This window comes from Alosa alosa, chromosome 3 (assembly GCF_017589495.1).
Source record: "Alosa alosa isolate M-15738 ecotype Scorff River chromosome 3, AALO_Geno_1.1, whole genome shotgun sequence".
NCBI classification, from domain to species: domain Eukaryota; kingdom Metazoa; phylum Chordata; class Actinopteri; order Clupeiformes; family Clupeidae; genus Alosa; species Alosa alosa.
Window position 1 is genome coordinate 28,189,948 of NC_063191.1, and position 70,158 is coordinate 28,260,105.

General features: G+C 43.5%; 4 protein-coding genes and 2 long non-coding RNA genes across 12 annotated transcripts; 4 read left to right on the forward strand and 2 right to left on the reverse strand.

Moving 5' to 3' along the window:
- The first annotated feature begins 12,471 nt into the window (after nt 1-12,471).
- si:dkey-69o16.5 (Alpha-aspartyl dipeptidase-like) lies at nt 12,472-17,285 on the forward strand. The gene is made up of 9 exons (XM_048239467.1): nt 12,472-12,597; nt 12,733-12,908; nt 13,696-13,784; nt 14,084-14,162; nt 14,408-14,483; nt 15,204-15,377; nt 16,177-16,236; nt 16,803-16,885; nt 17,097-17,285. The coding sequence occupies exons 2-9, from the start codon at nt 12,814-12,816 to the stop codon at nt 17,173-17,175; spliced, it is 735 nt and encodes a 244-aa protein (XP_048095424.1). The 5' UTR covers nt 12,472-12,597; nt 12,733-12,813; the 3' UTR covers nt 17,176-17,285.
- Nucleotides 17,286-18,831: 1,546 nt separating this feature from the next.
- Nucleotides 18,832-22,206, reverse strand: LOC125291918 (plasma membrane ascorbate-dependent reductase CYBRD1). Its single transcript, XM_048238921.1, has 4 exons — nt 21,719-22,206; nt 21,154-21,362; nt 20,673-20,827; nt 18,832-20,084 (listed from the first exon to the last, which is right to left on the reverse strand). Exons 1-4 carry the CDS (start codon nt 21,912-21,914, stop codon nt 19,778-19,780), a joined length of 867 nt encoding a protein of 288 aa, XP_048094878.1. The 5' UTR covers nt 21,915-22,206; the 3' UTR covers nt 18,832-19,777.
- Nucleotides 22,207-22,392: 186 nt separating this feature from the next.
- On the reverse strand, nt 22,393-38,063 carry dcaf17 (ddb1 and cul4 associated factor 17). 3 transcript variants are annotated; one of them, XM_048238925.1, is made up of 15 exons: nt 37,976-38,063; nt 37,636-37,731; nt 36,602-36,705; nt 36,200-36,290; nt 35,943-36,079; nt 34,561-34,639; nt 34,007-34,096; nt 33,731-33,838; nt 33,308-33,413; nt 32,347-32,486; nt 30,529-30,638; nt 28,088-28,175; nt 26,988-27,071; nt 26,007-26,162; nt 22,393-22,604 (listed from the first exon to the last, which is right to left on the reverse strand). In XM_048238925.1, exons 2-15 carry the CDS (start codon nt 37,636-37,638, stop codon nt 22,488-22,490), a joined length of 1,413 nt encoding a protein of 470 aa, XP_048094882.1. In that variant the 5' UTR covers nt 37,639-37,731; nt 37,976-38,063; the 3' UTR covers nt 22,393-22,487. The 3 variants fall into 3 exon arrangements, with proteins under 3 accessions (XP_048094882.1, XP_048094881.1, XP_048094879.1); XM_048238924.1 differs by lacking the exon at nt 37,976-38,063 and having other exon boundaries at nt 37,636-37,798; XM_048238922.1 differs by lacking the exons at nt 37,636-37,731; nt 37,976-38,063 and adding an exon at nt 36,812-37,611.
- On the forward strand, nt 30,613-35,936 carry LOC125291921. Of its 2 annotated transcripts, XR_007193086.1 has the most exons (6): nt 30,613-31,184; nt 32,350-32,454; nt 34,025-34,098; nt 34,299-34,356; nt 34,556-34,574; nt 34,728-35,936. It is a non-coding gene; the product is annotated as an uncharacterized LOC125291921 (long non-coding RNA). The 2 variants fall into 2 exon arrangements; XR_007193085.1 differs by lacking the exon at nt 34,556-34,574.
- mettl8 (methyltransferase 8, methylcytidine) lies at nt 36,968-52,572 on the forward strand. Of its 2 annotated transcripts, none has more exons than XM_048238926.1 (10): nt 36,968-37,055; nt 38,074-38,251; nt 39,116-39,207; nt 40,358-40,689; nt 42,183-42,232; nt 43,690-43,750; nt 45,977-46,116; nt 49,192-49,298; nt 51,134-51,199; nt 51,699-52,572. In XM_048238926.1, the coding sequence occupies exons 2-10, from the start codon at nt 38,097-38,099 to the stop codon at nt 51,863-51,865; spliced, it is 1,170 nt and encodes a 389-aa protein (XP_048094883.1). In that variant the 5' UTR covers nt 36,968-37,055; nt 38,074-38,096; the 3' UTR covers nt 51,866-52,572. The 2 variants fall into 2 exon arrangements, with proteins under 2 accessions (XP_048094883.1, XP_048094884.1); XM_048238927.1 differs by having other exon boundaries at nt 51,149-51,199.
- Nucleotides 52,573-53,471: 899 nt separating this feature from the next.
- On the forward strand, nt 53,472-60,553 carry LOC125291941. Of its 3 annotated transcripts, none has more exons than XR_007193093.1 (3): nt 53,472-53,614; nt 53,711-53,898; nt 60,439-60,553. It is a non-coding gene; the product is annotated as an uncharacterized LOC125291941 (long non-coding RNA). The 3 variants fall into 3 exon arrangements; XR_007193091.1 differs by having other exon boundaries at nt 53,759-53,898; XR_007193092.1 differs by having other exon boundaries at nt 53,762-53,898.
- The last annotated feature ends 9,605 nt before the right edge of the window (nt 60,554-70,158 follow it).

The following is a 70,158-nucleotide window of genomic DNA, read 5'->3' on the forward strand; positions in this document are numbered from 1 at the left end:
CTCCAGGAGAACTAACAACAAACTTCTGGTCTGACCTAAAAAGAGGCCTGGATTCTTCCATCGACAAGAAAAACCCCGTCTGCTGGGATGACACCACCTCTTGTAACCTTTTCCACCCTGCTCTCTATCCATCTGTTTGCGCACTGTGCTCACCTTAGGACTGCTATGCCACAGAACCCCCCACCCCCAACACACACACACACACACACCTCAACACCTTCTCCCATTCTGACAGTGGAGAAGCTGTGGGCAAGGGGGCATTGGGCAGAGGGAGGTTAGAAGTGGGGAGAAAGTGGAGGCAAAGAGGGGACACAGAGGACTTAGCTGGTTCTGTTTCGCAGGCGGCCGGGCCCAACCACGGCAAACATGTCCGAAAAGAAAGTCCCCTCTCTTCTTCCATCTCTCTACGGGGGGGAACTTACAGTATTCTCCCAAAATACCCTGACCCGAGCCAGACGTTTTGATGGTGAATGGTCAATTTCATATTTTCTTGTCTCACTTGTAAATAACCCACTCCCACACACACCCGTTCCGCTGACCCTCCGAGGAGATCCTGCCATAATCTAGTCAATATCCACCAAACCTGCGGCAGCTCTATGGACTAAGCAGCTATCCGAGAAGCATTTCAGCCATGCAGTCTAATAAACTAAACGTGTCTGTGTGTTTGCATTAGAGGTCTGGTATAAAACAAAAAAAAAAGTCCAGTCACTACCGTCCAAAAGGTGGAAATTCAGGAAGCCCCGTGGGAAGAATAAGACAGAGAGGAAAATAAACGGTCAGTCGTTGACCCTTGCTGCGAGAGACACACACCGCAGGATGACGGCCGCGCTCGCAGCCAGACGCATGTTTATTTTTGTTCGTGTTACACATTCCCGGGGAAGCGCTGCGTTGCTTCCCTTCACGGCAGACGGCAGGGGCCCACGTCCGCTTGAGGCCCACCGTCACGGTGTGTGACTGCGCTGAGTGAGCGAGCGGTTCTCGGTGAATCGGAGGTCTTATTCTCTGAGGCCGTGCGGTGGTAGCAACAGTGAGCATCTCAGAGTACGGCTGCCGGTTTGGGTGTCTCGTTGCGTTGCGACAGAGACAACGGAAACAGGATACACGCCGAGAAACTTTTCTTTGTATAGACTTTCGGTAAATGCCGTCTTGATGACAGTCATCTTCTCCATAACCACAGAAATACACAAACTCGTCACCAGGCCCGTCTCTAAGATGTGGATTGTGACAAGCAACACAGTGAATTATATTGTATGCGGAAAGTGTATTCCATTACCAGTGGAAACAACATGAGGTAATGACCAAGATAGTGACCGTAACATAACAGATCCGTCCTGAATCTGGAGGACCGTTTCTAGATAAATCTGTTAAATAGGGCTAAATCTGTTCTTGAATCAGCTTCTATGTGGACGATTATGTCACCAGAAAACACAAGAGCACTGAAACTGGTAAAATCCAACAAAGGGGCACAAAATATCTTCTATTGTGGTTCAGCTAATTAAACCAGTAACCTCTTTAAATTGTGACAATCCAGCAAACAAAATTGAACTATGGCGACAAAACCCCTCTGCCATCCCTTTGCCATTTAGAGACTCAGAGTCATCATCTTGGTCAACCTCAACAGATATGTCAGTGAGGGGTGAGTCCCTCTGTTGTGCAATGATGGCTCTTTGGTGTGGCTCAAGGGCTGCAACTGCTGCACTACAGATGGCCGAGTACAAAGCACCGACTCGCAGCGAGGGGACATGGTGGTGGTGGGGTGGTGGTGGTGGGGGTGCTGAGGGGGTCACACAGCGCTGGTGCACAGATAAGAGTCAAATAAGGAAGTCCCTGAGAGCAGCGCCGGTCAGCAGCGGACAGGAGCAGACCCAGTTGTTTACTTCCCTGGCCAACTCCTGACACCAGACGGCAAGTGGCAGCGTCAAACAACAGCACACGCCTAACACATCCCGTAAACGAAAAGAGAGAGAGAAGAGAGAGAGTGCAAGAAAGGGAGAGGGAAGGGGGTAAAGGGGGTGGTGGAGGGAGTTACACTCATATCAGAGAGAATTCCTCTGGTCCCCAACCCCTCATTTCCTCTGGGACCTGTAATCACACGTGGAAGAATAAACCGCCGCCGCTCCATGCTGTCTTGATTATCCCAATTAGCAGCATGTTGGGAGGGGCCCCACAATACCCGGCACCACCACTTACCCTTCCCCACAACATTGTCTGCCCTCCCCGCCAGGCCTAAAAAATAGCCCACACAGGAGCACGCACAGAGGAGAGGAAGCTGAATCACTCCGGCACACTCCAGAGGCCTGACGGAAGGCTCACCTATGGCAAGCCGAATGAGCATTTATTCCTAAGCATTTTGGCTCTCACTAGTTAAGTGCAGAAAATGAGGTTCACTAGTTTACAGAAAAGACTCACTAGTATTGGACACTGTAGCTTGATATCAAGGTATCGGAATAAATGCTCATTCGGCTTGCCATACACCATCATTCATATGACTCACTCATCATGACCATGATAATAGGAGGCTTATAAGAGAGCCTTTAACTTTATAGAGCATGTGGAACACGTTTGTAAGTGAACAGGGTGTTATCATCCATCTACTTCACAGATGTTTATGGTGGCTGAAGCCAGTGGTTACTAAACTGTGCACCTTTGCACACTGGTGTGCCTGGGGCACTGGAGTTGTTGGGGGGCTTGGAATTAGAGTTGTATGTATGATGATTTAGCAATAATCATATCTAAAGATGTGAAAATATTTGTTTTCATACATGGTGTGCTTTGTAATGAAAACGCTAAACCATGGAATCATAAACAGGAGAACGGACATTCTATTTCACATTGGTGCTGTATTACATGTCAAACCCAGAATAAGAGGATAATCATTTGATAGGAGTGCTAATGACGTAATGATGTTCGATATCAGTTACTTCAAAAAAAATTATGAGGTTAGGCTTATCATTTTGTGAGTCTGATCTGTAGGAGAAGGCAAAGAGGAAAACAGTTGATGCTGTTGACGGCTCTCCGTTGAGGCCTCCACCTCTGTGAGTAATTTTGATTGAACTGATAAAGCACGCGGCAGTACTTCATCATCATGTTTACACAAACTCATGAAAATCATAAATATCATCAAAAAAATCATCACGACAAAAACATTTCATAATTCAATTCAAGTCCTCCTTTCTTTCGTGTCGTCGGCTCCCACGCCGATGTCTCATTGCCTTGTCCTCAGTGACACCACAGAGCAGTCAACCAAAGCCAAACATGATGGACGAGCCTGCCAAAGGATGACATAAGAAGCACCGCAGCCACAAATAAGCTGTGTGCACTTTGTCGTGCTTATCGTCGATAATTCACTTGTATTGTCATCGTAAAGAAAAAAAGTGATACTAAAAAATCACCAGAGTTATGAGCGAACCCAAAACCCTGGTATAACCGTAGCCCTTTGCTTCCTGTTTGTGTCTTCTGTCTCTCAGAACACGCGACATGAATCCCAAATTATATAAAAAAAGGGGGAGAAAAAAATCAAGAGCGCCACATTAGCAGCTGGTCATAGACTTCTCCCTTTCAACGTCTTTCCTCTCGACAGATGTTCAGCTCAGGAGTGGCGTCCCGGGGAGCCACAAGTGAGCGTATTTCTCGACCACAGGATCGGGAGAAAAGCCACCGAACAGCCTGCTCCGACTCAACATAAAACAAAAAACGCCAGACTTGAGGGGGGAAAAAAATGCACAATTTTTTTCTCTTACCCCTTCAAAAAAGACGGGGAAAAGGAGGGGGAAAAAAAGACTGAAGATTTTCTAATCCAGCCTTTATTGAGGTTCCTGCTCTCAGCAACGCAACCTTTTTTTATGTGTGAGAAGGGCTCCCTGTAATTTAGCTACCACCACCACTGGACAAGCTTGTAATAAAAAAAAGAGAGAACTCTATTCTGGGATTCTCTGTAATAATGGCCTCTTCTTGTCTTCCTGAAGCAGCATTTCTGCTCTTGTCAATGCCAGAGCAGGTGGAGATAGGGAGAAGATGGTACACTGCTGGGTACGTGCCTGAAATCACAGAAGAAGAACAACAACAAGAACAAGAACACAACGAAGAAAAGGAAGAAGATCAGACTACTTACACAGACCTCCACACCTGAAGATAGAAGCTCTCAGGCACTCATTCTTAAAGCAATCATGACACAAAGGGACCATTGAAAGAATTCTCAACTTGAATTTCAAATCTCCATTTTGGCTCACGCCGAACATGAAGCCTTTTTTATTATTATTTCAACGTTTTCCTTTAAATCATCTTTTGGTTTTTGTGGTATTTGTTTGACCAAAGGAAAAGGGGGAAAAAATGAGCATATATAACGTATTCAGAAGTCCTGTCAGAAACAGCGGAACTGACGAATATTACAAATTTGAAATGGTTTGAAATGGTTTGCAAACAGCTTTAGAGTGGTCAGAAGTCGGTCACTTTTGAAGAGAATTGACAAGAGTAAGGAGAGACCAAACACAGTCCATTCATGAAACTTGACGACAGTAAATGCACAAGAGCACATACTTCCACCAGCATTAAAATCACCAAAACTCACTATTAAATACACAGACGCAAACAGTCCTATCAATTGTGGTATTAAACCCATGCCTTTGGCTAATCATCACTCTTCAACAACAGCCAATTTAGCTGCCATTGCCGCTTCCCATAAGCCGGACTGTAATAGGCCTTGATCAGAATGGCAAGCCCCCATCTCAATCTCACTAGGCCCTCTCTGTCCTCTGCACCCCTGTGGTTGTCTGTTTGAGGGAGAGGGGTGATTTTGTGGTCGTCTTGACTAATGGCGCTCCGACTCCCTCTCTGTTGGGCATACAGAAATTCAGACAGAAGGAAATGGATGGAAAGAGAAGCTGTATAGGGAGTGATGGATAGTTTGAGAGAGGGGGAGGGAGAAAGAGAGGGAGGAGGAGGGGGTAGGAAAAGAAGTGAAAAACACACTCTTGTTGCATGACAGAATCCCTCCCAACCAAGACTTGTCCTTTAATACCGGAGACCTTTCATGTGGCTTCTCCACGATTGCACATGGGAAAAAGCCAACCGCATGGACGGGAACAGTGCTCATTACACGCCGCAGTGTGTGTGTGTGTGTGTGTGTGTGTGTGTGTGTGTGTACTGATGTGTGTATGTGTGTGTACTGATGTCTGCGCCAACAATGTCGAGCACATAAAGAACGCTACTGCCGCCACTGCAACGGCCACGCAATGAGCATCAAATCGAAACGACACGTCTTAATTTGTTAACAACAGGGCCCCGTTCCCCTGCTTTGGGAAGTGAATAAATGAATGGGAAATGCTGGGGGGAAAGGAAAAGAAAGAAAAAGGGATCACACAGAAATGAGGGACAAGAATGTAAAGACACAGCAGCAGCAGCAGCAGCAGCATACAATAGAAAAGGACAAGCTGTGCAATGGTGCCGCTGCGAAATACAAAGCCCTCAAAAATCCTTAAGACATACCGGGATTCATCAGATCCCCATGCCCCTTAAGTCATGCAACCACCAGCACCCCTCCTTTGTGCATTATTAAGGACACTCTTAATTTCCCTTTATTTCTTTTGGTGGGGAAAAAACCCTTCCTAATAGCTGCATTGATGAAACCAGGTGTGGGGTAAGAAAGGTGCCAACGAGGGACCAACCAATCACATTACGGTTTTACTTCAAGTCATTTGCATAGCTACCGTCGGGAACACCCACTGGAATGCGTTGACGGAACGCAGCTGTGTGTGGGAGCCGTAATATCTGCATTGATGAAACCAGGTGTGGGGTAAGAAAGGTGCCAACGGGGGAGCTGTAAAGCAGCAGTAGGAGCGGCATCACGCACCACGCATGGGCACAGTGCCCAGGGGGACCCAGGGTCCAGTCCGGCCCGAGGTCATCATTTTCCAAAACCACAGGTTTCTCCATTAGAGCGGAGTTATACTTACTGCTAACGACGCATACGCGTTCGGATCATGGCTGCCATGCACATATTCTGTGTTTGTATGGCGCGTCGGTCGCGCATGTCGACACGAGGTAACATGACGCAAAACTTCAGTATCATGCGCTTTGGCCGCGTATGCTGCAGCAAGTGTGTACACAGGATGCAGCAGGTCGCATGTGCGTATGCTTGGTCTAACAGCAAGTCTAATCTTAGCCTTACTCTCCCTGACTCAGTTCAGTCATCCTGTCAAATAAAGGCTTAAAATCCCTTAAAAGGAGGAGGGGGGCCTTTATGTGATGACGGACAGAAGAGGATAGTGGACCTCGGAAACTAGTAACCTGTTCCCAGCTCAACTTGGGAAAATTTTAAAAAGCATAAATAATTTCTCTGTTCAGTCTTCCTGACCACATTAAAACTGCTTTTTCAACCACTGAAAGCTGTACTTTAAAAAACATTTCTCTCCAAGGTGCATAAATCGAAACCTCCGGGTTCATGTTGTGGTGTGGACGGGGAAAACATAGAGTATCAGACGTGATGATGTGTTTGCTATGGCACTGACAAATGTTTGTGTTCCAAAAATCACCAACAACTAGCACTTTATGACGCTTCAGCAGTTTGGTGGACGCAGAACATTTGGAAAACAATATGAAACCGAAAACACATCGCAGAACCTTTAAAAATTAGGTTTACTCCACACAATCACAGTTAATCACATGCCTGTGCCAGAGAGGGGTCTCGGGGGCATTTGGGTAGGAGCATTATGCAGGACAGAATTGTGGGTGGGCACAATTACAGAGTATGTTTTTTTGGGGGGAAGAGGGGACAGTATGGCTGAGTGATATGGTTAAACAACTCTGATCTCAATACGCAGAGGAGAAATGCCAATACACAATATGATACGTAAGGGATAATATAAAATGTTAAAAAAAGTCCTGACCAGGCAAACAGGAGTGATTTTCTGATAATGACCAGCAGACAAAACATCATCCCACTTATTATACAGCTACTTGCCAAACGAGAAAAGAAACTTCACACAATGTGTCTTTTAAGCTTATTTTGTTATAGTTTTGTTACCATTTCTGATAGATGAACTATCATCTAGAACCCTAATCTATCAGCAAGGCACCCAGCAGGCAGCTCACTGCATCAGGATTAGTGTGTGCTTCATCTCACTGTGTGTTCACTGTGTGCTAAGTGTGTTTCACTAATTCACCGATTGGGATAAATGCAGAGACCAAATTTCCCTCACGGGATCAAAAGAGTACAGTATTTATACTTATACTTATACATGCTTAGTGCATGAGAAGCACAGCACTCTTGTTAGGTGAGTTTCACTGTCTGTCACACAAGGAGGTAGCCTGGCGGGCCATCCTATATCATTGAAATGTATAGTCTGGAATCGAATCATTCACCTGCTTAATCCAAGGGGCGGGCAGAGAATTGTCTTTCAAACTGCCTAGGCATGCAATAGGCCAGCTAACGACCATATCCGTATCCGATTCGGCAAAACGGCAAATACATCCTTCTTCCCGAAGGAATGACTTAAGTGCATTGTGTTGCTCTACTTTCAAAGAAAAGCACAAGTCCAACTCCTCCAAAGTTGACGCCAACGCCGATTCAAACAACCGCTCTTCGTTTGCCATAGCCACCTTCCTTGTTGCAGGATGTCGTTATCCTGTTAAGCCCGCCTTAAGACTCTCTAACGAAATAGAGCGCTGTGATTGGAGAACATCCACGGTGTTAAGCCAATAGAAATTCCTATGGTTCGATACTAGACGTACAGGCTGAGCAAATTAATTTGCCGCCGCTAGGGTGCGTCTAGATTTCTAGGCTAACAAGGAGGATGACATGAATATAAAATCATATTATTTGACAAGATTAACTATTGGGACAAAGTTGCGAGCAACACAATTAAATGTAGTCTTTGCGAATAGCTAAGTTAGCTAGTTCAAATTGCGATTTTTGATTAAAAGTCAATTAGTTGTGCAGCCCTAATTGGCAGCAGTCACTAATTTTTTACAGCGGTCATTATACAGAATGATCTGATCTCTAAACGTTGGAAAGGTCCATTTATTTTAATGGAACATTCTGAAGAACCACATAATAGGATAAATATGATCAAATAATGTAGTGATATAAAGATAACACTGTACATTCAATTAAAAAAATGATGCTCACAGCTCTGCAAGAAATGCACACGGGCACCTTTGAGCGTATCAGAGCATATATGACACCGAACTGTTTAGGTACTTCAATACAGATGTGTATTGAATACCGAATGTACCTAAAAGCTTAACATACCAAAAAGTAACCGAACCATGACTTCAAAACCAAGGTATACACCGAACCGTGATTTCTGTGTACCAATGCACCCCTAGGGCATATGGCAAAAATGCTATACAATTACTAAAAACTTCGCAACTATATTGTCATTACTGCAATATATAAAAAAAAGAGTGACCCTGAGTCACAGCCTGGGTCTTTGAAGAAGCCCCATTGCCAAGGGAGGGGAGGGGAGGAGGGTTGCATTTGCCCTCAGGGCAGGATGTGGTCCCGTGACAGTGGCCAGTTGTTTAATTTTTCACACAATAGGTGACTGGGTTCAGCAGGAAACATCATGAGCCACCCCTTCTGTCCATTTCCCCCCACAAAACCACTGGCAAACACACACACACACACACGTGTACACTGTCTCAAACATATAGTCACACACCAACAGAATTTTACACAGTTCTACACAATTTTACATACATTCTCTCTCTCACACACACACCCTAATTTAAATTGATGCTCTAATGACAAATTGTGCAGTCTAATATAAACACAGTGAAACTGTGTATCAGAATACAGATTATGTGTGGATAGCTTGGTTGTTAACTACTAGTAGGTACAGTGGGGTGTGAGTTTCAAAGTCCCATACGACTCCCTTGTGAAAATCACTTACCACAGGAAAATCCTAACTGGTGAATGTTGCAACAATTAATGGCAAAAAATAATTAACAGATTAATTTATTATGGAAATAATGATGCTATATGGCACGTTTTCTATGTGTCCGAGCACTGAGAGGACTAAGCAATGCCTCACGTTCACCCATTCACTCATTCATGCACGTCAAGGATTCGTGCTTGGTAGAACGAGTCCTGCCGAGGCAAGGCTTCTTCTTAGCATACGGAAAACACACAATGCGTACAGGATTGTGGGTGTTCCAAGCACGCAGAGGATACACGCATGCATCCTCGAAAATCTCAGAACGAAGGACTCAGTGCTTGATAGAATTTTAAAGCACCCTTGACATTGGAACAGTGCTTGGCGAGATTCGATGACGTAACATCCTTGAGCGGCTTTCAAGGACCCATCCTTGACTTTGAGAAATGGTCATGGTGTGCCTTGGAAGGTGCCAAACAAAGTGATGTCACAAATCAGGTGAGTTACGCTTCACTCTGCCTGACCTCTGACCCTCAGCCAATCACAGGCCACCAGCTGTTGTTCCAACATAACTCTCCTGTTGGCAACACAACCTGTTTTCCTCTCTCCTCTCTTTCCCCACCCCCATAAAACCCCATGCTGTACATAATTCTAACAGCACCCTGCACTGATGTTCAACAGTCTTTAACTACCACACACTTGTCCCTCTCCACACATCACTCTCTTTCCCTCTTTTTATCTCTCTCTCTCTCTATTTCTCTCTTGCTTTCTCATTTTTTTCCAGAGTGGTGCCAATCGCTGCCCATACTCCTTCCTGGAGCCAGAAGATTGAAGATGGCAGCACTTTGGGCAAACTAATGGGCACCAGAGTTAAGCAGTGGGTAAGGTGCCACCCCACCGCCCCCACCACCCTCTTCCACACTGTTCCCATTGCTCTCTCCCTCTCTCTCTCTCTTCTCTCTCAGATCCGGTTTGCCACGCATGGCTTGCCAGCCACAGGAAAGTTAAAAAAGAGAGAGGCTAAATTGAGTGCCCTCTCATTCCAGCATTTCATGGTTTGGTTAAAAGCAGCCTGCCAGATGATTCACATTTTATAAGCCCTCTCTTGCGGCCGCCTGCGTCAGTCTGCCACTAGGACTCGGACATTCATTCACACCATTCTCTCTCTCGCTCTTTCACTCTCTCCGTCCTTTCTGTCCTCCTCTCCATTTATCTCTCCTTCATTTAGAACTGTGGGTTCTTTCTCTAAGTCCGTGAATAAAAAAGGAGGGTAACGCAACTCCAGTGGAGGTGCTGAGGCATTGTGTAAGTGTGTGTGAGTGTGTGTGTGTCAGGTGACGTTTCGGCATCAAGGCATAAGAGCAGAGGCTATACCATGAGAAGCTCATCTTGCGCGAGACTTTCTGGTGGTGTTGGTGGTTGGGGAGGAGGGGGGTGGGGGAGTGAGACGCGCTCACACAAACCCAAAACAGATGCATGCGGTGCTCATCTTCAAAAGACGAGACGGCACATGCTCTCACCCAACACGCAGCGGTGTGTCGCCGGCAGCTCTGACAAACACGTCCGTAATTCCCAACAGGAGTCAGCCGATGAGCCGTTTCTGCCCATCACACAACAGAGAGAGAGAGAGAGAGAGAGAGAAAAGGAGACGGACACGGCGTGGCAAAGCGCAAAGGAGAGGAAATGTGATAATAACACCAAAATACACGCTGGCCAAACACCGCGCTTCCATTACACCCACGGGGCACACGCGGTGTGCTCACGTCTCAAATAGGAAACAGACTGAGGAAAGAAAGACGGGAAAAAAACAAACACAAGAAATACAGTGTGTGAGAGAGAAAAGAAGAAATAGAGAGAGCGGGAGCGAGAGAGAGAGAGGGGGGAAAAAATACAGAAAAAATTTTGAAGTGAAGGGCGAACGTAGGGAATATTCGCTAAACGAGTCTGACAGCTCGAGCCGTGCTGACCGCTCTCCTTTATCATTTCCTCATCACTGTGACCAGAGGGCCCTGGCATTGGGAAGAGATCCAGAGCCTGAAAAAACACGTGGGCGACAGACAGGGCACAGCACCCGGGGAAGCTGCGGACACCAGGAGCCAATTTGGCAAGTCGGCTACCAGGGCCAGATCAGGGCCGAACCCAAAGCCGGATTCACAATCAAAGCTTCCAGTCAGCTGCTGTCAGAGAAGCTTTATCGGGCCACAAGTGTTGGGTTAGCCTGTCCTCTAGTGGAGCAATCACAGAGTGTAGCCTAGGCTACAAGGTCATGATTAAACCAGCACTAAGTGAAAAACGTGTGATGAGAGGGGAAAAGAAAATGACAAATGAATAAGAGAAATAAATGGCTGTGTTTTCGTTGACAGAAACATTCCTAGTTGACTCTGACCATGTGAAATGTGCTTTCTGTCTTTGTTTTAACTCCCAGGCACTAAATCCTACTTTGTCAAAACAGATGTTGCTCACAGATGCATGCACACAAAGGGGCCGCTTCAATGTGGACAAAAAAGATGAATGAAGCGGTCTCCTTGAAGACAGATATTTAGACAGAACGGCTGACCACAATATTTACAACTGCAAACAGACCGTACTGTACACACAAACACACACACAAGCTTTCCGTCTGTCGCCGCAGCTACACACAGGCACACACTGCACTGCGCGGGCAGTGAGAAGAATTGGCGTGGCCTGCTTGAGGTTTAGCGGAAGAATGGGAACTATGCTGTTACTGTGGTGATGGTCTGACTACGGGCCCTAGGTTTGCTAACCGCAGCAGCCGAGACCACATCTCTCTCACTCAATCTCCTCAACCATTTCGGCTATAAAATGCTTCCTTACTAAATACTGCTCCACCCAGGCCTTAAAGTGTGTACATTAAAAGAGCACCCCCCGCTTCACCCACATAACAGGAAATAAAACGGTCTCGTTGAGCCATTAAAACTGCCGGAGCAGACCGTTCAGCTTTTCATTCACATGTTCTGATGTTGTTTGCGGCTTGTGTTGCCCCCTTTCTGCACTGAATGAAAAGAAAAAAGCGATAATGAGGGAGAGAGAGTTCATTCCCAAAGAAATGCGGGCAAGGACACGATGGCCAACATCGACAACAACAGACGCCACGCCACAAGCTGCATTTACTTTCCCTGTCAAACGGCTAACTTTATTACCAACTAGCTAACGTTTTAAGCTACGCAAAGCGATACACTTACTGGTCCACTGATTGCGTCAAACAGTTGGCTACTTGAAAAAACTTGAACTTTGACATAATTCTGTCATTCACACCGCTAGTTACTGTATTCTGTGGTTTAAGAATTATAGCTGACTTTCAGGATGGATAAATAGCACAATGGGCTGTCAGGGTTGGAGTGAACTGGTGCACCACGAATCGAGCCAGTTTTGTTTTCATTGGGACGCATTCGGGATGACGTAGGCAATACTATCATGTGACAGGCAGCTTTCCACAGACACAGTAAATCGGACCGACGGACGGACATGATGATTTAACTTTGTTTACATATGTCTCTGTGAGTAATAAGTAATAAACTCACCACAAGTCTGATGGTCTTGTATAGCCTGTCGAAATAACGCCGTTGGTATGTAGCCTACTTAATGTTTTGCACATTTTAATGGCAAATTTACTATGGTGCACATAGTTCAGCCTACCTGCCAGAATTCATTGTGAGTTAACAGCAATCAAGCAAGCCTACGGTTTTCTGAACATTGAGCAAAGGTGATTTATTGAAACGTTCCTTATCCCGACCCGTCAGCAAATCGTTCGGCTACTTTATGATCAGACAATCCTTGGCCACCTAATAAACTTTGTACTAGGTTTTACTGATAGTCTATCTGTGCGGTTCCTTTTCAGAAGTTGCTGGCTACAGCAAGTTTGAAAGGAATAGCCTGCTGTTGCACATACTGTCTGCATTTATTTCCCCTTTTTAAAGACATGAAGAGAAGACTACTGCTGGTGTCAAATTCAACCCTCTATGGGGGTGGATATCTTGACCACTGCCAGACACAGATTCAAGACTTTTTTGGAAAGTAAGTAGGCTAGGCTTATGCGTTGCATCTTTAAAAATGTCTGTCTCTCTGAAATAGTGGAATAATATGGTATACAACTTGTTTATGTTTACTAAATCGTTTTTAGAAACCTCATTGAGGTAAATGGTAAACCAGAAATATGCTAGTAAACTGGAAGTATTGGGTCTACTACTTTATTGGCAGCATAAATATAGCTCTTGAATAAAATGATTGGCCCATGAGAAAATGTTGAATTGCTCTGACCAGGAATTAAAGGTGTAGTTTTCAAAGCAGTTCTCAAAAAGGAGTTAACTGAACTAGAGAAGAATAATCCGGAATTGTACTGACATATAATAACATGCCTGATTCTGTTAATGCTTGAAGAAAATTAAGAATGACATAAATCAACCTGGATGGGCTACACAAAGAACACACACATCAGTATGCCTAGAAACACTTTTGCTTTTCAACAACAACAACACCAAATGCACCCTAAACCTATTAATGATATAATGGCAAATTGTAGCCAAAACAGTTGTGCCAGTGTAGCCACATTAACCCTTGGTGTGGGTTTTTGAACATTCTAACATAAGATTCTGTTCCGCCACATTTGAAGGTTCTAAAATTCTATGTTGAATTCAATGAACCCAGAGCCATATAGATAGATCTATCTATCTCTGAATGAACCCAGATATTCTTTAGAACACTCATTTTCCAGCATTCCCTAGGGTTAATCATTACAATTATTATTTCACCTGTCTTAATGACTTCTTAATGACACTTAATGAGTCATTCTCCATCACAACAGGGGAGTGAAGAGGGTTCTATTTGTTCCTTACGCCCTACATGACCGAGATGCTTACACCAAAACAGCAAGAAGCAAGTTCAAGACCCTAGGTAACAACTCATTCTGTGGCCATAGCATACATGGGCATTACGTGTATGTGCACATCAGAGGTTAACATAATATAACTCAAAAGGTGTAATCTGCTCAAGTGTAAAATTGCAATTGCCCCAAATTAATTATATAATTGATCAATAACATTGTTTAATAGTATTTAACTTTTAATCAAAAGAAGGCATGACCTTTTATAGCATGCCTTGTGTTACTGTTTTGTCAATCTTAGACTTAATGGTGGAGCCGGGTTATTAAGACTGCTGTGCCAATACGGCTTCAATCTGATCCTTGCCCACAGGTTATGAGGTGGACGGTGTGCATGAGGCAGCTGATCCAGTGGAGGCTGTGAGGAAAGCTGAGGCCATTTTCATCGGTAGGTCTTCATTACTTTTCATCGGTAGGTCTTCATTAATTTTCATCGGTAGGTCTTCATTAATTTTCATTGCTAGGTCTTTATTCATTTTCATTGGTAGGTCTTTATTCATTTTCCTCACATATATTACGATATACAGTATAGCCTCTTCTACCCAGTCTACTTATAGTTTTTTTTTTTTTTTTAGTAATTACCGGTATGTAGTTTCTCAGAGTTGTGCTGTATGTTGTATCTTGAAAATTCCAGGAGGGGCAACACATTCCGTCTGCTCAAGAACCTCTATGACAACAAGCTGGTGACTGAGATCAGGAAGCGTGTATTTGATGTGAGTTCTATTTGCATTTTCTCATAAGGCAGATGGTTTTATTCAGTGAGACTAACCAATGAGGCAGATTTAAGCCTAACCAGCAACAGCTGCAGTAAGCAGGGCTCGACATTAATGGTTGCCTGGTTGCCCTTGGGTACCAAATTGTTAGAAGTGACAACCAGATTTGGTTGGCTTTGGCAACCATAACCATAACCTCAGGCCTGGTTGCCAAGCTGGCAATCACTTTTAACCATTTTTAACCACTTTTAAAAGTTAACGTTGAACTCTGGCTGTAAGGAACTTGGCACTTCCCCTTAAGTTTTTCATGAAGTCAACAGTAAGTAGCTTCAAAAGTGGCAGAATTTACCGGCAAACTATTAGTTATATAGTGAATAGAAGCATATTGGTTATAATCAAACCCTTTGGTGCAGTGCCTGAAAAACAACTGGAGTATCCATACATGCCGTGTTGCTCAGTCCTCTTCTGCTTTTGTGGTCATTGACAAGACTGAGAACTGTGCTACAAAAGAGAACCTAATAGAAGCAAAGACAAAGAATCCCACAACAAGAATAACAAGCAGTGCAGCCTGTTTATAAACATACAATCTGTTTGTAAATAACTTGTAAATCACTTTTAAGTAAGTAATGCTATGAGGTTAGCTTTGTAGCAGTACTAATTGAGACTGATGCTACACATCTTCACCTGTGACATTGGAGTGACCTTGAGTTTGTGTTACAGGACGGCGTTCCCTACATGGGCTCCAGCGCGGGCACCAACGTCTCTACGGTCAGCATCAACACCACCAACGACATGCCCATCGTGTACCCACCCACCTTCGCTGCCATCGGCCTGGTGCCCTTCAACATCAACCCCCATTACCTGGACACAGACCCCAACAGCCGACACATGGGTGTAAGACAACATGTTTTTGTTCTTGTTTTCCTACTTACTTAGCAGATGCTTTTTATCCAGAGTGACTTACGACAAACAAAAACAAACAGTTCAAATTAACAGTCTAAGTAAAGTCAATATATTTCATAGTAATAGACTAACCATGCTCATTTACAAACCAAGTCTCGTATGTTGCACAACCAAAACACAAGGTGGCCAGTATTTGTGTTAACACAATGAGATTATAAATAGTTAGTTACTCAGAATAAGCAGAAGCACTGATAAGTCTAGATATCTGCAGTGTGTAAAACCTAAAAGGACAATAAATTGCAGAAGTGTGTGTTCCATATTTGGCATGTTTTTGGATTTCATTCGACAGGGAAAAAAAGTCTATGTTAAACATCTTATGCTAATCTTATAAAAGAGGAGGTTAGAAAACATTTTTGTTGCTAGAGCACCTAGATAATGTGCATTCATTCTGGTGTATGTGGTAAGATCTGAAGTCAGTTGGTACTTTTTCAGACTAGTGTAAAACATTGTTTGGGGAGGGTTTGTGTATCACATTTACTTTGTTTAAATCACTGCAGGAAATGGAATTCTTCCTAAAGCAGCAGAATACTTGTGCTCATGTGTTCCATGAATTAAAGGGCCAAATTGTTCTATTTTGGCTTTATTGGTTTAAATTGACCAATTACATGGTTTAGATTAGAATTTCTTTTCGTCAGAGCTGCAAGTTTCACATGCCTGTGAATGAGTTATTTATTAGTTCTTGATTTGTACGTAATGACATATTTATTTATTTGTCTCATCTCTATTACAGGAGACCCGAGAACAGCGCATCACTCAGTACCATGAGGAGCCCAACACTCCCATTGTCCTGGTGAGCCACTAGACTTTATCCTTCACTATACGATGCTCTATGCTATGCTACGCTGTACTGTACTATGCTATCATATCCTATATGATACTATACTTTTCTATACTAAACTATACTATACAATGCAATGCTGTACTATGCTTTGCTGGAGTATACTATATGGTACTATAGACCCCTTCACGGTCCACGTTATAGAAAAGGTGTGCGCATGTTAGGGTCAGAAAGCTTTCCATCCCATTGAATTGTGTGTGTGTGTGAATTGACTGAAACATCAAGGAAACGTCAATAAAAATGCTTACTTGTACTACTTTTTTGCATGTATACACGCTAATGAATCTCTGGCCACTTGCTAACGTTGTCTACCCATTCTGTTATCAGCTCAGGGCAGACAATCGCCATTAGCTAAGACTAATTTATTAAGGTACGGTTCACGGCCCTTGGGTACCTTGACAGCTCAACATGCTGGTCTATTAGCTGCACTATTTTTCTGACCCCATGCTGCGCGCTGTCCGTCTATCTATCTCATGCGCTGTCCTCCTGTTGTCTGTAACGTGGCTGGACTCTTCCAGGGCCTAAGAGAGGGCTCCATGCTGCTGGTGGAGGGCAAAAAGGTCACGCTGCTGGGGACTACAAAAGCACGACTCTTTACTCCGTAAGATACCCTTCCTCTCTGTCACACACACACACACACAAACGGATTCAGTCTTTCTCAACACTCACACTCAACGCACAGATTTTTCCCCCATGTGAGTGTGATTCACATCCCCAAGGTGACTCACACATATTCCTCTACACACAGTGAAAGTAGCAGGTTATTTTTTTTTCAGCCACACAACTGTGGTTTTGCTGACTCTCTCTCCCAGGGGGAAACCAGCTGTCGAGTACGACCCAGGAAATGACCTCAGCTTCCTGTTGGACACAGAGAGGGCATCAGTACTGTGAGGACTGAAGCTGACCTGCCACCAGTGCCAGTCCCAGTGGTTACTGTGGTTACGGTGCACAGGGTTCATGAGAGAGCATGTGATTTTTACTAAATAAACAGTTCTAAAGCATTTACCTGTAACGTGACCTTTGTTTTGCCTCCACGCGTGATAGCCATGGCCGGAGGTATTAGCAGAGACTTTCTAATGAGGAGACACAGCACTCAAAGAATCCTCTATAGAAATGCATGGGGTAGTTCATAACGCCAATATGGCAGTAGTCTACACATATATCCCGCCCCTTCCTATATGCCTCCCCATTCAGTTGAATAGGAAAAAAGCTGCCTGATAACTGCCCAAAGTGCGTTACCAAGATGGCCGCCACGTGGGGGTACTTGACTGTAAGGACTTTGGTATTACCCGTTCGTCTGTACGTCTGTCAGGCCCAACCTCGTGAACACTATATCTGAAGAACGCGTCAAAGCACATGCTTAAAAGTTGGTTCAAACGTTCAGTTGGACTCGAAGATGAATTACTTAGTAGTAAATTATTTTGGAGGTCAAAGTTCCAGGTCACTGTGACCACATGTATGTCCATTCTCATGAGCACAATATCTCAAGTATGCTAATCAGAAGAGAGTTTTATATATTTTCTCTTTTTCAACTCATCTAGTTGATTAAACGTCCCAGTCATCTTTTGATGGGCTCCCTGGTGTTGAAATCAGTGGACAATCTTATCTATACTAATCATATCTACCCTTCAGTCAGCAGATTATTTGAGCTTATCTGCTCCATAAACATTTCGTAAAAGAATTCACAAAAGTCAAAAAGGACACTCAAGTACTCCAATGTCATCAAAGCCCAGTCCTGGTTGAGGTGGCCAATGCAACCTATTTTCATTACAAAAATCTTTCATTAAACCTGTGCATTGCACTGTTAATTATTAATATTCATATAGACATATAGACTAGACAACTAAAGCCAGGTATACATTAAAGACAATGAAACAACACTGCATATGGGCCAGGATAGAAATGAATCTTAAAAACTACTCAAAATATGCACAGATTGCATGTAAGCTTGTTTAGATTCCATATGAATGTGTTTTTCACAACAGCTACAAACTGCTGGCACAAGGTAAATAAATGATTGATAGACAGGGAGACATGAACTCTGGTGCCGTCATTTTTGAAAAAGTCCACTAGGGGTCGCAATCCTACCAGAGGGTTGAGGTATGTCATAACTGCACCCCAGGCCATGGTTCTGTCAGATGTAATTATGTGGTTTAAAGGTAGTGTGTCTTTCAAACTGCATACTACAGCTGCAGATGGAGGGAGGAATGCCAGTTATGTGAGACATATCAAATGCCAAGTATGACTTTGCTTATGGCATTTCTGTAAAACCCTCTTAACTTCAATTTGTTCAGAAAACAAATTATTAAAGTGAAATACTGTATGGTTATGGTTATATATATGTGTGTGTGTGTGTGTGTATTGCCTTCACTCTGTGTGTATACAAAACATCATAAGGTTATGTTATGTTATACAGATGTTTTGTATACACAGAGCAGAAAACAGATAATTTACTTTATGGCTCAAAAATACAATAACAAGTGTCTTCAACATTATAAATAAAATTGTTTGATACATTTAATCAGACAGGCAGAGTACAAAAGCAAGTGCTTCTAAATATATTTAATAGCAGAAATATAAATCAGCAGGTTTTAATCTCTACACATTTCGAAAACACTTTACAAACTGGCCTTTATAGTCAACATTTAAAGTCAAAAGGTATTCTCTGCCCAAATGTAATATGGGGTCATCTTTTAAATTCCTGTTTGGTTTTTACAGACATTCATTTGAAATGTAAATGAGATGGAAAGCTGCTCACCATTGCTATTGGTTTACTCAATGAGAAGCAGACAATACCTTTATGATCAGCAGTCTGTCAGACCACTGTAAACAAAACCCCGCAATATCCTCTTTTCCTCATCCCACTCTGACTCAAATCTCATGCACATCACATTTCTATCATAGTCAATTCATCACAATATTCGGTCATGACTACATGTATAATGAGAAGAGAGGTGGTCTGATTATACTACAGCTCAACTAGTGAGTACTCTAGATACAGTGGACATCTAGTCCTAGTGCAATAGAAAAGCAGCAAGCACATCCTCAGCCCTTCCCATCCTGTTCCTCCCATAGACCACATGAGCAGAACTAGATTATTAGGAAACTGGCTTTGAAACATGACCTCTGATGCGCAACCATATTCAGTAATAAAGTAATACAGTTGTTTTCCCTTTCCCACCTATTTTCCCTTTTTTTTTAATTAATTATGTATTAGAAATGTGCGTTTAAGTATTTGGTCAGACTCACACAAGGGATTTGTGCAAGACAGCAGTTTGGATATGTTTTTTTTCACTGTGTGACCATGTTAAACCAGTCACTTTTAATACAAAAATATCTCTTGATAACAATACAAAGAGAATGCTATTTGTAAAAACAACTGTATTGAAGTGAAAGATCAGAAACTTTGCCGTGTTGAGTTTTATACCAACATAATATTCCTGAAGTAATCTTAATAATAATCTGACCCCCGGTGACCCCTGGTCAGTTGAGCTCAGATGTTAATCCTGCCCGCTGCCGCCGACTCCTCCCCCTTCCCATTCCTCCTACGGGGCTCTCCGTTGCTCTCCTGGTCTCCGCCCGTCGTCATGGTGACAGCAGCGCCGCCATTGGCACCTGCCTCGGACGCGGCGGCGGCGAGGTCATCATTGTGTGCCAGACGCAGCTGGCTCTCCGCGGGCCGCTTCCAGTGGGGGCGTGTGGCGATCCACAGGATTAGCCCCCCAAACACGGACAGCAGGAGCCCCAGCACGTTCACAAACACCGCCTCCGGGGGGGAGTCCTTATACTTGGGGTCTTTACTGAGAGGGGCAGCAGAGCAGAGAAGAGGAGAGAAGAGAGGAATTGTTATGTGTGATTGAAATTAATTTTCTTTCCCATTTAGGTCATGCTGAAACTATTTGCATATCCATTAACTGCACCGCACCACTTTGGGACCTATCCCTTTGGGACCAGAGAGAAGGCAGACTTTGACACTAGTGAAGTTGAAGTTGTCAATTGGTTCCACAATAATCCCTTGAGTCAATTCTGGTTCCTTCTAAAACTATGGGTAGACTACTGATTGATGTAAAACTATAAGGACCACAAACAAACAAATTACAATTATTTTCATAGGGTGAACTTAGTGTCAAAACAGCAGCTTTCCTACATTCATTTTTCTCTTACTTTCATAGGTCCCACATTTCTTGTGCCCTTCACATAAAACTTTTGGATGGGTAGACTAACCATGATTGAAATGTAAAACTATAAAGGACCACAAACAAACAAATTACAATTATTTTCATTTTACAAATGGAACGCACGATAAGCACAGATAAATATGGCGATGGCACTGGCATAATATCCAAAATATGGAGCGGTATAGTATTCCTGTCTCCCACTTAACTCACAGGCCAAAGATGAGTTTCTCTGTGATGCCCATGAGGGCTGTGGCGATCACACTGGAAAATATGAACAGGCCCCCGTAGACATGCACAGGCATCAGGGCTGCCCGCACGAACCCTGGGGTGATGGGCACCAGGTAGACAACCAGGCCCAGCACAATCTGTCAGGTCAAAGAGGAGAGGTTAAAGGACGGCTTTGACATGCCCACACTGCATTGAAGGTATTTCCAGTGTCAAAAATGAATTGTTACACTTACGAAAACCTATGATCAAGAAACATTAAAAGGCACCCAGCTTGTTCATACAAGAAGTGAGTCATACCCTCTTGAACCACTGGCTACCCCTTAGAAACAATTTACCCAGCCTGTTGCATGCCAAGTATGCATCTTGGTGAAGTTTCAGAGAATAATGGAGCTTTTCAGTACAACGTCGAGATTTCATCACAGATTTGCAAATATCTTGAGTATGAGACCCGGCGTGACCTTACCTGAAGTGCGTACAGTATGACTGCCGCTAGCCCCACCCAGCTGTGAAGGCTGTACATGTTGGGGATGTTCGCGGCGTTGTGGAAGTCGAATACAGCGACAAGAGAAACCACAGCCAAGATCAACGCCAGGATGTTTAGACCAGCGTGGATAAACTTCATCATTAGTTTGCTGCATCTCCACGTCCAAGGGAGTCTGTACACTATGATGGCTGGAAATTGAGAATTTATGAAAAGCAAACTATTTGAGTAAGTGTTCTAAACGCCAATCTGAAGTTATCAATTGTGATTTGCCAAAATGTCCCTGCTTGTAGGATTCGAAAGACTACAATGTGGCACGTAACGTCGTCACTTGACTGGGGTTTACTTCATTACATGGCTACATTCCAATCCACTGGAAACTGGAATTCCGCGAATCTATAAGACATTTCAGCCATTTTACTTGACAGCTGACGTAGTTTAACTCAGTTGCCCCGTATAACGGAAACCGTTAATTACAGAACAAAGCTTTGTGTATGGCACTCGCAGAATAACAAGGCAAACTAGCAAACTTTGAAACAAAACTTACCGATTCCCTGGAGGAAAATAAACCCAATCACGATCAGTAAGGGATGCCAATTGAATTCGGCCAATCCACCGTCCCAAGCAAGACCCTCTTTGAAGTGGAAAACCCATCTCAAAACAAAAACTATGCACACGAATCCGACGGACAACGCTGAGACGAGGAGGACAAGGAATTGCTTGAAGTTCTCCATCGCCATCATCTTTGCCAGACAGCGATTGTGGCGAGACGTCGGAAGAAGCGAGCAGGGCGAGATAGGAAATTTAGCTGCGGAATTTCAAGAGGTCACTCAAGGGGTTGGGTCATTCTCCAGTCGTTTTTTGTCGTTTCTGGAAGATCGTCTACCTTTTCCACCGCCCCCTCTAGTCCACAAAGTTTTGTAACTTGCCACATAGGCTAGAGCACAGTTATGAAACTAATGACTGTCAAAATAGTAGCACAAAATGTAATCCGCAAAGCTTTTGTTCCATTAAAGACACGTAACGTGTCTTGCAAGATACCAGGAACAGTGATGTGGCTTTCTGGGTTTGATAGATAAACAATGTAAACACTTGCAGGGCTGAAAGTACACTGGTTGTTTTCATTGCAAGCGAATAGAATCAATGTGTCCTTGTTTTTATTGAATGCAGATGAGATTCATGTTTTTTTTTTTTATATATATATATATATATATATATATATATATATAAAATAAAGCATTTAGGAAAAGCAATACATAGTTTATTTTTCTGTAAGCAAAGGTCCTCAATTAGTAACATGATGTTGATAAGACTTGTCATTCATTTAGGCGCTTGGGGGTCATTTTGTATACATGACAACAGAAGTTATTGTTCCTCCCCTGTTCAATGTGAACAATAGTGTCTCTGTCCAGGATGAGCTGGTGGCTGTAGGTCTACGAAGAGAGAAGGAAAATGTAAACTTAAAGGAGAATTCCTGTGTGATATTTACCTAAAGTGTGTTGAAATATGATACCGAGTGTGAACGTATGTCTCATAGCCCATCTCTTGTCCCCTGCACTCCAAAATCTGGCGCTAGTTAGCCGATGCTACCAACAGCTTTTTCAATGGTGGTGCTTCGGCATCGGGCTAGCCATGCAAATAAATCACTGTTTTACACCATTTACGAGGCTCAATGTATCTCCACACTTCATTGGTAGACTTCCGAGGGCCCTGACATTTAAAACGAGACATTGAGAACTTTGAAAAAGCACTGGTAGTTTACTTACAAGGCGATTTATACAGACCGTATCTTCACGAAGTTTAGCGTTTGCAGCCATCTTGAATTTAGTCACGATAAGTCAAGCGACAAGTAAGTCAAAGTCTGCTTTATTGTCAATTTCTTCACGTCAAGACATACAAAGAGATCGAAATTGCATTTCCTACTATCCCACGGTGGAGACAAGACATATTTTACCAATTAGGTCTATAGACAAACATAACATTCAAGTAAACAATATAAAAAGTAAAAATAAGAAGGCACATACAATGAAGAAATAAGAGCAGCAAAATTTGGTAGAAATTGTGCAATTGTGCATACATTTGCACAATTTCTACCAAATTTTGTTGTTCAGTAAGAATGAACAGGTATGATAAATAGGATCAGATTCCAAAAATAATTCAGTGGAAATGCATGGATTCCAGTTTCTTCCAGTAGCAGCAACTGGAATCCATGCATTTCCACAGAATTATTTTTGGAATCTGATCCCTTATCAAACCTGTTCATTCTTACTGCCGCCGACTTATCGCGGACTAAATTCAAGATGGCTGCAAACGCTAAACTTCGTGAAGATACTGTCTGTATAAATCGTCTTGTAAGTTAACTACCAGTGCTTTTTCAAAGTTCTCAATGTCTCGCTTTTAAATGTCAGAGCCCTCGAAGTCTACCAATGAAGTGTGGAGATACATTGAGCCCTCGTAAATGGTGTAAAACAGTGATTTATTTGCATGGCTAGCCCGATGCCGAAGCACCACCATTGAAAAAGCTGTTGGTAGCATCGGCTAACTAGCGCCAGATTGCAGGGGACAAGCCGAGATGGGCTATGAGACATACGTTCACACTCGGTATCATGTTTCAACACACTTTATGTCAATATCACACCGGAATTCTCCTTTAAAACAGCTTTGAAATTGTGTCAATTGACCCAGATCTATCTCCGCGTCTATTTGGCTTCAAGGAAACAGAGTAGAAGTTACCATATCATAAGGGTCATATGGATTACATGAATTGTGTCCAGAAATTGCCACTTCTGGACACATTTAGAATCATGTCTCATGTAAGTTCAACAGTCAAACCATAAAAGGAAAATCACCAGCAACATCCCAAGACAAACAGCTGTCCCTTTTCTATTGTGTGGATGATTATGTGAAATCGGTGCCTTTTGCGTCCCTAACATATAATCAGTTCTAAAGTTGCTTTAACAACAAATAAATGTGTAATTTAAAAAAACTTAATGTTACTATAGATCATATGCATCAATATAAGACCAAGTTAAAGCCAATAAAATATAGTTTTAAATAATTAAAATCACATATGATATGCTATGGGTAAGGATTTTGGCCTGTCCCCTGCTATGGGACTTCTCATTTATAAAATGTTCGTAAAACAATACAATTTTCACCGTTGTATATTGTTTCAAGTGTAATCTCATTGTTAAGCAATTGTTTTGACATAAATAGATATATTTTCTTTGAAATATAAGTCATTTTATCATTGTCCCCTAATTTCATATCAGTCCTGTTACTATCACCAAATAAACCCTATAAAATAATGTTACAAACCAGAAGTGACATCATTAGAGCAGTGCCCAAACTTTTTTTTCTGGGGACCCACTTTTTCAAAATGACAGACCACCGCGACCCATCTCACTTCAGATCTAACATGCAACCTGCATGCAATCATGTTTTAGGCCACAGGTTCTCAAACTTTTCTTGGGTATTCTTGCATGCTACAGTCGTCACTCTTCAGCATAGTAAGCTGTTCCTATATTTCTAAAGAGAGATGTTGTAGGCTGTGGAGATTTCTTCATTTTGGAAAGTTGAATGCGCATTTTCCTCTGGAGTTAAACGTTTGTAGGCCGTATACCAAGGCCGTGACAAGCTTTGTTGTAAGAATGTGAAATTAATAAATATCAGAACAAGAGGCTTTTGCGCAATAGTCAAAAGATAATGCGCCTTTATTGTAGCCTAGTAGAGTTTGCAAGGTGGAAAACGAGAGGAAAGTGTTTAAAATGTCCATTTAAATAGTAGGCTAATATAATGCACTGTTGAGCGTTTTAAATCCGAAATAATAAGGAATGTGAGGAGGTTGCTATTAACTTTAAAGAGTGCATCTACAATTGAAACTACAGTGTCTCTACAGCCTATGACACAAATTGAATAGCCATGTCCGGTATACGGATGTCTGCTTTAGTTGACTAGATTTTAATCGGTCAAGTTGAAGACCTGGAGTCCGTTAATGTTCGTGCAAATAGGCTGATTCATGTCCCTTGCATTTTGCAACTGCGAGGTCCATGGCAGGCGCCCCACAGAAATGTTTCATTTTGCGAGTGAGATATCCACGCTGTCCCCTCTGCGACGCGTTCGCCCCCCCAGTTTCAGAGCTATTCAAATGCAAAATTGCACAGAGGGACGTGACTGTGGTAAACAAACTATATCCTAATATTAAACTGATAGCTTTCCTGGCTAAATGGCATAAGTTAGGCCTATTAGACAACATCAATTGTGCTGACGACCCAAATAAAATCTCCTGCACCCGTGGGTCGCGACCCAGTCTTTGGGAAACACTGATTTAGAGGAAGTGGATTCCACCGTGTAAGCAAGGCTAAGTTTCTCTCTTCTTAAATGTCCTATTTTTCATGTTTTATCAGGGTTGTGAGAGAGAGGTCGGCATACAACATCAGTTCTGTTACCATTTTTTTTTAAAGTGCACATATAAACAATTATTTTTAATACTGATATTACCAATATCTAGAAGTAATAATCTTTCAGGTTACATACCATGTGCCTTTCTGACCTTGACCTGTTAGCTAGAAATGAGCATATTAGCATGAAATCGTCAGTCCTGTTACTATCCCAGAGCAATAAGTAAATGGTAAATAATAAATGGCATAGCTTGAGATGGCCCAACACAATTTCTTGTCATGTCAAGATGTCTTAATTTAATGTGCGTTGAAAAAAATCAGTTTGAAACAATTATATTTTTCAAATTTTTAAAGATGAAAAGGCACCGATTTCGTGGAATGACCCTCATCATGTCGCCTCTACTTATCACTGATTTCATTTGCCACTGAACCTACCTCATCCCATGATTCTCGAAGTAGAATTCTCTTCATCATTGCCCCGTTGTTGTTGTCATGGAGACAAACAGCCGCCTCCCCACCTGCCTCCTCTCTCCGTGTGACCACCACTGTGAGGAGGTCCAGCTCATCCTCATACTCCACCATTCTAAATGTCTGGCACAGAAACAGGTGAAGAGGGGGAGATGTAAAATACACCTGTCAGGCAATATCACAGATGGCTAAATAATATGTTTACTTAAAGGAGTTGGTCTTTAAAGATGAGAGCCCTCAGGTCCTGGTGAAAGCTTGCTGATTTGAACTTGAATACCAATTAAATATACCTTGCTCTTCCGTTGCTCAGGAAGCAGCATTGATGATTGGCTGGTGTAATGCTTGGTTCAAGTCACTTTGTTCCCCAGTTACACAGCAGGTCTTTATTCACACCATTTATTTACTTATTTAATTCTTGTTCAAATAAAACTTGAGTGTATCCACACAATGGACTGCTAGAGGATCACGAGGACCGCTTGAAGCTGAATTTCACAAAAAGTGCCCTGGATTATAATTCGAGGATTGCTACTTTAAAGGAGCCAAATGTATTCTGTAGGCTTCGACTTGTCTTGAAAACAGCCACATGGAATACTTGCATTGTACTGAATACAGCAGCCACACTTCAGAGAATATCTGGGCAACACAGGCGTTTGTGACAGCACGTCATAACGGTTCTTCCTCCATATTCTGGTGCTATTTCTAGGTCATTTTAACTCTTCAGCAGGGGAGTTTAGAACATTTTAACTGAAGATTCTGTTCCGCAACTGTAATGTAAGATTCTAAAATTCCATGTTCAATTAGAACGTTTAATTTCCAACATTCCCGCTTAAGGTTAAAGTAAAATAACCCTCCTTTAGCTCCTTTAAAATGTTGATGGAAAATGGAATGCCCAAAGTGAGACGTGCACAGGCACGTAACAACAGTGACGCCCAATCATCTTGCTCACACCTCGTGCTCGGGGTCATCGTCCAGCTGGTGCACCCTCCTCTTCACCGTGCGGCCAGAGGAGGTCACCGTGACCTGGGAGGCCTCCTGCACAACACAAACAAAACCACACAACTTAAACTGGAAGGATTTGTATGAGGATAAAAACAATAAACAAACACCAACCAATCTTCTGTTTATAGGATAGGAGTGTAAAGTTTGTGTAATATGCAAAACAAAGGACCTAAAGTGATCTCGTTTACCCTTGGTATTAACACTCCATCACCATGAACCAATCACAATGATGCAATCATAATCACAGTGCCCTTACGCTTGCATTGTTGTTTTGCCCATTGCCACTCTTGTCCTCATTTACAACAATGCTATACATACAAAAAAGACATAAATAATATAGATATATAGACAGATATATACATTGTATTTATAAACAAAACACACTCTCTATTTTAAATTGTATTTCTGTTAGTGTACTTTATCACATCTATAGAGCAATTAAATTTCATTTTTAACACTGAAAACAAACTAAAAAATCAACATGAGTTTCAGACATGCTTGCAGCCATTGCATTAGACATACTTTAATTTACTATGCACATAAAGCTCACAGCATAAAGACAACTAGATCGGATATTCACAATAACAAATGATTCAGTTAATCTTTTCAGGTGCTTTTTACGCTTGTCTTTCAGATACACATGTAACATGAAGGTGACGTTTTAATGCCAGGTGCAAACCGAAAGACCTAATCAGTTTGATGAATGTCTGACTTCTAAAGTACAGTGCTCTAAACTTAAGTAATGGGGGGGAAAGCCACAAACGAGACAGGCCCAAACAAGTCCACAATGTGTCGTACATCTTACTAGCACATTAGAGAAAGAGAGAGCGAGAGAGAGAAAGAAATAGAAAGAGAGAGAGAGAGAGAGAGAGAGAGAGAGAGAGAGAGAGAGAGAGAGAGAGAGAGAGAGAGAGAGAGAGAGAGAGAGAGAGAGAGACTGAGACTGACACAAACATCACAGCAACATTTAAAATCAAATGACACCCTTCACTGTTGGTTACGCCAGACCTACCTGTGAACGTACATACATATTACATACACACACTTACATGTTGGTCTCTCTGGGCAATGATAGAGAAATCTTTAGTGATCTCAGACTGGCTGTCACCTCCCCATACAGTAAGCATTTTCAGAACACTGGTGAATCAAACAAGTAAACAAAGTCACAAACACATAAACACACATTTCAAATTAAATGGCAAGTAAGTAAGTCCATTTCATTTATCATATTTAGCACATTTAAAAGCAAAGTGCTTTACAATAAAAGAGAAAGAGAAACACACAGACACACACACAGGGCAGTATTCAGTATTTGTGTCTGTTGCCGCATGCCAGACGGAAAAAGCAGTTATGGCTGAGACATGTCTGAGGTCACCTGGGACATCATTCCAAAGTCCTAACGTTCCAACATCAGCAAATACACAGTCTCATTTTTAGCAGGACAATCAAAAGTGATTGGGATGTATGGGCACGGCACATCATCAACATAAGTGGGAGCAAGACCATTAAAGCTGCAGTTGGCAAGTCTGACAGATGGAGGGGACTTCTGCAGCTTGCCAACTGCAGCTTTAAGGGCTTTCAAAACAAGCAGTGCCACTTTACACTGGATCCTGTAACGCACTGGGAGCCAGCGCAAGGCTGATAACGCTGGAGTAATGGGCTCCCTCTTTTCAGGCCCATTTGATAAGTTCAAGCTTATTTGTCATCTACCCCAGAGTTATAAGAGGACACAAACATTTCTCTTCTTTGTGCATGCAATTACTCAGTCTGTCACTGACACAATGTAGCATGACTCACTGTAGTGTTAATTTTGTCACCTATTTTTTATTTAGTCTTAGTCTTAGTCTTGTGACGAAAAGTCCTTTTTAGTCTTTGTCATATTTAGTTATTCAAATATCATTTTTGTTAGTCAAGTTTTAGTCAACTAAATGTCTCGTCATTTATAGTCTAGTTTTTGTCAAAAGAAAACTAAAGTTATCTTAGTCTCAGTCAGTTTTAGTCAAAACATTTTAGTCTTTTTTTATAACAAATTATTTCTGATTACCATTTCAGTCAAATAGTGTTTCACACATCTCAATTTTCTAACAATATTGTGTGTCCACAGGGCTACTCGACTGTTATAATTACTCATTCTGATTTTTTTGTCAGTCAGTACATGCACAGGTAAGTCGAGCTACAGTTATAGCTCTGCTGGTATTTGGCCATATACAGTAAAAGATTTGACTGGACCACTGTCATGATCTTCATAGACCAGTGTTTCACAAAGTGTGGTCCGGGGACCACTGGTGGTCCATAAGCTATCCCAAGTGGTCCACGAGCAGGCGTGGTAAAATATAATATAGATGATTTGCAATATTGAATCAACTTGTATGTAAATTCAAACTGTTCTACAACACTGTCTATGTCAGATATGCCAGTTTAAATCATAATGAATCCTCTGACACAATTAAACAAAGTGGTTCAGTGAGTATTGTGTAGGCTAATATACTGCTAGGTCTATTTTTTTTTTTTTTTTTTAGCTAGGTGGTCCGTGCGTTTCTTTTTTATTGATTAGTTAAGTGGTCCTTCATCTGAAAAAGTTTGAGAAACACTGTCTTGGATCCAAGTATGAATGTTTTACTCCGCCACACTAGATGGCGATATGCGCACAAACGCAACACAAACTCTCAATCTTAGCTAACTTTGCTAGCTTAACTTTCCATATTAGCTTACTTGCTAGCAAACTTTGCATCATCAGTGTAACTAGTTAAGTAGTTGACATTACTTGCTGAAAATGTTAAGATGGACATTCTGGGGGATGTTAATTTGTATATGTATGAGAGAAGCTTCAACTTCTGGGTATGTAGCATTGTGGCATAAAGCCTAACTCTGGCAGAAATCTCTGGTGTTCTTGTTCCATATAGTTTCCTGCTGCAGCCACAGGGTTGCAGCAACAGCACGTAGACTAGCCTACAGGAAAGCTGCTGCGCATGAACCATGAACTCATTCGGAATATTTTGAAAAGGTAACAGCTATTCTGTCTTCTCATTTTGTAGACGAAAATGGAAGAGAAATTTTATCTTAGTTTTTTTATTTCATGCAAAACATTTTAGTCTCTGTCTTTTTCACAACAATAATGCATCTTAAGATAGTCTTAGTCAGTGTTTCAGGACATTAGTGCAGTCTCATCATCGTCTCGTCTTAGTCATGGAAAAAAAGGTTGTTGACGAACATTTTTCCTCTCGTCTCGTCTGACGAAATTAACACTAACTCACTGGAGGTGGGTGAGACCAGTTAGCTCACTTTTGGCAACAGGCTAGCTATAGGCTAACTGGTCTAAACCACTTTCTAATGGTGTTGGACTGCACAAAGAAGAAAAGGATATGTTATCCTCTTATCTAACTAGGGTGTGTTCCTTTAACATATTTAAACTCTCAGATAATGAACCTGGTGCTTTCCTGTCACACGTGTTATTTCAGATCCAAAAATGCAACTGCTCCTCTTGACTCACTTGATAGTGTTTGGGCCGACGTGGATAATTCTGCCAGACTGGTCCGGGTGGAAGAGGATCCAGTCCGACTCCAGAGAACAGCAGTTCATGTCCTGAATCCCATTTCTAGCCTGTGGAGACAGACACACCGAAAAACAACAATGTCTATGCAAGTGAAACCAAACCCACAAACCAATCTGTTAAAGATGGATAGTGAAAGGGGGAGGGCAGAAGCCATTCCCCAGTATTAGGCTATTAGTCTTTGTAGAGGGAAACTGAACCAACTGAGCAATTTGTCAAAACAAAATGTAAACTTGGTGCAGAACACTAGACATTGTCTCTTTTCAGATGGCAAAGTGAAGATGCATTAAGCTCAGTTTAATGATATGCGTCTGCTGCAGCTACATGTAGTCTGGCATCAAGACACTGCGAATGACCGGTCATCGGGTTCAACAGAGTTGCTTGCTTCAAATACCCATAATCTCTTGTGGTAGATTAATATTAGTGGTATTCATTTGGACTATTTAATCAACTTGCAGTTATAGTAGATCATATCCATTCTGAGTAACTGTGATACATTAAGTCTTACCAACAGGCACACACACCAACATCTACTGGGCATCTTTTCAGCAGGCCCTTCTCTTCTGTCAAACACACCTGGCAGCTCTGACAGTGACGTGAGTATTTGTTGTGGCCGTAGCCTGCCTCAAACCGGCTGCTTAATCCTAACCATGGCATTCTGAAGAGCTCTTTAAGAGGCAAAAAAACACTTCAAGCTTTCAGCATTGTAAAGCTAGTGGAAATGTCTCCAAGACTACACTATCCAATTAACCCTGAAGACGACATGTTGATGGTTACAGTTCATTTTAAACAGGTTTTACTCAAAATTTCAACAGGTGTAGTGACACCGAGTGCAAGCTCTAACTTCAATCATTATTACTGTTAATAGAGAAAAAAAGAGTGAATGTAATTGGAAACCCTCATGAGGGGTTATTCATCACACACACACACACACAAACAAACACACACACAAACAGCAGCTTTTTTCCTCTTTACTGGCCTTGCACCCAGGACCAAGGAGGTGTTCGTAGTATGTGTTTTAGTGATAATCCTGGGTTAACTTAGTAAGTGGTAAACCTCCTTAGAGAATAGCCCTACGGCTTCATTTTCCCAGCAGGAAAGGATTCTTCTACATTTATCCAAAGCGACTTACACTTGTCGACTTTATTACAAGGACCATTGTCCCCAGAGCAACTTGGGGTTAAGTTCCTTGCTCAAGGGTACAACGCTGGGAATTTAACCCACAACTTTTCAGGCTACTGCATGCTAGCCCAGCACCTTAACCACTATCCTAAAACTAATAGTTCCAGTCCTTGATTGTGATTGGTTGAATCACGTTCAATGCCGTTGTAAAATCCAGCATAAACATACACCTTGACCACATTTTGTTCTATATTACTGTATTACCATAACTTGATAGTAGCTGCGTCTCGATGTTGCTTGGCAACCATTCAGATAGAGGAAATATATTTCTTGGCGGAAGAATGATTATCTAGGAATAACTTGTTATATTTCTAGTTGCTGTGTCTTTACTTTATGAAACTTTGCCAGGTATTTATAGTAACAGTTTTAGAAAAGCAATAAGCCACTCGAGTCCGTAGGTTACACTGATTCTACAATAGCTAAGGGGGTTTTAGGCACTAATCAAAGGTGTTTAAGAGTGTAACTCAACCACCACCTTCTTAAAGTTACTTTATAAACTATAACTGTAAAAGTAACATAACCAGGTTTGTCATGAACCTGAGCACTTGTACTCCCCCCACCCGGTGATATATTTACCAGAGCGCCGTCCTTGAGGGAGCAGACGTGGTGTGTGCCTCTGTGTTTCTTGTGGCTGGGGGTGTAGATGAAGTGGAACGGGATCCCCCCGATCTGGATCCCCTCGTGGTACGTCACCTCAAACAGCACCGGGGGAGCCTCTGCCAAGGCCACAAAACACGGTTCACACACGTCAGAACATACGACAGAACACGCTTCACACACATCAGAAAATAAGACAGAACACACGCTTCACACACATCAGAAAATACGACAGAACACATCAGAAAATACGACAGAACACACGCTTCACACACATCAGAAAATACGACAGAACACATGCTTCACACACACATCAGAAAACACGACAGAACACACGCTTCACACACACATCAGAAAATAAGACAGAACACACGCTTCACACACACATCAAAAAACACGACAGAACACACGCTTCACACACACACATCAGAAAACACGACAGAACACACGCTTCACATACACATCAGAAAATAAGACAGAACACACGCTTCACACACACATCAGAAAACACGACAGAACACACGCTTCACACACACATCAGAAAACACGACAGAAAATACGCTTCACATACACATCAGAAAACACGACAGAACACACAGAACACACGACCAAACCCACAGTTCACACAAGAATACCGTACACAGTGTGTGAGTGAGTGAGTGTATCTAGCTCCATATCAGCTGTGATAGGCAGTCTTGCTGGGTGGCATAGATGTTGTTTTATGTGCCTATGAGTGTCAACGCTGTCATCTCTGAAAATATTTGAATCCTTTTTGTAAGAAATGTGATTGGTGAATTTAAATAAAGAATTCAAATGTGCGCATGTGTGTGTGTGTGTGTTTAAGGGATTTATGTGTGTGTGTGTGTTTGAGGGATTTCTGTATGTATTTGTGTGTGTGCATGTGCTTGAGGGATTTCTGTATGTGTTCTCCCTGACCTACCCGTGATGTGAATGTTCACAGGAATGCCAAGTGGCGGTTCTCCCACAATCCCTTGAGTACCACCCAGGTCACAATGTTCTCCAATAACCAGCTCCTTTGTCCTGAACTACAGACACGTTTAAAAAACACATTCACATAATAAGTTAATATCATGACAAGAATAAATATCATCAACTTATGAGTAACACAGTATATCCATTTGGTCAGTTCAATACTTTCCCCGTCTTTACATTAAAGACGAAAAATCCTCTATAGACATGGCGAGCAAACTTTCATTTTCAAATCCTTCATTCAAATCTTTAATTTTTTCAATCTAAAATATTAGCAATATCGCACCCAAGCTCATCCATACAGGTGATGTTTATCATGTGTGGAGGCCCTAATGTAGTGCAGTGTGTGCTCAGTGAGGGAAGCGCAGGTTACCATGTCAACAATCGTCTCCAAGCTGTACAGCCTCACACACTTGGTGGTGTGGGACACCGCCAGCACTCCCTGAGACAGAACCACATCTGCTACAGTGCTCCCAAACACCTGGACAGAAACACACACACACACACACACACACACACACCAAACAAACAAAGTTTTAGGTTTCATATTAAATCTTGTCTGACAGTGAACAAAATCATAGTTAAAAATAATAAACAAGAAAACAAGAGTGAAAAGAGGAAAATAAAATATAAAGATTTGTAAGCGTACACGTTTGTTGATCTCCAGAACACCGACCAGCTTCAGTGGAAACACCCGGAAGACGGCCAGAAACATCAGAGTGCTATCGTCGAGTCCTGCCTGTCAGTGTAATACAGCGCATTATATTACCAAACCCTAGTGACATTGTGTAAACTGTAGCTAATACGTACAGTGTGAATATATAACACACACGTAAACGTGACATTACATGTTCAGATAACTTCATTCTATTAAAGCAAGAAGGTAAGTTGATCATTTGACACAGTTACAGCATGTTGACTGCTAATCTTTTTTTTTACAGAGAGAATGGGTTCTTGCAGCTCAGGTAGAACAGCAAGATGCTAACAACAACAACTAAGGTAAAGATGACTTGAACACCCAGGCAACACACACTGAGGAAACATGCTTGTGTGTGTGATATTCTTTTTACGTCACTTTGGATCAAAGTGTCAGTGTAAAAGTGTTAAATGAAGCAAAATATAAATGTAAAGTAGAATACAATGGAATGGAGCTGAAACACTACTCTTGCAAGAATTTAATTTACTCTAACCACTGCAGTGTACCTGTCGGGCCAAAGGTGAGAGCTTCTTCTGAATAGACTTGGCATAAATAGTCTCCTGTGAGTCATCCCAGTTGAGGTACCTGTGGATACATAAGTGGGCATCACCATTACAATAGATACTGACATTTTTACATTTATAAGTAGTTCCTGTCCTTGTGTTTCTACCAGCTAGAATTACGGTTGGATGGAGGAATTCAACCAAGTCAGCTGTTTCTCTCCCTGATGAAGGCTGGTGAGCCGACACGCGTTGGTGTTTTTTAATGGATTAGCCCTAAATAATAAATGTTTTAAAAAAAATGCATCCTACTGAGTGCCTGGACCTGGAATCTTTTTCCAAACTGATTTATGAACTTTTAATCCATCCAAGAGCACCAGAGGATACAAGGGATACCTGTAGCGCTCCAGCTCCCACTTTTGTCTCAGTTGTTTCTTTGTTGCGTGTTATATGACTTGACTCGGCTCCTGTTGCGATACTTTTACGGTCCTCTTCCGAGTATATGTACTTGAGTATCTTTATGTAAAACTGTACTGTGTCATTAGTATATGTACTTGAGTATCTGTATTTAAAACTGTACTGTGTCATTAGTATATGTACTTGAGTATCTTTATTTAAAACTGTACTGTGTCATTAGTATATGTACTTGAGTATCTTTATGTAATACTGTACTGTGTCATTAACACCACATTATTCACAGAGAAATCAGTAATCACACAAAGAACATTGGCCAGTGGTGACAAGCCTAGCTAAGTTGACCTGGCTAAGGAAACCTACTAATAGAGCAGCTTCATTCTACCTACAAAACAAAGCCAACGGCAGGGCTTAACCTTTTTAAAAGTGGTGAAAGTGGTTGCCAGCTTGGCAACCAGGCATGAGGTTTTGGTTGCCGAAGCCAACCAAATCTGGTTGCCACTTGTAACAATTTGGCAGCCAAGGGCAACCATTAATGTTGAGCCTTGGCCATTGTTCTATTAGAAGGTTTAGGCCAGGCTTGTCACTAATCTACATTCTAGGAATACTTTACCTTGGGTAATCCAATCATAAGTGGTCAGCGTCCAAGACGCATCACTGCTTACACCTGTATTCAAGGTGTACAGCCAGGGGCACCACTTCTGTTTAGATTCTACCAATGTCACATTCATTAGAACTTTCATTGTCTGAGACGCATCAGAATGCATTAGTGTTAACACTACATATGTGGTCAAATGCACACATCAGATGTGGTCAGATCACCTCGGTAAGTGGTTTGAGTGACTGGATCTCAATGTGTTTTGGTTATTGTTTACACTTGTATTTAGAACTGACAACTTGTGATCGGATCACCCAAGACACAGTTTTAAAAACAAAATGTTACGGGCTCTAAGACACATTAGAGCGCAACTGGCCTGAACTTATGCTGGGGTGAGAGGTAGACCCTCTGCAGCACCTCTCCCGTGTTTGAAGAGATGCGGCACAACCAGCTGTTGCCTGTGACAACCAGGAGACTGGACTGCTGGTCTGACGGCGACGGTAACATACTCCCCTGTCACAGACACCACAATGAAAGAGCACCATCACAGTTAGAAATCCACTATACCAACTATGTCTGGATATGTGGGTGTATATATTCTAAGGGTGTATTGCAAAATTGAAATGAATTTACCAGAGGTGATTGGAGAAATAGAGCATCTTCAATCTTTTCTGCCTTGCTGCATTTTGGTAGTTCATACAGTAGTCTTGGTTTGGCCTGCTGGCTACAAAATGAGAATAACTCTCATTAAGAACTGCTTCAACACAACACAATACAATCCACCATCACTGCACATTTAAATCCCCCTTTCAGAACATTGATTATAAACATTGATAATTTTCTATAATTTCTTATAAAAATATTTTCACTGTACTGTAACACAGTAACTTGCCTTGTTACTAACTAATGAGAGTCCTTGCATACTGACATAGTAAAGAAACTTTATGTGTTATGAGATTTTAATTTATTGTGTTGTGATGTCTTACATGTAATAAATACATGCAAAGTGATAGAAAAGAAAGAACTGATATTTACCTGGTATAACAGCATCTGTAATTCTCAAAATATAATCTTCCAGACTCATAGGAGATGGGGGACTTTGAAATCTTTGTCCAGACCTCTTTAAAGACAACATCATTCTACGGAGGTGGAGATGACAAGATACTTCAAGAACACTGATGACAAGGAAAAGGCAGACGACTATCAACAATTTTAAAAATGTATAAAGTGTGGGTTTACTATTACATTTAGTAAAATTTCCCGGAGGAGAGTCAGGTTTCGTCGGAGCAGACAACCAGCATCTTTAGAGTAGTAACCCCTTGACCTGAAGTCCATATGAAGGCAGGCATTTTTACCAGACCTCTGTTCTCTCGCTAGAGGGCGCTGTTGGGAGGGGGTTTGTTTTGGACTCATGGAGGCATGTGACCTAACGTTAGCTTCGATACACGCTGGACAATAACCTTCCCTTATACAAGCTAGTGACTGCAAGGTAAGTATACAGGTTCTTCGAAAAGAAACGAATAGTTTAGTTTGTCAGGTTTGCTCCAGTGGCAGAAGTTGTAACGTTAGTGTTGCACACTTTACCGGTGTGTAACATAACGTTTTACCTGGTCATTTGCAAGCTAACTACAATTAGCTGATCTGTCCAAGTTTCCCTTCTCTTGAGTCTCATTCACAGGGTTGCATTAACAGGCGTCTTTTAAGTTAGCTATTGTAACGCATTGGTTGTGTTAGGCCTACTCCAAGCAACATACATTTCTGAAAAAAGAAGCAAATATTGCTTAAAACGTGAAAACTAATGAAGTTGCTAGTCTGCAGTGGCTAGCTAAACATATCTGTTTCGGCCAGCTGACTAGGTAGAAGATACATTTACCAGTCTTACACACAGACAAACTTGTTGCAACTTTTCATTCAGTCTCTGCGAAAAGAAAAACTAAAATTCATGTTCCCCTGCTTTGGCTATAGACTGGAATGATGCATATCCCTGCAACTTCGGTGCGCAGCATTGATTCATGCTGCTCCTGTTGCCGCTTCTATTTATTTTGATTGCGGGCAGCATGTGCACTCACCATGGCTTGTGCTTTTCTCCGCCTAGTGGATTGGAGGGAAAATGTATTTATGTGGAAAATATCCCATGAGGGATGGTTCAACAGGGGGTAGATGCACTGTTGACAACAAAATAACAACACACCAAAGCATATTATCTTTCAAATGCGCATCATACTTGATATCTATATGTGATTTTTTTTGGACAAAAGCCATAGTCCTAGCTGCTCATATTTAATGCATTTACCTGTGTGAAAGTTGAGCATGTTGGGAAAGTATGTAATTTTCTGTTTACATATTTATATGATTATATTAAAAATATATATTTTATATAACTACTGACTGCATATTACAGTGACAAACCTTTTCAGAGCAACAGATATATAGCCTAGTATGGACAGCAGGAGCAGGCTAAAGATGCCCTACCCCCCTGATACCCTGAGTGTTTCTTCCTCACTCAGTGGACTCCCGTGTGGTGGTAAGGATGCGGTGTCTGTGCCGGGTTCCCCTGGCCGTGATGGCCCGGGGGGGATACTGCCGATCTCCTCGCAGGCTGAAGAGCTCAGACGAAAGGCCCCCCGTGCCTCTAGGGGGCAGAGTGCTCACCAACCCTGACTGTGTCTTCCAACACAACATGTGGTACGTCACGGCAACAACACACTGTTCCATAATCACAAACTCCCCAGAGAGTAGTTATGTGTGTGTGTGTGTGTGTTTGTGTGTGTGTGTGTGTTTGTGTGTGCATGCTTCTGCAAGTGTGTGAGCATATGTGTGTGTGTGTGTAAGTGAGAGAGTGTGTGTGTGTGTGTGTGTGTGTGTGTGTGTGTGTGAGAGAGAGAGAGAGAGAGAGAGAGAGAGAGAGAGAGTCTCTTTCCTGTGTCTTTCCTGTTTTTTAGCGTGTTATTTGAGGGTCCTGGGGGAAGCTGAGGAGGCAGTGTGGTTTAAGTGTGGTGTGTGTGTCTATAATACACTCTTCTTCATCCATTACTGATTACTGTAGAAAAACACACAGAAGGAGGTCAGATGTGCATAAAGCTGTTTTGGAGTTGTTGGTACATTGATTTGACCTTGTACCATAGCTGGGATTGCTCCTGTGTTTTAATCTTTCCAAATCACAGAGAGACTCCAAATTGCTGTAGTTGTTGTTTGATCATTACTTTCATTAGTGGGCACTCTGCAAAGCCTTATATCACAGGAGCTTATTTTCTTCACTGCCCAACTGTGCCAGTCAGTGGAACTCAGGCACAGTTCCATCGTTTCAGCGCTCCTCTGTGCCAACGCCATCTCTCAGTTTACATTCCATCTGCACATTCCATTTGCAATCACACTTCTCTATACATTACCAGTCCGTCTCAGATTGTCATCATCATTCTGGAACAGTCTCAGAAGGGGAAAGTCAGCCAAGCCCAGGATGTTTGTTTGTTTGTGTTGATGTGTTGAAAGTGTCCTTGGCGGTCTGTTGAGTGTCTGACCAGTGCGTCTGTTGTGTCCCTTACACCTCAGGGACCACGTCCAGTGGTCGGCGGAAGAGAGGGAGGACGCCAGACGGAGGGTGGCGCTAAACTCCTCGGAGCGGATTCCACAAGAGGACCGAGGTAAAGCGAGGACAAAGTCTACACTGCAGGCACCCCGTGACCAGGACTTAGTCTGAGATTCAGATAAGGAGAGGGCCAACTGGCATATTAGATAAGGAGAGGGCCGACTGGCATATTAGATAACCTTTGATTTTCCAAATATTGTATAGGGTAAACTGACATGTCTTGGTGCCTGGGACTATATGCTCAGAGGAATTTAGTCGGTCATCAACTGTGACACCCAAGTGCCGTTTTAGCAGGGGTCAGTGAAGATGAGCTAATCTGTGTGCTGATCTGTTGCGGCACAGTTGTATTAGCTGGGAATACCAGAAACTCCACACAGTTTTGGAGAGATTGAACTGCATGTGCCGATATTTTATCCAATCCCTGAGGCATGCAGAAATCTGAGCAGAAATGGTAGAGTCATCAGGAAGGAAAGACAGGTACAGTTGAATACCATCTGCATAACAGTGACAGGCAAATAGGGAAATTGGGAGAAATGGAGAAACCTTGCAGGGATATGTTTAGGGCACAGGCAACACGGACAACACAACACAGACACCTGCTTCCCTGTGGGTCCTTATGGTGTAAATAAAAAAGGAAAAAAAATATGGGTTACTAAAGCTTTTGGCATTTTGCGAACATGATCATTTTGAAAAGCATTTTATATCAGTGTACAAATATAATACACACACACACAGGGATAAATATTTTATCCCTGTGTGTGTGTGTGTGTGTGTGTGTGTGTGTGTGTGTGTGTGTGTGTCTCATCAGATGTGTGTGTGATAATGAAGTCAGTCGGGGTCGCCTGCCTGCTTGGCATCTGATGAAGGCCCAGGCATTCCAGCAGCATCAGATGTCCGTGTGTGTGTGTGTGTGTGTGCGTGTGTGTGTGTGTGTGTGTGTGTGTGTGTGTGTGTGTGCGTGTGTGTGTGTGTGTGTGTGTGTGTGTGTGTGTGTGTGTGTGTCATTACAGGAATGTGATGAATGTCGTCACTACTTCACTGAGTTACAAGATTTTACATCATTTCCGTGCTCTTCGTAACGTATTACATTGTCTTGCGTGGCCTTCTCTCTTATTGAACATGAACGTGCGCGCACATCCCAGACCGCTTGACTCCTAACAATCTGATTTGCATTCCTCCACCTCCGCCGCCTGTCGCCCTCCAAGCCAAGTACGAGAGAGACGCCAGCCACTTCTGGGACGGCTTTTACGAGACGCATCAGAACAAGTTCTTCAAAGATCGCCGCTGGCTTTTCCAGGAGTTCCCAGAGCTGCTGCCCCCAAGGCAAGACTCTGCTTCGGCTGCCGCCTCCGCCCAAGACGACGAGGGCCTGGGCGACACTGGAGAGACCACTGCCTCCCGTGCAGCAGCACAGCAGCCCGGGAAGGGGGGAGAGCACCTGGGGAAACAGGAAGTGTTGCCCGGCAAACAGGAAAGGCATGGTGCAGAGGGGAGCAGTGGTTTCCCCGGTGATCACGCGTCCTTCAGGATCCTAGAGGCAGGTGCTGTTGTGACATTTCAAGATTTCAGGCTGTCACCCTTTCAGTGAGTTCAGTTTTGGAAGAAGAGAGGCTAGGTTTGGTAAGGGGGGTGGGGACAGGGGAGTGTATGTGAGAGACTTGTTCAAGATTGATAGCTTGTTCTGGAAAAGAAGCAATGAGAGTGTAGTGTGAGAGCTGCACTTTGAAAGTAGTTTTGGCAAACAGACAGACAAAACCGACTGATTCATTCATGGAGAAATTAGGATCATTTCCTTAACAACAAAGCTGGGGAATACCAGCAGGAGGTCACAGTATGCAAGAAACTTTTTGTGATAGTTCTGGAGAACTTCAGTCATCAATAGGCAAATGATCACAACCATCCAATCATAACACAGTGAGCTGGTTACAACCATCCAATCATAACACAGTGAGCTGGTTACAACCATCCAATCATAACACATTGAGCTGGCTACAACATCCAATCAGAACACAGTGAGCTGGTAACAACCATCCAATCATAACACAGTGAGCTGGTTATGTGGTTGCTCAACAGCATTGCTCAAAAAGTGGCCCTGTGTATTATATATATATTTTATATAATAATATACAGTGGGTTGCATGAGTTTTCACCTTTTTTTTTTAATTAGGCATTAAGATCAATTTCCAAAAGATTTTTTTATTCCTCTTTTTAGTTAACTTTTTAGCATTTGGGCTAAAAACTTTAAACAACCCACTGTATGTATGTATGTATCTATTGATGAAGTTCTCCAGAAAAATATTATTGTTGCCCAATATCAATAGGAACGTGCAAGAACAACAATACTCAGGAACATTGCTTAAAAAGTTGATTTCTGTGATGACACAATAGGCTCTCAGCCACAATGTCATGTTCTCCTCCTTCAGTGTGTTGAGTCTTGCTTTGGAAGGCAGGCAGTGACCTAGGATTGACAGTCCGATCTGACAGTGATGCTGCTAACTGCAGCCATGATCAAACAGACAAGACAGAAATGAGGCAAGATCTATTCATGGTGAAATTATGAGTTTCCTTCATAAACAACAAACCAGGAGAATAGCAGCAGATGGGCCAACAATTTGGCAGAAATGGAAGAGTTGGCTCGTTTGCATCGGTATAAATCAGAAGAGCAATATCCATTATTGCACCTACTGTTATATTTCATTTGGGTGCTTATGGGATGTGATGCAATACAATATGATGTGATGTGTCTATGGATAGTATTATATATGACATGACTTGGAATGTGTATTGTGATCAGAGATGGGAATTCCGGCTTCAGAAAGTTAAAGTCCTACTAAATATTTTGTTCCAACCATTTAGTAAAAAACAACTGATTCTTCTTATCTCAACTCTTTAGCCAGGTAGATGAGCTAATAGTGTAATCACCTGTTTTAGGTGCAAGGTAGAACCAATGCATGGTAGGACTTTAACTTTCAGGAGCCAGGTTTCTCATCTCTGATTGTGATGGGGTTGGATCTGATGTGTGTCTTACAGGTGGGGTGTGGGGCCGGCAACAGTGTGCTTCCCATCATCAGCTCCATCAGGTGAGCATGCAGCAGTAAAGACACTCATTTGCGCTCATACTTACCAAAACACCCTTCATGATTCGGAAAGGAGTAATAAACAATTCCAGCCAATCAACACTTTGCTTCAATCCCGGTGTACACCGGCGCCGACATGAGTTCACTGTCACTTGCCACGCACGTCAGCGTCGGAAGTTTTTAACAGATGAACGATGGATTTCATGGAGCGGCGGGCGACTAAATAGAAGTGAAGCGTAATTTGCACGGTGGCGATGGCAACGTGCGATGCTGGTGTGCGGAGTTCTATTGACGCCAACGGAATCTAGGGTAATTGAACATGGAGAGCGGAGGGCCCTGCCAGGGTCATGTGGGCGGCGGTGTACATGTACGGGGCCCCTCAGGCGCACTAAAGTGAGCTGTGTGATATTGGATTGCACCGATTGCTCCTAAATATTGGAACTGAAGGTGCAGCAGCCATGCATGAGACTCAAGATTGCACCCTTTTCTTTGTAAATGACTGAACTGGGGGATGTAACTGGGGGTGTTAACACGGCACTGCCTCAACACTCAGCATGACATTCAGCAACGGCAGGCAGAAATAATAATGAGGAGAATAGCAGAAGTAAAGGGCCGCATTGGCAGAGAATATCGTTCAGGTGGAACACAGGTGTCCCTCTGGTGCTCTTCAGCTGGGCTGCTGCTGGTGGAGTGTGTGTGTGTGTGTGTGTTTGTTAAAGAGATTTGGGCCACATGGGAGGGTGATATTAAAGGTAATGATATTTACAGTAAGGGTGATATTAAAGGCTTTTTTTAAAAGCAAAAACAAAACATAAAAACCCTCTCTGAGTTCCCCATATCCCTTTAACAATACTCGTGTAGACACTCTAGATTGCACCCTTCTCTTTACAAAGGTCTGAACAGAGGATGGAACAGTGGAGTTAACATGGCACTGTTCAGTTCAGCTGAATTGTACACACACACACACACACACACACACACACACACACACACATAGACACATAGACACTGACACACAGCAGACACAGACACACACAAACATGCATACATACATGCATTCACACACACACACACACACACACACACACACACACACACACACACACACACACACACACAAACACACACACTCTCTCTCTCTTTCACACACACACACACAGACACACTCTCTCTCTCTTCCACACACATACACACACATTCACACAGACACACACACAGTAGTCGAGCGAGCTGCCTGAGCACATTGGCATTCAGCGGGAGTGCTGTGGGAGCCTGTGCTGCCAAGTGTGTTTAGCCGCGGTGTGCAGAGACGCCCAGGGGCCTGCTGGACCACTGAGGAGGTGTGACCTGGCGAGAGCCGATTGGTCAGACTGTGTGATGTCAGGCTCAGCTGTGCTGAATGAGGGATGTTAGTGTTTTATTATTTTTGTTCATGTTGATGTTGTTGTTGTTGTTCCTAGAGGCCGAGGGGGGTTCCTGTACTGCTGTGATTTCTCCTCACGGGCCGTGCAGTTGGTGAAGGTAAGGTTACATCATCACTCATGCAACAACTTTTAGGACACTGATATTATTTCTTTCTTTCTTTCTTTCTTTCTTTCTTTCTTTCTTTCTTTATTTATTTATTTATGTATTTATTTATTTATTCATTTATTTATTTAACTTTGGTACATATGAATTCACTGATATTATTTAGTGATGACTTTGGTACAAATGAATTCATACTCGAGTAAGCACAAGTTTCCTCAGCCTGGTTGACCAGTGGTGGTGCGATGTTTTACACAAGACCCTCTATAAAATAACTCTTTAATCATGCAGCCTTAATCTTCAAGTCTTCAAAAGTCATGAGAAACAATACTGTACAGAATTCTTCTCTGTTGAATGGGGAGACTTAGTTTTTGTGTTTGTATGTCTTGCATGGGTTGGTCTGTGCATGTCATCTTGAGCATATGCAGTAGCACCCCACCCCCCATCCATTTTGCATCACCCCTCCATGACAGGCATGGCCATCACAGTGTCTCAAAATGGCTGCCGTCCGTCACCTCTGCCTAGTGCCTCGCGGCCCAGCAGACATCTGATGACACACACATACACACACACACACACACACACACACACACACACACACACACACAGACACACACACACACACACACACACACACACACACACACACACACACACGCCCAGCGGACATCTGATGCTGCTGGAATGCCTGGGCCTTCATCAGATGCCAAGCAGGCAGGCGACCCCGACTGACTTCATTATGACGCACAGGGTCACACACACACACACACACACACACACATGCACACATGCACACACGCACACACGCGGCAGAGGAGTGGAGGTCCCCAGACAGTCATAAACGCTTTGGGGGGGCTGATATGCTGTTCCATTTCGATTCATTCATTTGGCAGACATGTTACCTCCAAATGGACATCCTAGTGAGCTGGAAGACATGAAGAGCACTCAGCAGGGTACATTGCTGTGGATTCTGTAAAGCTTTCTGATTCACAACTAGGCTTAAATGTTACATACTTGAAAGAAGAAGAAATGGGTGAGCGAGGCAATAGACCTACAGATAGAAATGAGTATTTTTTTCCATTTTGTGAGTTGTCTAGCTCTGTGCAGTGCTTATATTTTGGCAGTTGGCTATATAGACAAAACATTAATGATTATTTCAGTTTGTTGACTCAGTCGATTGTTATTTTCCACAATGAAACCACCAATTAACACAAGCTCGTATAACTAGCTAATTCATGGTATTCATTGCCCTGTTGTGTTTGAGAGTGCATCTCGTATAACTAGCTAATTCATGGGATTCATTGCCCTGTTGTGTTTGAGAGTACATCTCGTATAACTAGCTAATTCATGGGATTCATTGCCCTGTTGTGTTTGAGAGTGCATTTTAAAATCACAACTGAGGTTTTGCAGAGCTGTCTCATAGAGGGAGGGTGAAAAGAAAAAATGTTTGCCTGTAATGTAATGGTTAGTTACCATGGAAACCTGGAGAAATTTGGTCATGTCTGTTTGGCCCGCAGGTTATTGGAATGTTTGCTCGTGTCCACCATAACAGATCCAGGGGGCACGCGTGTCCACTGACACACACACACACGCACGCTGTCCACTGACAGTGTTTCCACTGAGGTGCTCAATTGTCATTAGTGCTATATGTCTTTGTTTACATATTTGTTTAATTGTATCAATTGATACTGCCTCAAATTAAGGAGATATGTTAATCTGCATCACTACAGATTGTGGCGATGTAGGTGTTATATTATAAATATATGTATTATGTATAAATATATTAGGTATTTTTAAGTATGTGTCTGGTTTATATAACCAGCAGACAGGGACACTACTACTGGTCATTAGGGCAGTCCGTCTGACCGTGGATGGGAACTGAATCTGCTCGGTCTGCAGACGACTCTCAGACGACTCTTGCAGGACTGGACTGGCCTCGCCTCTCAAACATTTCAAGGGCTGTTGGTTTCCTGAATGGCAAAACAGAGCACACAACCAAATGAAATGCATTAGCACTCAGATGTCTCATCAGCCCAGCCACCCCACCTCTGTCTGTCTTCTCTCTCTTCTAACTCCCTTTCTCTCTCTCTCTCCTTTTCTCTCCTAACACCCCCATCATCTCTCTCTCTCTCTCTCTCTCTCTCTCTCTCTCTCCTTTTCTCTCCTCTCTCCTAACCCCCATCATCTCTCTCTCTCTCCTTTTCTCCCTTGTTCTCTTGGCAGAATCACCCAGACTATGATGGCTCTCTGTGCCAGGCCTTTGTGCAGGATGTGTGTGACGTGACGGCCTCCTTCCCTTTCCCCCCGCGTAGCCTTGACGTCATCCTGCTGGTCTTTGTGCTTTGTGCTCTTCAGCCCCATAGGTAGGTGAGGGTCTAAAGGGGGAGTGGGAGTGGGGGTGGGGGTCAAACCCAAGAGCGCCTGCTCTCATCCGTCAACCTGACATCAGTCTCCCCTCCCCCCACTTCTCCGCTCTCTCTGAGCTTTCTCCAGCAGAGCATACCCGGTCGCAAGGCGTTCTGGGTAGAACAGGCACAACCCCGATCCGTGCCAGATTTGTGCAAGATTGGTCTCTGAGACCATTGCATTCTGGGTATTGCACACTAGCTTCAGACCTATCATAAAGCAGAAGTATGATTTTTATTAACGTTTTAATACAGTGGTCATTTCTGTCCAGGGGTCGTAGATTAGGTGGAGCCCTCCAGGCTTTGAACAAAGGAAGAAATTGCAGAGAGGAGAGGAGGGTACCAGGATGGAGGGGGTGGGAGAGGTGATGGGATGGGATGGAGAGGAGAGGACGGATTTGGGTGCTAAGGAGACAAAGGACGGGAGAGAGACAGAAAGGGAAGAGGCACCGGGGATAGAGAGATAGAGAGACGAGGAGAAGAGGGATAGAGAGATAGAGAGACGAGGAGAAGAGGGATAGAGAGATAGAGGGATAGAGGGATAGACAAGGAGAAGGGAAGAGGCACAGGGAACTGAAGCTGAATTGGAGGAATATAGGAAAATAGGGGAAGAGAACGGAGAGATGAGGAGACATTGGAAGGGAGGGATAGAGAGGGACAGGAGGACAGTAAGGGTGGAAGGGACATGGAGGGTAGATGGGGTGTTGGGTAGAGAAAGAGGGATAGAAAGAAGAACGGAGGAGGATAGAGGCAGGGGGGAAGGAGTGCTGGAATGGAGGACTACAGGAGAGCGAGAGGTAGAGAGGAGAGCAGGGCAGGGCGAGGAGAGGTAGTGGGAGTGGTGCCTGCTGTTCGTTATAATGAGCAGTGACATTTTCTCTTGGCTGGGAAGCCGCTGTAGATGGCTGCTGATTAGGGGGCTGACTGCCCACTGCCAAGAGCCCAGGCCGCCCGGCACACTAATACGCTTCCCTCCTACCATTCCTTCACTTTCATCCGTCGCTCACCTTTCTCTCTCTCTCTCCCTCTCTCTCTGTCTCACTATATTTTCATCTGTTTGCCCTCTCGTCTCTTGTCTGGTCCTCTGTCCCTTTGTTCTTCCTTGCCTCCTATTTCTCCCTCTCTTTCCCATTTGCTCTCTCACTTCTCTCCCCCTCTCTTTCTCCCTTTCTCTCTCTCTCACTCCTCGCCCCCTCTACTTCTCCCTCTCTCTCTCACTCCTCTCCCCCTCCCTCTGTCTTTCCCTGCCTCTTCTATTTCTCTCTTGCTTTCCCTCCTATATGCACTCCCTCCCTCTCTTCTCTCAAATAGCTTTATTGGCATGACCGATCATGTACAGGGATACCAAAGTAGAGTTTCTTTTTTATAAAACAATCTCTCTTTCTCTCTCTCTCTCTTTCTCTCTATCTCTCCTTCCCTCCCTCTCTGTCTATACTCCCTGTCTTTCTCAGTGTTTTTTGTCCTCCTGTTGTTTTCTGTAAAACCGTAATCTTTACATGATGACTTTGAAATTACTTTATCATGTGAAGAAGGTCTGGTGGTGTGTGGGGAGGTATCTTCCACCCTTCCACACACACACACACCTTTTCCTCTGATTGGTCATAATGATTCATGTGAACCTGCTTTCCATGGCAGGCCTAATCATTGGCTCTCCCCTCATGGAAATCTGAATGTAAACACATACATAAACAAACAATAAGGAAAACAATAGCCCGAGAGAGAGAGAGAGATGCATGTTCTTTGTTGTCGACCAATGATTGGGCGTGTTGGGGAAAGCCTGTTTGTATGGAGGGACAGTGATTAGTAGAGAGGAGAACAGCCTCTGCTACCTACATTTACATTAGCACAACCTTGAGATTGGAAGACAAAGAAGAGAGAGAGGGAGAGAGGGAGAAAGAGGTAGAGAGGGAGGGAGAGACACACAAATGAGGAGAAGACAAAGTGTGTGCGTGTGTGTGTGTGTGTGTGTGTGTGTGTCGCGTGTGTGTGCGTGTGTGTGTGTGTGTGTGTGTGCGTGTGTGTGTGTGTGTGTGTGTGCGTGTGTGTGTGTGTGTGTGTGTGTGTGTGTGTGCTCCATATGTCTGAGGGAGAGCGAGTGAGAGGGAGGCAGGGAGGAGAGAAAATGAGGCATCATAATCCATAATCATCACTAAAGGGGGGATCTGGTTGTTATGGCCCTGCTGTCTGGCCAATAGACAAGCAGGAAGGCAGTCAGCAGTCAGAGATCATTATGGGATGTCGGGCTAGGAAGAAAGAAAGGGGGAGACCAGAAACAAGTCCAGAGAGATGGACGGAGGGAGAGAAAAAAGATGGAGAGAAGGACGTGGAGAGAGGGAGGGAGAGAGAGACTGAAAGAGAGTGAGTGTCACAGAGGAAGAGAGAGGGGGAATAGAAAGAGAGGGAGAGCAACAGAAAAGAGAGCGGTGAGCTGCTAGGATTTCAGTTTTGTGAATGGGCTCTCCAGAGTCAGGAAGCTAATGCATTTTGGCCCAAATCACATCAGCCACAACAAGGTCATAAACAACTCTCTCTCTCTCTCTCTCTCTCTTTCCCTCTCTCCACTGCAGTAATTTCACTCCTTCTCCCCCCTCTCTTATTCTTTCTCTTTTTCCGTTGCAAGTTTCTAAGACTCCTCATTCATTTAGCCAGGTTTTGTTCTCTCCAAATCTGTCTTTGTTACATCCCTCTCCTCTTTCCTTTCTCTCTCACTCTATTTCTGTTTATCTCTCTCTCCTTCTCTCTCTATCTCCTGTCATCCCACACTCTCTCTCACTCCCCCTTTCTGGTTCTCTCTCCCTCAGTGATTCTCACTCTCTCTCCTTCATTCAATGCCACATTCTTCCCCTCTCTCTTTCTTTCTCTCTCCCTCCCTCTCTCTCTCTCCCCCCCTCTCTTCCTTTCTCTCTCTCTCTCTCTCCTCCCAGTTTGTAGATGGTCAGGGGCTTGTGCAAAAAGGAGAACAGCTGTTGTCGATGTTTGGACTTGGCAGTACTAATGATCGTGATTGGCTGTCCTTCCTCCCCCTCCTAACAGGGTCCAAGGCGTGGTGAACAGGCTGTCTAGCTACCTGAAGCCCGGTGGGGTTGTGCTGTTCCGCGATTATGGCAGATACGACCTGTCACAGCTGCGTTTCAAAAAAGGTGCTTCACTCATGATTTATGCACATCATAACGTTGGATTAAGTGCAGACGTGTGTGTGTGTGTGAGAGAGTGAGTGTGCGTGTGTGTGTTTGTTATATTTTTTCACCATGGAAACACTCACACACAACTGTGATTTGAACTTTGGTCCTGTTAAATGAGACCAAGAAGAAAAATAAAAGAAACAATTGGAGGGCCCAACTCCCTACACGCACACACACACTCTCTCACTCTCGCTCACACACACACACACACACACACACACACACACACAACTCACACTCACACACTCACACACTTGTAATCTTATCTGTTCTGTCCACACTGATGTGTTAAGAACTTTTATCAGTTCGGAAACACTAACTTTGCTAACCGATGGGTGACACCTATTTTGAAGGGAAAAAAAAATAAATGGTCTTGTTTACACACAAACACACAGACATCTGAACATTAATATTATTAATGGGACTGAAACTAACATAACTTCCTTAGGTTAGCACGAGCAGGCAATAAGCTTGAGCATTAATAAACTATAACTACTGATACTGTAGAAGTTTATTATTCATTGATGTTAGCTATTGAATATTACATTACATTACATTACATTACATTACATTTGGCTGACGCTTTTAACCAAAGCGACTAACAACATGGTAAACAGTACGCTTTTAGAACAATTCTCACAATTTTAGGACAGTTTAAAAAAACAAAAAAACATTAGGAGTACAGTATCAGTAAGACTTGTTGTAAGTGTTGCTATGAGAGTAGGTGTTCTCTAAAGAGCTGGGTCTTCAGGAGTTTTGAAAGTGGAAAAGGATGTCCCTGCCCTTGTAGGAACTGGCAGTGTGTTCCACCAACGAGGAACAACAGATGAGAAAAAGTTGGATTGGCTTTGAGCTGCACCGGTGGGTAGAGCTAGGGCTGTTCGTCGTTAGATCCAGAGGAGCGCCCGGTCTGGAGGTAGTGTAAGTCTGTATGAGGGCATTCAAGTAGGTGGGAGCAGAACCGAGACTACTTTGTAGGCAAGCGCTAGAGATTTGAATTTGATGGGGCATATATAGGTAGCCAGTGTAGCTGGATGAGCAGCGGGTAACATGTGCCCTTTGGGTTGGTTGTAGACCAGGCGGCGCCCGCGTTCTGGATCATCTGAAGTGGTTTCACTGGGCGCAGGCTGGGAGACCTGTCAGGAGGGCATTGCAGTAGTCAGTCGCGAGATGACAATTGCCTGAACCAGAAGTTGGGTAGCATCTTGAGTCAAGTAAGTCCTGATTTTCCGTGATGTTGTAGAGTGCAAAAGCGGCATGCCCGGCGACTGAGGCAACATGATCCGAGAAGTTTAGTTGGTTGTCAAGAACAACTCCTAGAGATTTCTTGCAGTCCTGGTCGATTGAAACAGACAGGGAGTCAAATTTGATGTTGATGTCGTGGTGTATGGTAGGTTTAGCTGGGATGACCAGCAGTTCAGTCTTTGAGAGGTTCAGCTGGAGGTGGTGTGCCTTCATCCATGTAGCTATGTCTGAAAGGCAATCCGAGATCCGTGCTGAAACCAGGGGGTCGTCAGGTGGAAAGGACAGATAGAGCTGTGTGTCGTCTGCATAGCAGTGGTATGAGAAGCCGTGCGAACGGATAATCTGTCCCAAGGAGGTGGTGTAGATAGCAAAGAGGAGGGGGCCCAGCACTGATCCCTGGGGGACCCCTGTGGTTAGATGGTGAGGTGCAGATAGCTGACCAAGCCATGATACGTTAAACGAGAATATCTTCTCTGAGTAAATTAGTAAGCAGTATTTGATGTGTTTGGTGTGTTTAGTGGTGTTGTGTGTTCTGTGTGAATAAACAGGCCAGTGTTTCTCAGAGAATTTCTACACAAGACGCGACGGGACATGTGTGTACTTCTTCACCAAAGGTAAGTTCTCTCCAAACCTTCTCCTAGTAGAGAATGACTTTAGTTATGACCTGTTCTGTTGAAAATATCCAATCTACCAGCTACAATAGAGGAAGTGGACCCAAAGATAGTACGAGTGAAGTCATCAAAGTGCACTCTTTAATGTTCTCACGATATGTATATCTATGGTTCTCACACTAGCAGGGTTTCATATTCTAGAATTAGAATGTATGATGATATGTGAACTTGCATTCCAACACAGTTTTAGAATCAAAAACCATTTGTATCGTTTGTATGCTTCTATCAAGGCTACATTCCTAAGATTTCCACTTCCGCATTTCACAAAGGGACAGTTGTGTATGAAATCCCCCTCACAATGCATAGAAAGACCCATGCAGAAAAAATGGCTGATGTGTGTGTGTGTGTGTGTGTGTGTGTGTGGTGTGTGTGTGTGTGTGTGTGTGTGTGTGTGTGTGTGTGTGTTTTGTGTGTGCGCTTGCCCTTGATTGGCTGCTTACAGAGGAAGTTCATGACTTATTCAGCGCTGCCGGTCTGGAGGAGGTGCAGAACCTAGAGGACCGCCAGCTGCAGGTCAACAGGGCCAAGAAGGTGGTGATGCGCCGCGTATGGATGCAGAGCAAGTTCCGGAAACCTCTCGAGCCACCACAGACTGTAACAGACCACTAACACACACAGACACACACACAGACACACACACAGACACACACACACAGACACACACACACACAGGCCAGCTAACAGACTGACTAGAAGACCACTGACACACACACACACACACACACACACACACACACACACACACACACACACACACACACACACACACAGCCTGGCTAACAGACTGGCCAAAAGACCTCAGCAGGAAGCCAAATCTACAAATGCATTTCTATTATGAACTTGTTATGCCTTTTAAGTTTGTGAACTTTTCATCATGATTGTCAGAGGTTTTTGAAGCATATTTCTTGTATTTATTAAAAGATTGCTCTTCCTGACATTTTCTGTGTAGCTCCCCAGTTTACAATGAATGAGCAGCTGCAGCCCCGATGCCATGAGAGCTCAGTAGATTATATGAAAAGTGAGATTTGCGTTTCTAAAGGTTTAATTATCATATCTGAATATCTAAATATCTGCACACCTTGCCATTCAATTTTTTTGCAGCCATTTCCAAAAGTAATGACCAAAAGAATGAAAGAAAAGTGCAACACTCTCTTCTCATAAACATGCCAATGTTACTGTTAAAATTGATGAGTTATGAGTAGAAAGCTGTGCTGTGCCATTTCTTTCTCTATGGTTTATTACAACAAAAGAAAACCATGCAGGATTTATACATCTACAATGATCATAATAATTAAAAGATGTTTCAAATATGTGCATATGTTTGCTGTGTCTAGTATTTTTATGGTATTTTGTCCTTAAGAGATGTAGATGGTGTCATACAGTATGCAATATCCAATTATTTGAAGCAGTTGTAACAACATATGCACTTCTCACCTAGATTAGTGACTCAAGGACTGCAATAATCTGCAATTAATATGAGGTGTTAAATTGAGACTGTTATATGGTAGAGTCAGAAGGAAAAAATCATGAATCACAATTTGTAGTGCAACTATACTAAGTTGGAAAAACAAATACTAAAGTGCAGCAGACAAAACTAAGGACAGCATCAAAAGGTCATCAGATGCCGATGCGAATAAGGATGCTGCAAAATTGCTTTCCGTCATATGTTTTTAGATGCCTTTGAGGTTTGAAAGTTTTTAATGCATAACAAACCAGAGACGGATACTGTTATTGGAGAGGTGCAGCTTTGTCTTGTGTATTAGTAGGTTTCAGGTCATGATAACAGATGGGGAGAGGCACAAAGTAGGTTAAGATGACACTGCTCTGAAAATAGGAAGATAGCCTAATGGTTAATAATATGATGCATTTTATTAAAGGCATGAAGGGGAAGGAACTGGCTTCACTGTGTGGGGACCCTCACAGTGAGGACCCTCTGGGTTATATGTTGTTTGGACAAAGCAAGGAAAAAAACTTTTGATACAGCAGTAGCCTACAGAATACATAGGATTACATGTTTGAGGGGAACAACATGCAATTATTTCATGGATGTTGATTTCCCCTAATAGTATAGGGCAAATGGTTTCACAGTAGCCTGTGACACATGCATACGGTGTGACACATATGCGGTGACACATGCATACATGATTAGCTCATATTGGTTATCTTCACAGTTGCACACGTAATCAATGATGTTTACCATGTTACGTCACGAGTTTTCGGCTAGACTTTTTTTCCACCGGAGGCGATGCTATTTGGGTGCATGAACCTCGCGATATTGTTTCAACAAACGATGGATGACGTTCTATGTTCTGGTTATTCTCATAAGACAATTTAGACGCACTGCAGAGGCGTATGGAGGTTTGTGTCCCAAAATGTGAACTTTCATACAATTCTATGATCGGTGGTTGTTGTTTTATAGATTTTAAGAACAGATTTTGTGGTTTCCGTGTCCAGGTCACTGACAGTGATGCTCGTCTATGTTTGCTCTGTCGTTCCAAAAAGTAGCTTGATGAGTGTCCAAAGTAACAGTGGAAGTGGTGGAAGTTTAGAGGGGACGCCATCTTGGTCCCAGCTCTCCACGTCCCCAACACCGGGGCTGCTTTCTCAGCAACACAGTGCAGCACTGGCGAAGGCCAAGGAAGGTAACGTATAACGATATTGTTCTAACAAGTCTGCTCTTTTGGTTTCTTGGCGTGTTTTGTTCTACGTGCATCGGATGGAAAGAAAATCTGTCTCAACCGAGTTCTGCCGAGGCCACCGAGACCTATGAGCTAGTTAGCTGGCTAGCAAGCTAGCTCGCTAGCTACTGTAGTACAGTGCAGCTACTCCTGCTAGGTGTCCGTGTAATATGGAGAATCAAGTAAAAAAAAAAGAACATCAATGGGCTAACGTTATTGCTACAGAGAAGGTTGCTTTGCTGACGATAAATACAACAAGAGTTGTGTTGGTTGCATTGATGTTGCAGGATAAAAATGTGTTGGAAATTGCGCTTAACGTTATCCCACTGTGTAGTTTTACAGCTTTCGAGTAATAGTGGGACTTGGAAACAGTCATGTTAGTCCTCGTACTTGCTAGCAAAGATGTCTGATGATTAAAAAGGGTCGGGTCTTTTGACATCATGGTGGACTTCTGGATATTGTTTTACGAGGAGTTATGAGTGATGTATCCGGGAAAACTTTTCTGTTTATGGAATCAACATTTATCACATTGTTGCTGCTTTGTATTGGTAATGGTGGTCGACTCGCAACCCTCGTCGCCTTTTTTGGCATGGAGTGGAGATGACACCTTTCTAATTACATGAGTAGGCTATGCTGTCATGCATGCACCCTGCTGTGTCGTGATATGAAGAGGATTGTTAACGTAAATTGCACCGAATTAATGAATTGAATTATTTTCAAGTAGGCTAGCTAATAATGTTGCTCAGGGAGTTCATCATCTCCACTACCCAGCGTTTTGAATAGTCAAGATGTCTATACCCCCAACTCATACACTTGTCATGGAGTATCCATGCAACTGTCTATGGACTGTTTGGGAGCAGTCGCTCTCTGACATGCCTCTGTCATCTCAACGAGTTTAACCTGCCCCTTGCTAACACATTTGGGAGTCTTGATATTGATGTCACATGCTAGGTTACTGTGTCATTTTTTTTTCTTCTTCTCGGAGACACTATAGGAAAAGATGAGTCTTTTGTTTAAGGCAGTGCACTTTTGGGCAGTCTGTTTTGAGCATTTTGGAAGTTTTTTTCCCCCTTGCTTTTTTTATTCAACGTATTGACATTTTTTTTTATTGCGTCCAACAAAAGTCAGGCAACATGACTCATTGTGTCAAGGCATTACCAAAAAGTGCCAGCGTGTTTATAGCAGAAATGTGGGTGTCAGTGGTTTGTGTTAATAGCCTTTTTGAAGTGCATGCTCATGTAGACATTGTGTGTGTGTGTGCACTGTTTTTTGCTTGGCTGTGCCAAGATATTTGTCCTACCTTCCACCAAGTATCTAGGCAAGAAAAGTGTGTGCTTGAGTGTACAATCTTTCTGTTGACTTCACTGCAGGGCAGCCAGTGTTGCTAGTTATTAATTTAGGTCTATGTTTCACAATTAAAATAAGATAACATAATTTCAATTGGGTTTGGTGGCCATTAGGCTACTTAGACACACACACACACACACACACACACACACACACTCTCTCTCTCTCCTCTGATGGGTCCATGGCAAGTGAGGGAAAATCCTCGAAGCTGTTCGTTTCCGTGCTGTTTTTCCTCCCAAGACGTAGCCAGGCAGCCAAGTGCTGTTTGCCACAAACAGGTGGGCATGCCCACAGCTGCCTCCCTCCTAGAACAGCACCGAGCTAAAATGACATGCCCAGCATTCTAAGGGTTCAACCGCTTGCATGTGCAGGGGCTTAAATTTGTTGCCTGTAAGTGCACTGAAGACTTATGCAGAATGCCAAAGAAAATGATGCCTTCTAGCATCTAGTGTGTGTGTGTGGGTTAGTGTTTGACTGAACAGGAAAGAAGGGTAGGAATAAACATAAGATGACTGAAAGGAAGGGGGAGAGTTTTATCCTTAAATCTGAAAATATATTCCAATCCGAAGGGTAGGCCTATTCAATTGGGCATGTTATTTTTCTCCCCCGCTGTTTTATTTTGGTTATTTAGCAGAGAAGAGGCTAGCGTGTGCCCCGTAAATGCATCTAGTCTAGCTGTTGATGGTCAGGCTTTGGGAAGAATCTGTGTGTGTGTGTCACCTCTGCCTCTCTATGAAAGCCTGAAATGAATAATTTATCATTGCTGGAGCATTTCACCTCTGCCTGGCTCTGCCACCCCAGGCCCTCACCCAAATGGACATTCCCAAGCAGAACTCTCTTGTCCTCCTACTGTATCTCAGCAGGCTAGAGCCTTCTCTCTCTCTCTCCCTCCTGCTATCATTCTCTCCCTCCGTCACTCTCTCTGTCTCTCCTACCCTCTTACTTTCTCTCTCCATTCTGTGTTTTGCCTCTTTAATATGTGCCTCACTCCTGCTTTGCCTCTTATATATCTCTCTCTCTCTCTCTCTATATATATGTCTATATATATATCTCTCTCTCTCTCTCTCTCTCTGTCTCTCACTCTGGCTTCTCTCTATCTCTCTCTCTCTCTCTCTCTCTCTCTCTCTCTGTCTCTCACACACAAGGCTGGCACTTCTCTCTCTCTCTCTCTCTCTCTCTCTCTCTCTCTAACTCTCAAGCTGGCTACTTCTATCTCTCTCTCTCTCTCTCTCTCTCTCTCTCTGCCTCTGGTCTCTCTCTCTGTCTCTCACACACACAAACTGGCACTTCTCTCTCTCTCTCTCTCTCTCTCTCTGTCTCTCACACACAAACTGGCACTTCTCTCCCTCTCTCGCTCTCTCTCACTCTCTCTCACACAGCCACACTGGTAATTCTCTTCTCTCTCTCTCTCTCTCTCTCACAGACACACTGGGTAATTCTCTCTCTCTCTCTCTCTCTCTCTCTCGGCTGCCATTTTGTGTTTCCCAGGGATCTGGCCTCTCATCCATGTTGCGGCCGTATGGTAAGAAAGTTAGCTACTGCCTTTTGGCCGACACCACCGCTGCCGCCACACTCTGCCAGGAAATGTCTGCTCGTGGCCGGAAGGATCTCTGGGCCTCGGGATTGGCTGGCGGGAGCGCCCATCATATAGTTCTGTCAGCCCCTTGGTTAGTGATTGGCAGAAGAGCTGATGGCTCTCTCAGAATGACAGACAGGTGTCAGAGAGCGGACAAGCGGATTGATGGACAAGCCCACAACGCTGTGTGTACATAACGTGTGTGCAGTGTGCATCAGCAGCTATGATTAACTGGCCTTGTGTGTGTAAGAGAGAGAGTGTCATTATGAAACCACTACGATAACCTTTCTCTCTGCCACCTAATGATGGCAGTTACACAACGGCCTGCAGAGTTGCCTTGGGTCATGTTCAATGCGAGCGGCTTGGCTGGAGGTGGCCCTGTTCTGGCATCGGAGGCAGCGAGCATCGTTCTCAAACGTCTCTGACGCTTTGTGCCTGTCCACACTAGAACTCAACCCCAGAGTTCTCAAACGTCACTGACGCTTTGTGTCTGTCCACAGTAGAACTCAACCCCAGAGTTCTCAAACGTCACTGACGCTTTGTGTCTGTCCACACTAGAACTCAACCCCAGAGTTTTCAAAAGTCTCTGACCGTTTCGTTCGTCCTCACTAGAAACGCAACCAGAGTTTTCGCCAGACTTTGTAAAACGCAACCAGTGGCGAACGTGTTTTCTCTGAAAAGTTGCATTTGAAAGATTTTGTGTAAACATTTCAGCTCAACCCTTTGTCCATCTCCCCTGCATGTTCACGGATAACCACATCCTCAAGCTGTGTGCGAGTGTTCACAAATGTTCACAGGAAATGTTTGCCTATGTTTGTCAATTTTAACGCACCTCAGGTGTAAACATGGCAGAATTGTAGCTTTTATCACATGGAAACGTAATATAGTGGATCCTGTGGCTATGCACATGCTAATGTCCACACAAACACTGTTCTGGGACCAGCTCGGGTGTTCTCGGGATCAGTTGTGTGAGTGTGTAAAGGTGTGTTCTCGGGATCAGGTGTGTGAGTGTGTTCTCGGGTTCAGGTGTGTGAGTGTGTAAAGGTGTGTTCTCGGGATCAGGTGTGTGAGTGTGTTCTCGGGTTCAGGTGTGTGTGTGTGTAAAGGTGTGTTCTCGGGATCAGGTGTGTGAGTGTGTTCTCGGGATCAGGTGTGTGAGTGTGTAAAGGTGTATTCTTGGGATCAGGTGTGTGTGTAGAGGTGTGGAAAGGTGATGGATAGTAAAAGTGATTGTGGGACTTAGGAGAGGAACCAAAATGGAGGGTTGACGTCAATCAGCATGTGGAGACCTAAAAAAAGCGGAGCACAGAGGTTATACCTTTATTCTCTTGTGGAGAGAGGGAGAGAAGGAGGGAGGGAGGGAGAGAGGGAGGGAAGGAGGGAGGGAGGGAGAGAGGGAAAAAAAAAAGAAAAGAAAGGAGAAGGAGGAGAAGGAGAAAAGGGAAGGGAGAAGGAGAGGGAGGGGAGGTAGGGAGGGAGAGGGGAAAGGAGAGAAGGAGAGAGGGAGAGAGGGAGGGAGGTATGGAGGGAGGGAAGGGGAGTGATAAAAAGAAAGGTGGGAGAGAAGGAGGCAAACAGGAACAGAGACGGAGTGAAAAGTGTGTGTGTGTGTGATAGGGAGAGAGGCACACTTTTTTTCTGGCAAATAAGGGTAGACATGTTGAGCACAAATTGGTTCCTAGGAGACGTGTATGTGTATGTGTTTGTGTGCGCGTGTGCGCGTGCGCGCGCTCATATGTTGGCTTGAGTCGTATGACACGGTGATTTGCCATTGATCCCGTCCCTCCTGTGGGTGCCTCTGGTATTTAAGTGCGACCGTCACTTCCCTGTGACGACGACTCCAGAGCTGTCACCACGGCTGACTAATTGCTGGGCCCCTGCCTGCCCCCACACACACACACACACACACACACACACGGCTGCAGCCTGATGCTTCAATTCACATAGGTGAGCATGATGTCAGCATTGCTGTCAATCATGCAACACCTCCTGCCTCTGCGTTCCACTGCTCCTCAATACTCATCCCTCCACCAATCCATCTAGTCACACACACACACACACACACACACACACACACACACACACACACACATAGAATCTGGCACCCTGCCCCCCCTTCCCCACACACTGTATGATTTGTGATTTTTTGTGATACATATTCATCTGCTTAACACTGGGGCCATAATACATCGTTATGGAAGATGAAGTGCCAATCTAACAGCCTCTCTCTCTCTCTCTCTCTCTCTCTCTCTCTCTCTCTCTCTCTAGTGCTCTCTATCACTATTTCCCCATCACTCTCTCTTGTTTTTTATCATCCTTCTGGGAAGGGATTTATGATGGTCTTCATTTTGTCTTTAGTGTATCTGATGGAAGGGGGGGGTGCTCACCTTGTGCCTTAATGCAGCATGGGTAGTTAAAACACACCTCACATGATGATCCCTGTAAAATCACCCCAGTGACACACACACACACATACACACACACTATGTTTAAGATGATACTCCCGAGTGCATTTCCACTTTCTGTCTTACCCCACTCACTCACTTACACACTCACCCTCATTTGTAATATGCTAACGGACAAACTTTGCGGCTTTGCTGGTTTGCTCACGCGGGATTTGTTTACTCGTCTGTTTGTTTATTTTTACTCCTGACGTCATGATGATGTCGCCCAGGGCGAACTGCGATCTGGCAGGCCCCTCCTGTGGTCATGACTCTTACATGACATTTCTCAGGTTACCGTGGTGCCAGTGTCCTCCTGGGCTCCTGCGGAACCTTTGGGGTTCTGTCACCAATTCACCTGACCAGAGTCACTACTTCATGCAGAAGCTCTGGAATGCGTCTAAAAACCTTGAAATGTGCATTTTAAACAGAAGTCTGTTTGTTATTTCTTGGGAGACAGTGTACACAGTTTCAAATCCCTTGTGAAATGCCGTGAAATTTTTTCTTCCTCATTAAACACAGATATTGTGTCGTAGATGAATCTTTTGTAATGCATTGAGTATTGCTGAATCATGATATTGTCGTTATCGTGTGCACGGTATTGTGACGGTATCAATTTGTAAGTTACTCTGCGCTTCCCACTAAGTTGATTTGTGAGCTGTGTGTGTGTTTCTGTGTTTGGATATTGCAGAATGGTGTGTTTATGAAGCTGCTCGAGGTGTGTGTGTGTGTGTGTGTTTTTTCTGCATGTCTGTCTGTATGTGTGCTTCTAAGGGTGTCTGTGGGAGAGAGAGTGGGCAAGTGTGTTCTCAGCTGTTGATGTGGTGCGTAGCCATCTTGGTTTCATGTGTTACACTAGAGTGTCCATTAAAACTTGTGTGTTTATTATGCGCCGCATCTTGATGTGTTTGTATCTACACCTGGATATGTGCATGTGTTTTTACATTTATGTGTTTGTTTATTTATAGCCGACATGTTTAAGAGTGAATGTGTGTTTCCGAAGCCTAAAACAGTGTTTTCCTGTGTTGGTCATGTGTTTCCCTTTGAGTGTCTGTATGTTCTATTTGTGTGTGTGTCTGTGTGTGTGTGTGTGTTTGTGTTTGTTTGTGTGTGTGTGTGTTGTGTGCTGGTGAAATCTAGAGTGTCAGTGGCACCCCCTCCCTCCCCTCCGCCTCCCACCCTGTCTCTGCAGCCAGACTGGCATTCATCATGGCTGCCTTGGAACTCTCCTCTGTACCTGAGACCTCTCTTCCCAGGAGGGTTAGTCTTTTCTCTCTTTCTCTCTAGTCTTTTCTCTCTTCTCTTTTCTCTCTTTTATATATATATTCTCTCTCTCTCTCTCTCTCTCTCTCTCTCTCTCTCTTTTCTCCTCTCTCTCTCTCTCTCTCTCTCTCTCTCTCTCTCTCTCTCTCTCTCTCTCTCTCTCCTGGTCTGGCAGTGAAACAGAGCAGGGTTTGTGTTGCCTGCTTGCTTGTAGCCATGGCCAGTGGTGTCTGTGTGAAACCTCAAGAAATGACACTGCTCTCCACTTCAGCCCTCTGCACTCGGACACGCACACACACACATACATGTACATGTACACGCACACGCACACACATGTACATGCACGCACACACATACATGTCCGCACACACACACATACATGTACACGCACACACATACATGTACATGCACGCACACACATACATGTCCGCACACACACACACACACACATACACACATGTACATCTTGGCCATACCACATACACCACACTTTATGCCTTTACACACACACACACACATGTACACACCACACACACACATGTCTTTTGGGACAGACACACATCTTGACATGGGGATGAAACATGGGGGGAAAGAGAAGGAAGGGTCAGAAGAGGGATGAGCAGAGCAGAAAACATGTCTAGGGCTGAAGAGGGCAGAGGCAACCCTCTGGGAGAAGAAGAGGGAGAGACGACCAGACAGAAAGAGAGAGGGGGGGATCAGGAGAGAGAGAGAGAGAAACTTCAAGTCGTGGATCTCTGTCCGTTCACCCTTCCCCTCCAGAGTTCATCTAGGATAGGGATGTAGGGATGCCCCGTGCGTGTGTGTGTTTATGTGCGCACGCATTTGTGCTTGTATCAGTTGTATGACAGTGGTGTTTTTTCATGTGTAAATCTGCAGATGACAAGCCTCTTGTTCGTTCATTGTTTACCATCCACAGCAGCATGACTTGCCTGTCAAAGAGCATAATTTCCCCTCACAGTGTCAAGAGCACAGAGGCACTGGTAACATGATATTTATAGAAAAGGGGTAAAGGAGTGATTGAAGGCATCATTAAGGCAGTGTGCAGTACGTCTCTCTTCAGGTAACACCCCCAGGACCTTGTCCCAGTTTCAGATCCCCTGTGTGTGTGTGTGTGTGTGTGTGTGTGTGTGTGTGTGTGTGTGTGTGTCTCTAAGCCAGATAACAACACCAGGCGGGGGTCCCAGAAGGGCTCAGACCCCAGGCGGGAATCCCCTAAACCCTCCCCACCCCAACCTCCCCATCCGTTGCCCCCCAAACAGCCAGTAGCCCTTACCCTAATGGCCACCTCGCTCACCACACAAGCGGCCTTTCACGACCCCCTCGGCTGCAACACAAGAGCCCATGCCCATGACTCCAGCTCAGCAGATCAAAGAGAACTCCTGTTCGGAACACTGGCCCCATTCCAAACAGCCCCCTAGTTCCCATCTCTAAGGACACCATTATGACATCACTCGAATGGAACCCTCACGGACCTCTGACAGACCACATTCTGGAGTGGGTTGCCTTGCACAGCCTCCCAAGTTGACCAGAGGGAGGCTAGTCAGAGCTGTGTTGGTCATAAACTTGCCTCGACCTTAAATCACTGAAGAGATGCCACCCTGACCCAGAGCTGTGGGCTGTGGTTGTTTAGATCACTGGTCCATCCTCCATCGACGTGGACGCAGCCGCACTGCTCGTGTTCGCACGAGTGACGGCAGTGCAGTGAGCATCATAGAGATGCACTCGGTGGGCACTTGTGGACGAATATGCTGTGGTGGGTTATTTGGTGTACCAACAGTTCTTATGATTTTTACCTGCTGTAGTCACGCATAAAGCACAACATACACACACTGGACACAAATTGCAGTGTGAAGTAGTGTGAAGGAAAGGCAAAAGCTCTGCTTCTGTGCAGTAAGTACAGACAGTGGGTGTGTGTGTGTGTGGGGGGGGGACTCCAGTATGTGTACCCCAGCTACTGGTCAACAGATGCTTCACACAGAGGGGGTTTCTTTGTCACCCCCAACCCCCCTGAAACACACATGCACGCAGACACTCACATGCTATGCAGAAGATGAGCCTCAGTCTACATGCTCCTGGGAAGTGTGGAATGTAGAGTTGGTTGAAATAAGTGAAAAGTTTGGTTCCAAAACGCTAAATCTCATAAAAACATAAAACAGTTGTGTAATTCAGTTGTTTATTTCTTTCATATCCATACATTCGGCAATATGTTTATATTGTGTGGAAACATATTTTCATTCTATTCTGTCCAAAGAGAGAAAAATACGACTCTCGTCGTGTGCGTGTGAAAGAGAGAGAGATGCAATGCGATGCACAGTGATGTGTACATTGACCTTTCTTTGCTTCAGGCTGTACATGTGTGTTAGTGAGAGTATATGTGTGAGTGTGTAGTCTACTTTAGCGTTTATGTGTATAGTGTGTGTGTGTGTGTGTGTGTGTGTGTGTTTAAGTGCTGGGTGAGTGTGCTTTGCCAGTGCTGCAGGGGTATGTGTGTGTTAGAGAGAGAGAGAGAGAGAGAAAAAAAAAGAGGGCGATGTAAGGTGTGTGTGTGTGTACACAGGCTTGTGGGTAATGCCTGAATGACCCGGTGATGTGTACATTGGCCTGTCACAGGGGGGCATATGTGCTCACTGATCAGCTAGGAAAGGTCACTGGGTGAGAGGGGATCATGAGGTCAGTGCAGTGAGTGTGTGCGTCGTGTGATAGCGGTCGCGGCGTCATTATAGTCCTTGAACGTGCAGGGGCGTACACATGTAGGGCACAAGTTGTCTATAGCAGTGGTCCCAAAAAAAAAAACATTGGCCAAGTCTCCCCACCCCCCACCCCCTCCAACTGGCAAAATGGGTTTTTACTTTGGAAAATGTTACCGAAATGGTCTTCTCTCATAGCCTGTCAACACCAAAGCCATTAACGTCAATGGCGAAAAACGGCTGCGCAGTGTTCTGTTACTGGTAAGCTTGTGTACAGCATCTTCAAGGTCATCATTACAAGAGGCAGAAGTTTGAGTTTGCGTAAACAGAGCATCACACTTTCAAAGCAACATTATGGAAACACTGAATTGGAAGCCTACATCTACTGAATATCCCAGTTTGTAAGCATGTTGGTCTTAAAACCTTTAGAAAGATGTATTTCTTCAGACTGCAAATCATTTTGCGACCCCCTCCCATATTTTTGGTGATCTCCAGTTTAAAAATCACTGGTCTTTAGGCTGAATGTGTGTGTCTATGTTGGGGTGTTTTCTCATGTTGTGTGTAAAGCCACCATGGGTCTGAAAGTGTATCTGTGACTGTGTGTGACAACGCAAAGGTCTGAATCAGTTGGTCCGCTCATTAAACACACTTTCCCCTCACAGCTCTGTCCAATACCAAGTCTATATCATTTCCAATTGAGCCTGTATGTGTATATGGAGCAGTGGTGTGTTTACAAAAATACAAAAATATTAATTCAGAAATAAAAAAGGAAGAAAAATGCCTGATGTTGTGAAAGGCATTGGTGGCAGAAGCAAAAAATGTCTTCTCTCCGGTAGGATATGTCGACGCCAAAGGCATTAGTGTCAATGGCAGCTTTTGACAATTATTTAATATCATGGCCACTTCCGGTTTTGGGACGGTGAAAACAAGCACCATGGACACTCACTCAATCCAGCTGTCGTCAACTTCAGACTGTAGCACTTGCCATTCTGTTTAGCTCACAAGAATAGCCCTATGACATTTCCAGTGAACAAATGCAACCATGTGGTTTTGTTTTCACTGAATGCAGCCTATAAACTGCCGAGAGGAAATGACATGGCCACAATGTCGAATCTGATTTGTTATTTTCCAATATTTCACCAGTCCAGCACTCCTCCAATGTATGTAGGGCTATAACTGGCACACCACACACACACACACACACACACGTTTTTTTTTGGCTAGATGTTGAATACCTGCCTCCTGGTGTTGTTCTGCTCTAGTTCTAGGATAGCTTGCCCCCAGTTCTCGGTTTGACACACACAACACACACACACACACACACACACCAGTAGGTCTGGACAGTAGATGGACTTTCACACAAAATCAAACATGTTTGTTGGCTAGGTAAGTAAAAAGTTAGTTCTTAGAAATTAGGCTAGCAAGAAAACATTCAGAATTGCACCTTTGCAACTGGTAGCAAGCTGTGTTTGGTGTGTGTGTGTGTGTGAGTTTGAATTTTTTGTTATGCATAGAGCCACTAAATAAGTCTGTCCCTGTTGATCTCTCACTCTGTGTGTGTGTGTGTGTGTGTTTGTGTGTGTCTGTGTGTGTGGTGTTTACATGTGAGGCACCAGCCCTTTTGTGAGTCTCGCTCTCTGCCTGAGGGTTTGGTAGAGCCTGTGGTTGCACCCTTGCTGGAGAGCAAATGACAGGATGAAAGGAGCAATGAGAGATAGATGAAAACTAGAAGAAATGCTCTAAAGCCCTCACTTTCTCCCTCCCTCCTTCTCTCCCTCTTTCCCTTTCTACTTCGTGCTCTCTCTCTCTTCCTTCCTCCCCATCTCTCTTTTCATCTCTTCCTTTCTCTCTCTTCCTCCCTCTCCTCCTCTCCTCCCTCCATCCCTCTCTCCATCCCTTCCTTCCTGTGTCAGTGTGGGCCTCTGTGCTGAAATACGACTCACTGGGCTGTTTTATGACATGGCGTCCTCACTCCCTCCAGAATCTTCCAGGAATCTGAAATGGTCGTCTTTCATACATAATAAAACAATGCATTCCACACAAAATCCACTGTGTGTGTGTGTGTGTGTGTCTGTCTGTCTGTTTGTGCGTACCCAAGTTTGTGTGTGTGAGCGCGCTGCGCAACCGTGTGTGTGTATTTGCATATAGCGTGTGTTTGTGTGTGCCTCTTTAAAGATGAATTACGATGAAATGCCGTGATTTAGCAGGACTTAAAAGTGTGAGGCGGAGCAGCGTCCTGTGGGAACCTCGGGAAGGACACAGGCTCTGAATGCGGCGCCAATTAAGAGCCCCAGAAAAGAGAGCGGGAGACGGAGAGAGCAAAGAGGGTGGTAAACTGGCGGACGGACCAAGAGAAAATTGCTCTCAGCTGGGATGCAGTGTGTGTGTGTGTGTGTGTGTGTGTGAGGGGAAGGCACAATCCTTTCATTAACTCCTCTTAATCGGTCTCTCGCTCTCTTCCCCTTTTCCCTTCTTCCACCCTGCCACTCAGTTAGCGTAGCCGCCGCTAGCCCTTTTCCCTTCTTCCACCCTGCCACTCAGTTAGCGTAGCTGCCGCTAGCCCTTTTCCCTTCTTCCACCCTGCCACTCTGTTAGCGTATCTGCCGCTAGATCTGGGCAATACCTGTCCCACTGGAGTCTAAGGGCCTGTCCACCGCGAGGCGGCTTTTTTTAGGTTAAGCGCCAGAGGTTTTGCTTAGTCTTGGCGGCGTCCTAACGAATCCTGTAAACGCGCCCGAAACCGCACTTTTTTTGAAACCTGGTCCCAGGTGGAAAAAATCTGAAACCGTAGCCCGTTTGAATTCGTTTAGACAGCGAAACCGCACATCCTGCTAGCGTGTTGATGATGTCATCGCCACACCTCAGCTGCCCTGGACTTGCACTTATAGTATGGCCTAACAATACTAGTTTTCATACATGACATTACCCTCACGATTACACTCCGTAAGATAAATATCACAACTGGTGCTGCGGCTGGGTGCACCGCTTATGACTTGGTGGACTGAACACTGTTTTTTCGGTGTTTTTTTATGCATTCTAGCTACTGTCAGTGGCCTTGAGAGAACTTAAGTTATTAGGAAAGTCGCGGTGTAAGTTTAGGCTACATTCATTTGTGCGTTAGTGCCAGTGTCATTCATTTATTTTACATGTCTTACAACATATATACATGGATTCACAGTCGAGGTGAAATCAGTTATAAACATACAAAAGGCGCTTAGAACTCACATTAAGCCGATTGTAGCACACTGAATGCAAATATATGCGTGATTTGATGCAGGCAAAAGTAATGTGAATCACGGACTATCCTGCAACCAAAGAAAGTAAAGGTGATTAGTAGGCCTACCTGCGTTAGCCAAATAAAGGACGGGACTGCACCCTTCACAAACCGTAAAATAAAGTTTATTAGTTTTACAGTTGACTACAGTTGACAGTTCACCATCAGTCCACACAAACAATTCTGGTTTCCTTGCACTAGCCAAAGCGCAAGTTTTGGTCAATTTCTGTAAAGAAACAGTCGCGACCTATAGGCCTGGGGTATGAAGCGTGTTGAGTTGTTGAGAGATGGATCCGTTTGGACGCAAATATTCTTGATACGGTTCCAGGGAAGACGGAGGAAAAAAAGATCGGTTTGGTACGTGTGGACTAGGCCTAAGTCTGCACAAGGTTTCATTCAGGTTGAAGGGTGTTTGGTCCTTGCATGTGGCCTTGGTTCAGGGTTCAGGCCCTGGTCTTCATAAAACGCCTAGAGACCGTTTGAGTGATTACTACAGCTGCATAACTACAATTTGCACCATTTGCACTACATTGTAAATATCTTTCAACGGATCATGTGCCTCACTGCTCTTATTAGTAGTTTTGGTAACACTTTACTTGACGGGTGAGTTCATAACACATTCATAGCAGCTGTCATAAACTGCACATAAAGCATTCATGACTGTTTCATGAGACATGACTCAACATTCATACCAAACTTTTCATGAATGTGGGAGACCGAACAACGGGATCTTAGCCACATTAGCATGCTGCACATATTTGTTTAAAACTCTTGGTTTCAAGTTGACTGATCATCTCAATACCAATGTTTCCCAAAAGTGCCTGTACCAAGGAGAAGAAGTATTACCTTGAAACCTAAACACACATGGGGAAACTGAACAGTCAATCAGTAGACCATGGATAAACACAGCCAACTATGCTACTTTGTTTACAATATTTCCAGGCTTCAACCACACAGCTGAATTAAAGAGGAGAGTTGTAATATAAATAGTAGGCCTATAGTGTGCCATACCTATAGGCTAAATCTGCATAAAGATGCTGTCATAAATATCAGACATTCAGTATTCTCTTTTTTTATATGGGGATATAAAATAATACAGATATATTCTATTATATTGTAATCTCTGGTGTTCTAAGGTAGGCTATTGAAATGTTATTTAAAAAAATTGGAAAATAGCTCTTTATTTGATTATCATAAAAATGTGTTTTCTATACAGATATATCAACATCGGTAAATATCGGTCGGCCATAACAGCAATATTAATATCGGTATCGGCCACAATTTTCACATCGGTGCATCACTAGCTATAATTTTATTTCTTGCATTGTTAAGCTGTGTGGGTTAAATGGAGTCTGACTTTAGTCTAAGCGAAATGAAATTGATTCACTGTAACTTTCTGTAGGTCAGGTCTGGCCCGGGCCCGGCCTAGACATGGCAGCTTTTTGGCCTACCTTTCTCATCTCGAAGGGGCCTTCGGTCTGTGTGCTTCACCATGTGACCATTTCTGCTGTCTGGGTGAAAGGTCAACAGTAGGGCTGAAACGATTCATCGAGTTACTCGAATAACTCGATTACAAAAAATACTCGAGGCAAAAACCCTGCCTCGAAGCCTCGATAAATTCCTATGATGCGCACTATACGCTGGGTATCTGATTGTTCCACGGACTGTTGTTCAGGAAGCACACCACTAGCGGCGTGAATATTGATGCATTCTGAATTTAGCTGGCACGATTGCGGAGTCAAGATGTCCATAAATGGCAGAGAATGTCTATAAAGTTTTCAAGTTTTTACTCCATACTGTTTCACCAAGCGTCTATAATGTAGGCTATCTATCAATTTATCTACCCTATCTATCTATCTCTCACGTAGCCTGTTGGCTGATTTTAATCACATACTGTATTTGTGGCGATAATAGGTGATATAATGTTTAGCTTTGATGTTTTAAGTAGCCTAGTAAACTTATTCACGTTCAATTGCAAGACAGTATGCTAAAAAGAACCCTTCACATGCATGCACCCTCATCTTCCCTCACGCACCGCACGCGTGCACACACACACACACACACACACGTTGCTAGGTTACCATAGCAAATGGTAACCTAGCCATAAATAAATGGTAACCTAGGGCTCACCCCAGAAATTATTTTTTAGTAGCCTAATGGTAAAATTATTTGTTAGTAGCCTAATGGTAGGCTATTTTTAGTAATGGTGAAATTATTTGTTAGTAGCCTAATGCCAAATGCTGCAGGTGTACAATCTACATAAAACAGATATTTACTTTGATATCAGGTCTAGATTAGAGCCTGTTGTGCATATTAATACATTAAATTGCGTCCCCTCTTCTCCCTCCCAGCACTTCACAACATAATATGGACAGCTTTGTTCACCCAGCTAAGTCATGCACAAGAGGCTGCAATTTTACAGACAGCATTTTGAACATTATTATATTGTTGGCACTGGCACTTATAAACACTAAATGGGTAAATTGCAATAAATGGGCTTAGTTTTGGAGCCAAATGTTGGAGTTAGAATAAATACCTCTGTGCCAATTGCTTGATCATTTTACGGCAATGTCATTTTTTTCTTTATGCATTATTTGTTTTGGTTGTTTAAAAATGCAAAAAAAAAAAATATCCGATTAATCGTCGATAAAGTGCTAGATTGTCGATTACAAAAAAACGATAGCTGCAGCCCTAGTCAACAGTGTCCTAATCCATAGCCTAGATTTGGCGTTCTTGAGACTGAGATTGTGATTGTGAATGATGAGAATTAATGGAGTAATTGGAATATGGAATGATGAATAACAGAAGATATGAAAGTGGGTGTGCGTCGCGGGTGCATGTCCGTTAATAAATGGGTTATGATTGATTTTTAAAAGTGTAGAATTCGTAGTAGAGGAGTATTTTGTGTTGAGGTGGAGTGATATTTATCATGTTCACTATCGCTTTGATGATCCGTGTGTGTGTGTAAATCCACTTCATGTGAAAGGTGAAGTGGGCATAGGATCAGGCAACTGGAGGTGGGCATAGGATCGAGCAACTGGAGGTTAATGCAAGATGGAAGCACACTGAGTGATAGTGGTTGATATGGTAATCATGTATAGTGTGTGTGTGTCATGTATGGTGTGTGTGCGTGCATCATGTGGTGTGTTGTAATGTGGTATTGCAGTATAGGTTAATGATGTGCATCATGTATAGTGTGTGCATCATGTATAGTGTGTGTGTGCATCCATGTATAAGTGTGTATGTATAGTGTATTATTATGTATATAGTGTGTGTGCATGTATAGTGTGTGTATAATTGTGTGCATCATGTATAGAGGCAGGTGTCATGTATAGTCATGTATAGGTGTGTGTGTGCATGTATAGTGTGTTATTATTGTGTCATGTATGTGTGTGTGTGTGTGTATATGTATGTGTGTGTGCATCATGCATATAGTGTGTGTGTGTGTGTGTGTGTGTGTGCATCATGTATAGTGTGTGTGCATCATGTATATAGTGTGTGTGTCATGTATAGTGTGTGTATAATTATTATTATTATTATTATTATTAACGTCATGTGTAGTGTGTGATGGTGTGCACACTGACTGACTTTCTAAGATCAGGGAGACCGAGTGCA

What these genes read in the sequence shown, in the direction of transcription:
- si:dkey-69o16.5 (XM_048239467.1), top strand. Translation starts at nt 12,814, where the DNA reads ATGAAGAGAAGACTACTGCTGGTGTCAAATTCAACCCTCTATGGGGGT. An exon ending in ATTCAAGACTTTTTTGGAAA is followed by an intron (nt 12,909 to 13,695) that starts GTAAGTAGGCTA and finishes CCATCACAACAG; the next exon opens with GGGAGTGAAGAGGGTTCTAT. An exon ending in GAGGCCATTTTCATCGGTAG is followed by an intron (nt 14,163 to 14,407) that starts GTCTTCATTACT and finishes AAATTCCAGGAG; the next exon opens with GGGCAACACATTCCGTCTGC.
- LOC125291918 (XM_048238921.1), bottom strand. Translation starts at nt 21,914, where the DNA reads ATGATGGCGATGGAGAACTTCAAGCAATTCCTTGTCCTCCTCGTCTCA. An exon ending in TCATACTGTACGCACTTCAG is followed by an intron (nt 20,828 to 21,153) that starts GTAAGGTCACGC and finishes TTGACCTGACAG; the next exon opens with ATTGTGCTGGGCCTGGTTGT. An exon ending in GAGAAACTCATCTTTGGCCT is followed by an intron (nt 20,085 to 20,672) that starts GTGAGTTAAGTG and finishes TGCCCCTCTCAG; the next exon opens with TAAAGACCCCAAGTATAAGG.
- dcaf17 (XM_048238922.1), bottom strand. Translation starts at nt 36,979, where the DNA reads ATGAGTCCAAAACAAACCCCCTCCCAACAGCGCCCTCTAGCGAGAGAA. An exon ending in CCCTCAAGGACGGCGCTCTG is followed by an intron (nt 30,639 to 32,346) that starts GTAAATATATCA and finishes CTGTCTCCACAG; the next exon opens with GCTAGAAATGGGATTCAGGA. An exon ending in ACGATGACCCCGAGCACGAG is followed by an intron (nt 26,163 to 26,987) that starts GTGTGAGCAAGA and finishes TTTCTGTGCCAG; the next exon opens with ACATTTAGAATGGTGGAGTA.
- mettl8 (XM_048238926.1), top strand. Translation starts at nt 38,097, where the DNA reads ATGCGGTGTCTGTGCCGGGTTCCCCTGGCCGTGATGGCCCGGGGGGGA. An exon ending in GTCTTCCAACACAACATGTG is followed by an intron (nt 38,252 to 39,115) that starts GTACGTCACGGC and finishes CTTACACCTCAG; the next exon opens with GGACCACGTCCAGTGGTCGG. An exon ending in CGTCCTTCAGGATCCTAGAG is followed by an intron (nt 40,690 to 42,182) that starts GCAGGTGCTGTT and finishes TGTGTCTTACAG; the next exon opens with GTGGGGTGTGGGGCCGGCAA.